This window comes from Perissodus microlepis, chromosome 19 (genome assembly GCF_051167445.1).
Source record: "Perissodus microlepis isolate ML-2025 ecotype Zambia chromosome 19, ASM5116744v1, whole genome shotgun sequence".
NCBI classification, from domain to species: domain Eukaryota; kingdom Metazoa; phylum Chordata; class Actinopteri; order Cichliformes; family Cichlidae; genus Perissodus; species Perissodus microlepis.
The window spans coordinates 14,119,672-14,191,251 of record NC_140479.1 but is presented as its reverse complement, the minus strand read 5'-3'; the positions used below and the strand labels follow the sequence as shown (position 1 = coordinate 14,191,251).

General features: G+C 40.2%; 3 protein-coding genes across 4 annotated transcripts; 2 read left to right on the top strand and 1 right to left on the bottom strand.

Annotated features, from left to right (window-relative positions):
* The first annotated feature begins 18,445 nt into the window (after nucleotides 1-18,445).
* LOC146365616 (uncharacterized) lies at nucleotides 18,446-49,941 on the top strand. The gene is made up of 5 exons (XM_084913900.1): nucleotides 18,446-18,929; nucleotides 30,928-31,009; nucleotides 32,166-32,680; nucleotides 39,805-39,858; nucleotides 48,791-49,941. Exons 1-5 carry the CDS (start codon nucleotides 18,861-18,863, stop codon nucleotides 48,914-48,916), a joined length of 846 nt encoding a protein of 281 aa, XP_084770026.1. The 5' UTR covers nucleotides 18,446-18,860; the 3' UTR covers nucleotides 48,917-49,941.
* A 2,100-nt stretch (nucleotides 49,942-52,041) lies between these two features.
* On the bottom strand, nucleotides 52,042-61,388 carry slc4a1ap (solute carrier family 4 member 1 adaptor protein). 2 transcript variants are annotated; one of them, XM_084913898.1, is made up of 14 exons: nucleotides 60,621-61,388; nucleotides 59,301-59,499; nucleotides 59,042-59,170; nucleotides 58,641-58,701; nucleotides 58,384-58,523; nucleotides 58,142-58,302; nucleotides 56,706-56,775; nucleotides 56,443-56,632; nucleotides 56,262-56,352; nucleotides 54,889-55,144; nucleotides 54,467-54,565; nucleotides 53,751-53,830; nucleotides 53,588-53,657; nucleotides 52,042-53,064 (listed from the first exon to the last, which is right to left on the bottom strand). In XM_084913898.1, exons 1-14 carry the CDS (start codon nucleotides 61,371-61,373, stop codon nucleotides 53,015-53,017), a joined length of 2,349 nt encoding a protein of 782 aa, XP_084770024.1. In that variant the 5' UTR covers nucleotides 61,374-61,388; the 3' UTR covers nucleotides 52,042-53,014. The 2 variants fall into 2 exon arrangements, with proteins under 2 accessions (XP_084770024.1, XP_084770023.1); XM_084913897.1 differs by having other exon boundaries at nucleotides 56,262-56,349; nucleotides 60,621-61,374.
* supt7l (SPT7 like, STAGA complex subunit gamma) lies at nucleotides 61,345-65,610 on the top strand. The gene is made up of 5 exons (XM_084913899.1): nucleotides 61,345-61,674; nucleotides 62,966-63,436; nucleotides 63,667-63,991; nucleotides 64,208-64,445; nucleotides 65,133-65,610. Exons 2-5 carry the CDS (start codon nucleotides 63,000-63,002, stop codon nucleotides 65,426-65,428), a joined length of 1,296 nt encoding a protein of 431 aa, XP_084770025.1. The 5' UTR covers nucleotides 61,345-61,674; nucleotides 62,966-62,999; the 3' UTR covers nucleotides 65,429-65,610.
* Nucleotides 65,611-71,580: the final 5,970 nt, after the last annotated feature.

Genomic DNA, 71,580 nt, shown 5'->3' with positions numbered 1-71,580 from the left:
CCAAACAGTTCCATACTGTAAACATTTTTATTTCTGCTGTAAAGGGTAAGTAAAGGGTCTGTTTACATGAGAGTCTGTTGGTTTAACCCACTTTTGTAGTCAGCCTCTAGTGGTCATTAGAAGAACTGCAGTTTTTGACCCTTTACTTTAGAGCCACTCCTCTCTAACTGACTCTAACTGTGAATCCAAGTAAGTAGCTAGCATACCACGGAGCATACCATGAATAATCTCGAAAATCCTTTTCAAAAACGTAGAAAAAAAACTTAAACACAACTTAACAACTGAGCGCATAAACTCATCAGGAAAGTGTTTACAGAGGTCAAGCCTGGTGGTTTTCCCCTGGTGGCTATTATAATCCAAGTTTAAGGGCCTTAAACTTAATGTCCACTCCATTTTTTATGCTGCTATAAGGCGCATCAGGGAGATGCATCTCTGCTGCCAACATCTTGCTCAGGGGTTCTGACTGTGGGCTTTGACTCAATCCTGAATAAAATACCAACCTTGTGTTGTTTTCAGATGCTGCAACAGCAAATAACACTCCCCTGGTGGGAGGTTGTATTTACAATATTTTACTCTTACAAACATCTTAAATTTGATAGGTCTCAATATTAAGTCAGTTTAAAAGGATTACTGTGACTGTTCTGGCACTTAATTTAACTAAAGCAGGTGTATTCAGAGAAAAGAAAGAAAAACACAAAACATTACATTTATAATACTGAGGGTTAAATAACTGCTATTTTTGTATATACACAAGTTGTAGATACAGAGACATGCAGAGCTGCACAGTTTTACAAAGATTTACGTTGTTGTGTGTAGATTGCCTGAAGATAAAGTTAAGACTTGTGATTTACGGAGTCATAGAGACTTATTGACTTGTCTGCAGCTCTCATTTCAAGTCAGACCTTCACAGGACTAGACAGCTCTTTAAAATAACTGAGTAGTCCCTTCAGTTTTTATATTTCACGGTCAACTTTTAAAGCAGAATGTTGCGGGGCGTGGCTTGTGGTGCTGTGCAGGGAAGGCAGACGCACCTGCACAGCATCCGCAATCATGCCCCGCCGACTTAAATATGGTACTGGGTCCTGCAGTATTGTTGTTCTTGTTGATGTGAGTGCGGCTGGCAGTGGGAGAGCGGCGGCCGTTGTGTGTATACAAGCAACCGTATTAATAAAGCATGCTGAAGAGCATTGGAATGTCACCGGGTCTGCTGTGGGTTTGTTACACAGAACACTGCAAAAAAGCACCTACAGAACTGTAATATTTTTAAATCTGTATTTTTAGCATTACATTATAGAAAGTAACTAAGTATCCTATATTATGAAATCAGTTTTAGCAATTGTAACAAACGGAAACTGGCTGAAAATCCATTGGAAATTCCTGGACGCCTCCATAGACAAACATGCATTAGAAGGCTTATCTGCCCAGTGATCAATCCACGTGTATATATGTGGACTGACACTGTAACAAAAAACTTAAAAAATGCTAATTGACAAGTACTTTTACTTAATCTCATTTCACTCAAATTAAATTATTAATTAACATAATATTATGTAGCATTACATTACGTAACACTGTGTAATGTTAGTTGATAAGTGTAATACCCATGTGGCTACTGTATGTGATTGTATGTGTCAATCTTAAAACAGTCATGCAAAAATATATTTAGATGAATTTAGTTCATGTTGTTTGACATTTCTGCATGAATTAGCCTGGAATAGGTAAAGCAGTCATCAGCTAGCGAAATGCAACTAAAATGCCTGTCAGTGGGGCCCTTTCCCATAGGAAGTAGCACTGCGCTGACCACTACGTTGAGCAAATGAATGGGTGAATGAGGCATGTTGTATAAAGGCTTTGAGCCCTCAGGCAGAATAGACAAGCGCTGTATAAAAACCAGTCCATTTACCAAAGGGGCCCCGACAAGTGGAAAAATCTAAAAAAGTCTAAAAAATAAAGCCAGTGTGGAAGTCCTGAAAGCTACAGTTGCTCTAACAGCCTGTGCCAGTCCTAGGGATGGGAACTGATAAGAATTTACTTATGTCACTTATCAATTCAATTCCTTATCGGTTCTCATTGGGTTCTCACTGGCTCCGCTTTGAGAGTCAATATCATTGCTAAACACCATATCAAAGACATTATATTCATGCAAATTAATTGAATGCTGTGGGTGAAATGTTTGTGCATGTTGGAGGTATTTCTACTCTTTGTCCTAGTGTTGGAATTGTTGCTAAAAAAATGATTCCACATATTACACAAAACACTTTACTTAAAATTAATGTAGTACATTAATTCATTATACTACTTGTTACATTACTTTCATGTTTCTCTGTAAAGTGACCTAAAATCTTACTGTCTCATAATAACCATTTAACATTATAAACATGAGGCTACAGCCCCACACACCAACACAAATGCCTATCCTAGTAAGGGCACGCATATGATCTTTCTCTTAGTATTTAGGTATGAACACAAAGCCTTCAACAGACTTAAAATTGATCGCCATAGTGATTCTACTTTAGAAACATGAGGAGGTAAAAACAGACGGTGGAGTCTGAGTGTTCATCAGTTTGTTACCTGTTGAAGTTCAGGGTCTGGCTGTGGCTGGAGTTAGCATTCATTCAGCTTTAACATCAATCTGGATTCTTGTCTAGCTTACCGTTAGCACTTTGCCTGTGCAGCTGAAGGTGCTGTAGACTGTGCAACTATTTTCCTCCTCAAGCAAGTTGAACTGATAAGCGAGATTGAAATGCAAGGAAACTAACAATTCTGAGGAACTGAACTACTGGGAACTGGTTACTGGGAACTATGCCTCTGTTTCTGATGTTAGTAAATTATCTGAATGTGGGTTTATGGGCAGTTAAATGCATTAACAACTTGCTAGAATTTAGAGCTTCAGTTCTGTTGAATGAAATTTGAGATTGAATTTTTTACTTTGCAATAACTGGAAGGTGTCTAAACCATTAACATGCTAATCAAGTAGCTAATAGTTGGCTACCTTTATTAGCACTTCTCCCCTTCTAAATATAGTCATATGTTCCATAAAACTAGTCAAGGTTTAAAAATGGAGTGCCTTTTAGGACTGTTAAATTTAACAATTATAAATTCAAGTTGTTTCACCATTGTCTCAGTGTTTAAGATATTGGCAATGTAATTTTATGTCATTTTCAAAAAACATACACTCGCATATTAGTCTCATTTTGTACATATGGATTTGTCCACTGCCTTCTTTTCAATTAAATGCTGCTTTAAATGTCTCCAGTGCAGCAGTGATGCATCAGTGGACCTCGCAGTGACCTCTGTCTATTTTCTGATCCTGCTGCCTTCACCTGCTTATCTTTAGTAACTCCATCCCCCTCATGATCTATGGATGGCTATTTTACAATTTGGCTAAATCCAGCTCTGAGGTAACAAGTGACACCTTCTGTTTCCATGCTTCCGGTCGCTAGGCAACCTCAGCAATTTATGCCACTGCCAAGAGAGCGATGGAGGAAGTAGCACCCCAAGGCCCCCCCACCTTTGTTCGTCTTGGCCACGGCCGGCCCGGCGTCATCCGTCATCTAAGAGCAGTGCTTTCATACCAGGCCAGTGACGAGGTCCGCTGCAGCACGCTGCGCTTCCTACTGCTCTCATTAAATCAGCTCTGCTTCCTGCACCACAAGGACGCATAAAAGAGGAGCTCAGCGACTGCACCGAAACACTCTGCTGCCCTCTCTTGTTGCTGAACTGAAATATTTTCAGTGTTCTTCACGAATAAAACTACATTCAGCAAAAATAAATGTTAAGAAACATCCAAGCAGAATAAGTAAACACTCCCAGATTAAAAACAATGGCTTAATCAGTTTGTTTAAAATTTTGTCCAGTATGTTGTCGCTATTACTGCAAAATTTGATCACACAAGCTTGTCATTTTAAGTTCAGCAATATGCAGCAGTCTTGTAAATAAACTGGTGAAAGAGTAAAAGGGTGAAAAAGACCATTTTAACCCACATCCACGGCATTTTCCTGGGATATTTTAAGATGATTTGCACCTCAAAGATGGCTGAACTTGGGAGAAAATGGCAAATGTGCAAATGAGGTTCACAAACTTTTTTTTCTTTGTTTTTTTTTTCTATTTTAGCTTTTTCTAAAAAAAAAAAAAATGCATACTGTAAGTGTATGTATTGTTTTTCTTTGCCTACTGTAATCATGAAGTGAATTAGCATGGCATTTGCTCTGTGCTCTCATAGTATGAGCGACAGACGGTGAACATGTCAGCGCTCCAGATTGAGATTGTAAATTAAGCTGTAATGTAGTAAAACTGTACATATGCATAATAGAAGTTTCCTGGTGCACAGCTATGATGAGGCAACTCGTAGAGTCTCCTCCTTAGTCAGGATTGTTTGTGCAACTGCCACCCCCACTACCACCTGACATGGGCTTTGTCACTGTTTTCAAAAAGGAAATGGAAATGCTTATGTTTGCTCATATGGGTCACTTAATATAGAAAAAAGAAAGCAAGAAAACTTCTCAAGGCCTGTTCTTCTTCAGACTGACCTGAGCCAAGGTTAGGTGGCAACAATAGCAGACGCGCACTGTTGTTACAATAATAAAAAAAGAAAAAGAAAGTAAAACTGATAAATATACTACTGTGCTAAAGTCCCGAGCCACACCTCATTTCCTTATAGTTTGTTTCCAAGGAGCCAGACTTTCTTGTAATTTTTAAAGTGGTTTTTAACAATAGTTCTCCAGGCTTTTTTCTTGCTGCCCTCTCAATTATTTTACATCCTTGTAGCTGACCATTTAAAGAATGCTTTTGTTTTGGTCATTAAATCACTTAAAACTGACCTATGAATTCTTAAAGAATATAAAAATTCCAATTAACTCAAGAGATGAACCTTATATCTTCTTTCTTAAAAAAAGAAAGAATTTGAAATAAAGAATCTATTTCAAATTCTCCCTTTGGACACTGTTATTAGCAACATCTCTCTCACACACTCACACACACATATGCAGTTTGTTGCAATTTCTTTAGCTGAATCTATGAAAAATGTCAAAACTGTCTGACAGGGATAAAACTGTATTTTTTTATTTTTTTTTTGATGATTCCCACTAGCTACAAACTTCTTGGTTTTGGCATGATGTGCACTGTGTCCTGAACAAAAGTGAGGAAATTGAAGAAAAGTATGAGGCCTGAAATTATCCAGAAACATCAGTGAAATGTTTCTGGAACACTGAAATGTCAGTCACTCCTCAACCAGAAATGATCTCATTGGAAGGGTTGCTGTCCTTCTTAAGGAAATGCTGAGATATGCCAAATCACACAAGAACTGGGCTCAAAATAGGTGGAAATGTGTAAGCAGGAAACAAGGGGGGCGGTACAATAGTCGGTGTGTACAGGCATCTATAAAACAAGGTGGAGGCTCTTGTCATGGTTTGGGCTAAATTTCAGCCAGTGGTGTTGGAGATCTTGTCAAAATTAAAGTAATTAGGAAATAATGTCAGATTTTTATCTGGAAAAGCTTCATTTTGAGTATAATGATCCCAAAAAGATGACCAATGCAGTAAAAGTGTACCTGGATAGAAGAACATGCAGTTGGCCTCCATAGAGTGCAGACCTCAACATTGCTGAGGCATTGTGGAATCATCTTAGCAGACAAGAGAATAAAAGGCAGCCAACATCCAGAGAAGAGCTTTGAATACCATTGAAGAAGCCTGGAGAACTATTCCTGAAGACTAATTCAATAAATTACAAGAAATCTGCCAAAGAGAGTTCAGGCTGTGTTAAATAATACAGGTGGTCACACCAAATGTTGACTTTCATGTTTGTTAGAACAGTACAAACTCTATTTTTTGCCTTATGTGTTGTTGTTCCGTGTACATTTGCAGACGTCTCAATATATTTCAGTCTCTAGTCCCTATTTTCCTACCAAAATATATAAAAATAAGAAACTTTTGCACAGAGCTGTAGTTACATTGCAAATCTGCCAGCATTGCAGCATTTCACAGAACACTCAGCAAATAAATGACTGAATGGGTTTGTTGTTGAATTTGTCACCACAGGTAAAATAATTTGTTCCAATAAATAGAATATCCAGCAACAGACACTCCAACAAGCGAAAATTAAATGTGCCCTTTCAGGCCACCATGACCTGTTGAGTGGAACACACACACACAAGTGCACATTCATTTGACTGCTGGAACATAAATAAAGGCTGTGTTCCCAGAAAGCTATTCTGTATTTTCCAGCTTCACTAGAAAAAGAAAAGACAATAATAACTAGAATAAAACTTAAATAGAAGCATGCTGCACAGGGGAATGGTTTTTAAAGGTCAGCATGGTGACCTTTTCTTAGCCAACACAGTGTGGAAAAGGTTGCACATGTGTGTATAAATCCCCAACCCTCCAGAGATCTTCCTAAGGCGGTCTCACTGTGCCAACATTCAGTTTTAATGCTCAAATTAAACTGGAACTGAACAATTTAGGGAACTATCATTTTAACATTAACATTAGAGAAAGAGAGGAGAAATGTCTCCTTCCTCACTGATTTCTAACCAGGGTATATTGAAGGGTATGTGGACACATGCATGACTTTAATAGAGAATATGAATATAACATACTGTTGAAATATCTTGTTCAAACTGGGACTAAAGTCAAAATGTAGGTGATTTTATTGATAAAAGAAGCAGGATAAATAGATAAAATTAGCAATGATAAGATGGAAATGATTAGAGGTCTTTGTTAGCACTTGCTAAAATTCAAAACACACAATTAGAAAAAGACTGAACAACTTTTGACTCTTGAATACTTTATACATGCTCTGAATTAACTTGGTCTCACAGCTTCGGTTTTCCTGGTTGAATCTGAATAAACTACAAGACTTATAGTTTAATGACATTTGGACAGATGACAGCAAAGTGGAGCTAAACACAATATATCAGCACAACCATCTCACACCAACTGTCGACACGGTGGTGGAGGGGTGAGGGTTTGACCTTATTTTGCAGCCATGGGACCATTCAGCTATGAACTCCTCTGAGTATCAAAGTATTCTAGAGTCAAGTGCGACCTAGATGTAGACCTCAACCTGACTGAAATGCTGTGGTATGACCTTAAGTGCATAAACAAGTGCCCTCAGACGAAGCAACACTGCAAAGACAAATCGGCCAAAATTCCCCCACAATGAAGTGAGAGACTGAAACGATGTGGGCTTCATAGATAATTGGCAAACCTTCTGGAGGAAACCTGGTCTTGTTAGGAGAGACGGCATCCATCCCACTTTGGATGGAGCAGCTCTCATTTCTAGAAATATGGACAAATTTATTAAACCCCCCAAAATATGACTATCCAGAATTGGGACCAGGAAGCAGAGTTGCAGTCTTACACGCCTCTCTGCAGCTTCTCTCCTCCTGCTACCCCCCCAAAAACCCATCTCCATAGAAACTGTGTCAGCTTCCAAAAAGACAAAAAACAAACTAAAAACCAGCAACAAACAACTTAAACATAAACAATTACAAAGAAAGAACAGTACAGTATCCACATCTGAACCAAAGAGTAAAACAGTGAAATGTGGATTATTAAATATTAGGTCTCTCTCCTCCAAGTCTCTGTTAGTACATGACTTAATAATTGATCAACAAATTGATTTACTCTGCCTTACAGAAACCTGGTTGCAGCAGGATGATTATGTTAGTTTAAATGAATCAACACCCCCGAGTCATTCTAACTACCAGAAACCTCGAAGCACAGGCCGAGGGGGCGGTGTGGCAGCAATTTTTCACACCAGCCTATTAATTAATGAAAGACCAAGACAGACTTTTAATTCATTTGAAAGCCTGATGCTTAACATTGTCCACCCCAGCTGTGAAACTCAGAAACCAGTCTTACTTGTTATCATCTATCGTCCACCTGGGCCTTACACAGAGTTTCTGTCTGATTTCTCAGACTTTATATCTAATTTAGTTCTGAGCTCAAATAAAATAATTATTGTGGGTGATTTTAACATCCATGTAGATGCTAAAAATGACAGCCTCAACATGGCATTTAGTCTGTTATTAGACTCAATTGGCTTCTCTCAAAATGTAAAAGAACCCACCCACCACTTTAATCACACTCTAGATCTTGTTTTAACATATGGCATAGAAACTGAACATTTAACAGTGTTTCCTGAAAACCCTCTCCTGTCTGATCATTTCCTGATAACATTTACATTTACAATAATTGATTACACAGCGGTGGAGAGTAGATTTTATCAAAGTAGATGTCTTTCTGAAAGCGCTGTAACTAAGTTTAAGAATATAATCCACCCACTGTTATCATCTTCAATGCCCTGTACCAACACAGAGCAGAGCAGCTATCTGAACGCTACCCCAACAGAGGTCGATTATCTTGTTAATAATTTCACCTCCTCACTACGTACGACTCTGGATACTGTAGCTCCAGTGAAAACTAAGGTCTCTAATCAGAAGTATTTGACTCCGTGGTATAATTCTCAAACGCGTACCCTAAAGCAGATGACTCGTAATCTGGAGAGGAAATGGCGTGTCACAAATTTAGAGGATCATCATTTAGCCTGGAGAAATAGTTTGCTGCTTTATAAGAAAGCCCTCCGCAAAGCCAGAACATCTTACTATTCATCACTGATTGAAGAAAATAAGAACAACCCCAGGTTTCTCTTCAGCACTGTAGCCAGGCTGACAAACAGTCAGAGCTCTGTTGAGCCAACCATCCCTTTAACGTTTACTAGTAATGACTTCATGAACTTCTTCACAAATAAAATTTTTATCATTAGAGAAAAAATTACCAGTAATCATCCCACAGATGTAATATTATCTACAGCTACTCTTAGTACCATTGATGTTAAGTTAGACTCTTTTTCTCCAATTGATCTTTCTGAGTTAACTTCAATAATTACTTCCTCCAAACCATCAACGTGTCTTTTAGACCCCATTCCTACAAAACTGCTCAAAGAAGTCCTGCCATTAATTAATTCTTCGATCTTAAATATGATCAACCTATCTCTAATAATCGGCTATGTACCACAGGCCTTCAAGCTGGCTGTAGTTAAACCTTTACTCAAAAAGCCATCTCTAGACCCAGCAGTCTTAGCTAATTATAGGCCAATCTCCAACCTTCCTTTCATATCAAAAATCCTTGAAAGAGTAGTTGTCAAACAGCTAACAGATCATCTGCAGAGGAATGGTTTATTTGAAGAGTTTCAGTCAGGTTTCAGAGCTCATCACAGCACAGAAACAGCTTTAGTGAAGGTTACAAATGATCTTCTTATGGCCTCTGACAGTGGACTCATCTCTGTGCTTGTCCTGCTAGACCTCAGTGCAGCGTTTGATACTGTTGACCATAATATCCTATTAGAACATGCTGTAGGTATTACAGGTACTGCACTGCAGTGGTTTGTATCATATCTATCTAATAGACTCTAATTTGTGCATGTAAATGGAGAGTCCTCTTCACACACTGAGGTTAATTATGGAGTTCCACAGGGTTCAGTGCTAGGACCAATTCTGTTTACATTATACATGCTTCCCTTAGGCAGCATCATTAGAAGACATAGCATACATTTTCACTGCTATGCCGATGACACCCAGCTCTATCTGTCCATGAAGCCAGATAACACACACCAATTAGTTAAACTGCAGGAATGTCTTAAAGACATAAAGACCTGGATGGCCGCTAACTTTCTGCTTCTTAATTCAGATAAAACTGAGGTTATTGTACTCGGCCCTGAAAATCTTAGAAATATGGTATCTAACCAGATTCATACTCTGGATGGCATTACCTTGGCCTCCAGTAACGCTGTGAGGAACCTTGGAGTCATTTTTGACCAGGACATGTCCTTCAACGCACATATTAAACAAATATGTAAGACTGCTTTCTTCCATTTGCGCAACATCTCTAAAATTAGAAATATCCTGTCTCAGAGTGACGCTGAAAAACTAGTTCATGCATTTATTACTTCCAGGCTGGACTACTGTAATTCATTATTATCAGGATGTCCAAAAAACTCACTGAAAAGCCTTCAGCTAATCCAAAATGCTGCAGCAAGAGTACTGACAGGGACTAGAAGGAGAGAGCATATTTCTCCTGTTTTGGCTTCCCTTCATTGGCTTCCTTTTAAGTCCAGAATTGAATTCAAAATCCTGCTCCTCACATACAAGGTCTTAAATAATCAGGCCCCATCTTATCTTAATGACCTTGTAGTACCATATCACCCTATTAGAGCACTTCGCTCTCGCTCTGCAGGCCTACTTGTTGTTCCTAGAGTATTTAAAAGTAGAATGGGAGGCAGAGCCTTCAGTTTTCAGGCCCCTCTTCTGTGGAACCAGCTTCCAGTTTGGATTCGGGAGACAGAAACTATCTCTACTTTTAAGATTAGGCTTAAAACTTTCCTTTTTGCTAAAGCATATAGTTAGGGCTGGACCAGGTGACCCTGAATCCTCCCTTAGTTATGCTGCAATAGACGTAGGCTGCCGGGGGATTCCCATGATGCATTGAGTTTTTCCTTTCCAGTCACCTTTCTCACTCACTATGTATTAATAGACCTCTCTGCATTGAATCATATCTGTTATTAACCTCTGTCTCTCTTCCACAGCATGTCTTTTATCCTGTCTTCCTTCTCTCACCCCAACCGGTCGCAGCAGATGGCCGCCCCTCCCTGAGCCTGGTTCTGCCGGAGGTTTCTTCCTGTTAAAAGGGAGTTTTTCCTTCCCACTGTCGCCAAAGTGCTTGCTCATAGGGGGTCATATGATTGTTGGGTTTTTCTCTGTATCTATGAAGCGCCTTGAGGCGACTTTTGTTGTGATTTGGCGCTATATAAATAAAATTGAATTGAATTGACTTGAATAAAGTCATACAGAAAACCATTACATCAAGTTACTGCTGCTAAAAGCGGTTCTACAATACAAACTATTGAGTCATGGGGCGTACTTAGTTTTCCAGTCACCTTCTCACCTTAGTTTTTGTTAAATAAATATTAAAACTATGTAATATATCATGCATTATTGTTCATCTAAGGCTATGTTTAATTTTTTTTAATCTGCTAAGGATCAGTTATGTCTGCATATTTTTTTAAAAAAAACTTAAAATATACTATGCTTACATAAACCTTTAAATAAAACTGGAAATTGTTACTTAAAATATGGATAATGGTTCAAATTTCTAAAGAAATGCAAACTTAAATGTTAAACTGTTAGCTAAATGTTCAGTTGCCTTCACCCTACAATATTAGAAAGAAGCCCCAACAATCAAAATGTTGAAACTGTTAAATAAACATAATAAATAGTCTTGATATAGCCAGCAGCCATTAGCAACCATTAAAAAGATCCAAACTAATGACTCAAACTAAGGATAAAAAGTTAACAATGGAGGCCTAATTGGTCACTAAACAGAAAACTTAAAGCAGCATGACAGTTTAGTCTAATATGACATGATGCTGATGAATAGGGTGATCAACAGAGCTTTGGGGTGTTTGATGAAAAAGGTATGGACTCAGTGATGGAGGCCACAAGGCTGAGTTGTGGTTAAGAGCAGTTATCTTTAGCTGCAGTGTCAGCATCAGTGGTTTGACCTATAACTGAGATCATGCCCTCTTTTTTCCCCAATAGTTGTTAGAAATCCCAGTAAGTGAGATTACTTCACATTGTCATATGATTATCGTCATGTGCTTTTGTAATTCCCTTTGTCATATTGTGTTGCAGCGTGAAGTAACACATGACACTTGGTGTTTTTAATGTACCTCTGACACCATATCATTATTCCAGATATGTAGGGGATTAGAGCTCAGCTCAGCATACCTCAAGACTGATTGCAATTACAAGCAATTTATTCAGTTGCATAAAATAATTAATCATGTTTAAATTTTACAGTTTACTCTTCCTGTAAGAGTGTGCTGCCATGGTCCATGTGCACTGTTGTGTAAACAGGACTTGTGAAGCAATAGGAGAGAGAACCAGTGAGGGAGACAAGTATTGCGTAAGTAAGCCCGTGCTTTGTGTTTATATTTAAGAAAAAAAAATCAGTGAAGAGAAAAATAGCAGCCTGGGAGGCTAAAAGTAGCCTCTCCACCACAGATGGTACCCACGCTTTCCGCCAGTGGGTCAGTGGGTGAGGGAAGAGTGGAGGGGAGTGGGGGCGAAAGAAGAGGCTGTGGCCGTATGCCGCTATCCAGGGGAGAGTGTGGGCGACACGGGCAGCAGGAAAGAGAAAGACAAGGGCTTCTGAGGCCAAGTGGGCCGAGGTTTTTACAGTGTGCGCTGCTAAAAACAGACACAATGACGCTCACAGGTCAGCTGGCTGATGTGTCATCAGCTATTTCAGCAATGTTAAACAAGTGATAATAGAGAGAGAAAAAACGTTGACATCACCGTGAATGCTCACATCACTTCTTTCCCCCCACGTTCCTCTGATTGTGTAATCATGAAGGCAGAAAAAACAGTTTCCTGGATTTAATATCATGCCTTATTTGGTAACCACGAGGCCAAAGTGGCTGACAAAAGGAGTCACACCATCACCTTTGGGTGCCCTCTGTCACTGCCAGTTAGGAATTGCACAAAATCTTTTGCAATCACTGATAAATCCTGTGGTGAACTTTATCTTAACATCCTGCAGTGGAATTACTGACACACACACATAATACGGTAAAAGGAGAAAGAGATAAACTTTGAACTCTTCACTTTAACAGTAAATGATTCCTGTGCTGTGTTTGGATGTCACAGAAGAATGAACAAATGTCTTCCACACCCCAAATAAGAACCTGGTCAGCCTAAACTCATGCATGAAGTATGACTGAGCTGCCAGCAGAGAGCGCTGCTGAAACTGCGGCTGTTTGCAGCTGCAGACACTGGAGACCACACAGTGAAAATCAACAGAAAATTATAAAGGAAAAAAAAAGGTCCAGGCCCTATAATGCACATCTGGAGTTTCATTTAGAGTAATTTAGTAAATATTCCCATATGATTACCCAGCATGATATAGACTGAACTGAAAGAGCCATAATTCTCAGAGTCAAAATAGTATTTTCAGTAGATCTTTGTGTGGTGCTTTGTGTGCACTACAACATGATTCTCCGTGAGGATTACTGCCATTATCTAGAACTATCAAAAACAAAACAAAACAAAAAAAGTTTAAAAACAAATTACAATTTCTATTAAATTGAATGGACCTCAAAAAACTGCAGAAAAAAAAAATCTGAAAATAGACAGCCCCCAAAAAGTATAAATTAAGTCATCTAAAAGGTAAAAAAAATAAATAAATAAATAAAATAAATAAAAAAATTGCTTTTTGAAATTATCTAAATAATTTACATTGGATAAACAGTTTTTATAAATAAAAATATGAAAATAAATTGCTTAAAAATATCATTATGTTAGTTTTCACTACTTTTTGTGCCACCTAAGCTAAAAAATTAGGTTACTATTTAAAATTAAGTCAGTATTTTTAAATTTTAAGTTATAAGAGTCATAATTCATAATCTATATATGTCTTATAATTTTGAGATACTTAGAGAGCTGAAAATTTGAGAAATGGCAAACAAACTTCCTTAAATGCTAGTAGACTGAATAAATGATTTTTATTTTTTTTATTTTTTTTTTTAAGAATTATTTCAACTACTGGCAAAGTTAAAATAATTTGCAAAAAATTCTGAATAAAAATTATAATCTAAATACACGCTAATAGCTAGAAAATTTAGTATTAATTCATAAATTAAATTATTAGCAAAACTGCAACTGCCTACTATTACAAATAAATAAAGAAGTATTAGCTAAAAATATAGCAATTAAAAAAATATATTAACAAAAATTATTTGCTAAAAATAGAAATACAGGCCACTGGCTAATTAGTTCAGAAAAAAACTAGCTTAAATGAGCAATGTGAAAATAGGTAAAAATACAGTTTTATAAACCCAAAGTATAATCAATTATTTAATTAAAACCAATATAGAAAGAAAATAGACTGCATAAAATTGTAAACACACTCATCCTTTCACACTCATCACCTTACATGAAGTTGGCCATCAGCCACTTTACCCTTAATAAACTGACCTTTTTATTTAGGCTGCAGAACTTAGCAGACCATGGCCTGCAGACAGAAACAAGAGGATAACACATAAGTATTCAGCTGAATCTTAATTAAAATACCGAATGAAAACCCCCAAGAATGTCAACCACCTAAATCTGAACTCCATGGCATACCTGCAGACAGAAACTGAGAGACAGTGTTTGGAGTGTGTGTTATAAATAGGGATGTGGAGTGTGGAGGCACACTCAAACACACCTGCCTTCAATTAACTCCCAAGCACAAGCGCTGGCTCTGAGCAAATGCGAAACTCAATCCACAAAAACAAAACCAATCCCAAATTAGTACCAATCAATGTGAAGGTGAGTTGATTGAAATAAATGACAACAAATTTGTGGGATACAGAACCCAGTTAATTAAATAAAAGTAAAAGTGAAGTGAAAAGTCCTGTCGAAGGGAGTGTGTATAGTAGTATTCTCTGAACCAATTCTCAGAAGGGGAAACAGGTGTAAATACTTAGATGACTTCAGACAAACTAGCATTTCATAGTTGATAAAAAGAATGATAAAAAGGCAAATATACTTTGAATCACAGTTCATAATTCACGGGTAAAGAGATTAGTGTCAGTAAGAACACGTGAATGATAAGACAAGACTGACGTGGATCAAACTCAGAGTGAAACATGGTTTCTTAAAGGCTTGCTGGAAGTTTCAGAGACATGCTTGACCTTCTGAACTGCATCTGTGTGGAGAACAGTTCACCCTGCAGCACAATAATGAAGCCCAAACACGCCTGAAAGGTTTCAAAGAGGTGACGTAAAGATCTCTTGTTACATTGTAAATTTTTTATTGTGTCTTTTCAAATTGGTACAATAAATCAGTTAAAACCAGCAATTAAATTATCATCCTATAAAATGTAACAGACCATTTTAAGCACTTCAAACTTAAACCACTCCCAGCACTCACACACATGCTTTTTCTTTTACATTCTGGATATTTTCTTTGACATGATTCTCTTAGTCTTGTCTTGCATACAAATACTGCCCTCATGTGGGGAAAAATGTCAAGCAAGAACACCAAAAGTAGCATTAGACTTTCTGTTAAGGCATTACAATAACAGTGATGTTCTTTTTCTTTGGTAAAAATTATCTAATTTTTTATACTTGACTAAAAACACAGTAAATGTGTCACGGACGTTACTCAGGTCTTGAGTACTGTGTTGTTAACAGCTTACCTATATTCAGCCGCAAATAGGATTTTCATTGAGCTTGACCGAGAGCCAAGCCACACAGGTTGTTTAGAAAGTTGAACAGGTCATTGACCGGATGTGTTACTCCATAAAAAGAAAGCCTCTATCTCTCTCTTTCTCCCTCTCACACAGCCTTTAAAGGTGCAGCAGATACAGCGTGTGTGGAAAAGTGTTGAACAATCGGAAGAAAAGTTATGGTGCACTAATCTATTGTCCATTTAGGAATAACCTCATAAGGAGGTGGACTGATGTGGCATGAAAAGTAACTGGTGTCATGGCTGAATGGACAAAAAAAGAGAGCTAGACCTGCAGAAACTCTCCAAAAATTCAAATTAATAATCTTCTGAAGTGCAATGCATTAGAAGATTTAGCAAGCAGTATGCTGCAGAGCAGGACATGTGTGGACTATCTGTGCATGTGCAACACACTTGCAAAGAATGACATCATTGAAACCGGATGCCTCACTTACACCAATTATACCTGCCATGCTCTCCCACTCTGCTGAATTCTCTCTCTGTCTTTATGGGAAAGTTTCATGAAATGGTCTGATACACTGTATTTGTTTGCTTTATATCTGCAGCAACTGCAACTGTTTCACCTTCATTCTCAAACCTGAATTATCGCTGAAAAGAAGGATTGTATGATTGTATCATGCTGCCCAGGCTTTAAAACAGTCCTCTGTGTTTTGTTGGACCTTAACAAAAAGTAGCCCCAATTAGAAAACATGCACTACTGGCTATTACTATTATCTATTGTGGGGTACACTTTGATTTATGTTTTAAAATGTTTTCATTCACTTTCGACTGCATACTGTCAGTGGGTTTTTGTGATCATTTTAAGTTTCTGGTTTCTCCAGTGCCTCCCTTTCTCTGTTTTCGGTTGTTTCTCGTTTTACTTTGATAGCTTGAATTCTTTTATGTCTTGCTCTGAGCTGTGCTTCCTGTTTTCTGATTGCATTCATCTATGTCTTCTTCACTACCTGTTTTCTAAACCCTACAGTTCAGTCTTCACCTTAGCAAAAATATCTCTTATGTTATGTTCTGTTCTTTGGGTATACTTCCTGTCTTCTTGTGCTCCTTTTCATTTTTGCCCTTCACCTTTAGCATTACTGTTTGTACCATTTTCTCTTTGTTTTGGATTTTTAACCAGCCACAACAGAGGTCTGTTTTTTGTATAGCATCCATCCTCTGGTCCTACATTTGGGCCATTTGTGGTGTATATTTTGTGTGAGACGTGGCACAGAGCTCATGTTCATCTTACACTTTTAATCACAATGTCACAGTGATTTAATTAAAGTCACATGGTAGAATGACATATGGTAAATGGAATGGTTCTTATATAGCATTCAAAGCGCTTTACACAACTTGTACATTCACCCAGCATCTTTTTCTAAGTGCTTCCTAACAAACATCCACACATACTCCGATGGATGCATCAGAGAGCAACATGGGGTTAATATCTTGCCCAAGGATACTGGGATCAAACCACCAACCTTCCAGTGAGTAGGTAACCTGCTCTACCACCTGAGCTACAGCCACCCTAAGAATTCAGACCATATTTTGATCACACAGACACAAACGGTGAAGGGCAGTTGCACATCTTAAGTAAATGAAACAGCTAATGAGCTGTGTTTCTGTGTCTAAAGAATACTCTTCTTGTCATAGTTTCTACAATTACATATATAGTTTCTTACAATTCTAAGAACATACTGCCACTTCCTTTTCTTTGTAGTAGTTTCATTCAATGTCAACAAAATTCAAAGCTTGTTACTCTTTAGTGCCATCTAACTTTCTCAGATGACTATGGCAGCCTTACTCTAATTTAAAAAAACAAACAAACAAACAAACAAAAAACACTGTATACATTGGGTAAAAGCCAGACTAGAAAAGTGCATTTCCTGTAGAACCTGTCAGAATGTGGGGCATCATCTCAAGATGTGGGACAGACAGACATGGAACGAAAATACTGTCTGGTCACCATATAGTCTTATGCTTGTTTTATACACTGAAGGTAAAAGGATGCACTACATCTCTACTGTAGTTCCTTTTACCAGCCTCCTCTTACCTAAGTTTTCCAAATGCATTTCCGTGAGACATCCTTTAACACTGAGAATACAACACTAATGTTGGTTTCCAGGTCACAGGCAGGAGGACACGGAAAAGTACCGAACTGAGAAAAGCCTTATGAATAACTTATGTGCAAAACCTTATTCTTCCAAATATTTTCTACATTTGTTTTCTTCATTGTATTTATTTTGCTTAGATAAAATAAGTATTTATTAAGCTATCATGTAAATAGCGTAATAAATAAATATGTAAGTATAATTTCCTTTCTTTGGTTCATTTAAAAGGAAAAAAAAGAACTAAATGACCAACTGAAAGGTGCAGGCTGAAGCTCAAGGTTATGTAACACCTATCCCTGATTCAACAATCAGAAATGAAGGAAAATTAAATCAGCCTCATATGTGCTTGTTATCTCTCATTTAACAGCTTTGGGATACGAAGTGAGAATTGGAGAATTCAATTTTTTTTATATTGACTACACTGAAATTGAAAGATAAAAATAAATATAATTGATTGAATGAATGATCTTTATTGTCATTATAAATAGTACAATATAATTCAGTTTGCCTTTCTCTTAGGATAGAACTTAAAATAACAATAAATATATACAATTAACAAATAAACAGAATTAACAAATAAACAGAGGTAAGTACTTACAGATAAAAAAACAAAACAAAACTAAAATTAGCAGCAAACGTAAAATATAAAAATAGACTTACTCTAACTGAACTGTTTTTGTGCCATGTATATGGTCAGTTGTATAGGATAAAAACCATTTCTGAGTCTATATATATATATATATATATATATATATATATATATATATATATGTGTGTGTGTGTGTGTGTGTGTGTGTGTGTGTATACAATTGTACAGTTGTAAATGTACATATCATATTTATCTATAAATGTAAACATAATCTTGTTTCCTGTCCTGGCTTTTCTATGCTGGCTCACAGCAGATGGGCCCCAAGCTGCATAATGAAAATCCTGGATACGCCCCTGTTGAGGAAATAAACATAGGAGAACGTACGGCTTTAACTCTTAGCCCGCCTCCTCCTAGAGAGAGTAACACGACGTCACCGGGCTCGGCAGCCAATCCGAGAGCGATACGCTCTAGCTAGAGGAGATCTCCTATGTATTGGTGAAGCTGGTGTGCATTCGGCTGTGTGTATGTGTGTGAGTGTGCGTGTGTGAATGCGAACAAGTTGATATTCATTTAAATTTTTATTACCCCCCTCCTCCCTCATCATAAACATATTTGAGTTAAACTCCGGGAGAGATAAAAGTAGTTAAACATACAGCAAAGGCAGAGTGACTCCGATGAACTCGAAAATAAGTTTGCTGCGCACTGCCTTTGAAAAGAAGCCGCATCTACGCAGTTTGAGGAATCTCGGTGTGTCGGTGTTTTTATCGACACCGGAGAGAGTCAGTGCAGCTGCTTTGTTGTGTGCCTTCTTTCAAAGTCGCTGGTGAAGTTGTTGTAACCGTCACGCTATAGGAGGCAGTAAAGCGGGGATAAGCCATACACGAGAAAATAAGACAAAATGCTGAAGACGCTGACGAAGAAGCTGAGAAGACATTCACTCAATGAGATCCATCCTTTCCAAGTGAAGGTAAGTTCATTACACACCGTGAAATGGTTGTCATGAAACTCGCAGCACAAACAGCTGAGAAAGAAAGTGACTCGTGTCTGAGTGTATGCGTGTGTGAGCGCAGCGTGGCTTTACTTTTGTCTCGTGACTCGCTTATGAACCTTCATTAACACTATTTCTCTTTCACACGCACAGAGCAGCAGTCATTCCCAGCCTTATACACCCCAAGTGGCCACAAAGCCCTATCAGATGGACTCCTCCATCTACACCACATCTGGTGGTCAAACGAGTTCATTTGGACTTATTTAAACGGAATCTGGACCACTTTCAGCTTACTGTTTACTCTTAGTGATTACATTCTGCTGACCATTTATCACTTTTGGTTAGTAAATTGTCTCAGCTGTTTACCCATGACTCTTGGACGCTATTTTAACCATTAGTCCATTACTTTTAGTTACAAATTGAATTCTAAGTTATTCATTACATCAAGCTGCCTGTTTGAACGATGTATCCTTTATCTTAACGAATAGTTGTTATCTACTATTCATAATTTTGAGGTAAAGTCCTTCTAGGAGCTACTTTGACTTCTTGTTTATTATTGTTTGACCAATTCCTAAATAGCGTTTTCTTTCTGTGGGACAGGCTAGAGCTTCATCACTGCTGTGCGTGTTTTTGGAGGTACTCTCAGCCTCATTCATTATCAAGGATTTTACTCTTCATGGCTACTACAGGACTTTCCCTGGTGTTTACAAGTTAAGGTCTTAAAAATCCATCTTGAGCTAAACATGTTTGCCTCGCTGTCATATAAGAAAGGAGAAACACTGAGAAACATTGGCCTCCTGTGTGTAAGAGAAAGGCTGGTGTAAGTAGTTCAGAGTGTGCATATGTGTGTTTGGGGTGGGTGTGGGGGTACAAATTGAAACTCATTTAGGATGTACACAAACAAACATTTCAGTAAAAACCTTATTGCTGCAAGCTGCCCCCACATCTACATCTTTACCCTCCAGTTGTCCACCACAGAATCCATGTAAGTGCTCCTCAGTTGTTGCTGGCTGTTCAGCTTGCATAATGCCTCTTTTTGGGGAGTTGAACGGTGAATTGTATCTTGCACGGGTCACTGACTTGCTCCATCTACAACACTATTGTGCGTCAACCAACTGTATAGTCGCATGGCAGCCATTTTGTGCCAAAGTGCGCCCATTCAAAGGCCTGGAGGTGGATATGGGGGAAAGTGTGCCATCCCTTGTCTGCTATTGTTTGTGTTTGTTGATCTGCTCACTGGTGGAAACGTTCTGCCTGTCGTAGTGATGGGAAAAGTGAGTTGTGGGTTGTGACAAGGCTGGTTGCCTTCATGCTGGACTGACACAGGATGGCCTGTGAAAGCCTCTGCACAGCACTCTTAAACCAGTACAATGGTGATTTATAAGGAATTTCTGCTGGAAACAATCAGTATGACCCCCTGCTCCAGGACCTGCACTAATGCAGTGTAATGATTCAAGAAGAGGCAGCCAATGGAGCACCTTTGACTGAAGGAATTTTAAAGGATAATCAAGGTTTAGTACGATTTAGAATCTTAGTTAGTGATAGAAAGTGTACTCATGTCGATTATTGAGACACAAAGCCACAAACAGAAAAAAAATGTTTTTTTGATTGTTTTTTTTTTTTCCCATCATGGCTAATTTTTTATTTTTTTTTGTTGTTGTTGTTTTTTCTTCTGGTCCTGCTTTTTGTTGTCACTAAGATAGTATTTAGTATTTTATCACTCAGTTGGAGGGATGAAGCTTGCTGAGGCCTAGAGACTGGTTGGCAACCATCTGGCAACCTTGAGTCATGAGAGAAAAATGTTTATTCTTTGATCTTATTGTGAGTGGTTACTGGCAGTTGCTGTGGAAAACCATTATTAGTGTCCTACTGATGCAGCCCTAGAGACCAGAAATTGAGCTCCTGTAATCACTAGCGTCTTGGGAATACTCCCACCACTTTGCAAGTGGTTGGTGGAGGTTGCAAAGAAGTATGCAGTGGCAATACTTCCTTGCAATTGTTTTGGTCGCTTGCATGTTGTCACTGTCGCTAATAGTTTGCATGAAAGACATTAACTGCACAAATTTGCAAACTAATTGCCAAGTGGTCATTAGATTGAAAAGTACAACACAAACTGAAAATGAAGAACTCGCACCTTCAAAGTAAAAGTGCCTTTTACAACTTTTACTTTGAAGTAAAAGTTCAAAGCGATAAAGGGTGTCATCTGATTTTTGGGGTTTTCTGTTTTCTTTGTATTATTGTTGCATGTTTTCAATATAAAGCGCCTCGAGGCAACAGTTGTTAATGTGCTGGTTGGAGTGTTAAAGCCCCACATTTTTTCTGTAGATGAATGTTTCTGGTTCGTGTCACACTTTTTCAAGTAGCGCTGCAGCTCGAAGGGTAAATGGTGAGTGTCCACATCCAAGTCTGTGTCTTCCATGTAAGTTTCTATCTGAAATCTGCTAGCGACTGAAATAATCACAAGGATGATTTTGGTGCAGCATCATCTTTGCACTGATTTCATTTGTTGAAGCACCGTCTGGCAACCACCTCCTAACCATCTGCGGAAAACACGTTTCCCTAGTGACCGGTGATTCCCGGGTTTTGTGACAAGTCCTTAGCCCTGTGTGATTGAGACCTAACCAAGCTAACTACCATTAGCTGATAACTTTGCTATCTAGCCTCTTGTCTAAATAGAGCTTAACAATAACTGCCCACTTTTTAAGGGCACCAATTCCAGAATTGAAATTCCTATTCATTCTGTCCATTGACGTTCCAGAAAATCCTTGTACAAAGAGTTTTAATCCTCAAACCAAGCCAACCAGCTTTGAAATGAATCATGACCATAAAAAGATTTAATTTGAATTTATAAGGGGTCAGTAGGCTCTAATTATATGTTTTAGCAGATTTATATGTCAGATGCCCTTCCTGATACACCCTTAGTGGGATTTGTGCCTTTTCCCGAGCTCTAAAGGGAATATTTTATTTGTTAAGGGAGTGTGTAAACCACTACACTGTGGAGCCACAGGAACTACTTATCACACAGTGCATGTACAGCATATGCAAAATCCACAGCAACCTTCAAACCTTTTGAGTTTAATCCATGTAATGTTTTATAGTAGTATTTGTGAATATTAAACATTCATATTTTCCATGGTAACAATGACCACCAGCAATCACAGACGTCACGGTTTCAATTGTGGATAGAGTAGATCTTTTCCACAACATTGGAAACAAAACACAGTTTTTGTTAAAGTTGATATCTTAAAGATTTCTAGTTTCTACAAGAGCACATACCATTGTTTCACAGTGTTGTAGCTCATCTACTTTGGATAGTAACATCACTATGACGCATAATCCATAAACCCATACGAAGGACATGAACCTCACTATTGAACTCTGTGTGTCGCTGCTGATATTTTATACCTAGTAAAAGTTGGGAAATTATGGTCCAGATTTAAATCTTTGCAGCAGTTTTTTCTTGTACACTTTGACTCCTCCCCTTGCTGTGTTGGCCCTTTACAGACCCAAAGAAGCTGATGTATTGGCTTCAGGATAGTTTAAAAGAGACTAAACTGTCTCTCAAGGTCCTGGAGCTTCGACAGATTAAAACCACTTAGAGCTACACTACTGTGAGGAAGATCCACCAGCTGAGTGTGAGCTGAAGACAAGCAAGCATGTCTGTCCCTATGCTGTGTGTCTTTATGAGAGGGGGAATGGAGTGTGACAGTGTCCATGACAGTGTGGAAGGGCAGAGCAAAGCTGATATGTGTGTGAACTGGGTGGTGTGTATTTGTGTGTGCGCATGCTGTGACATTGCCATTGATCCAGCTTAGCAAGCTGCTCAGTGATGCAAGGCACTGACAAGAATTTCATTCAACTGTTCTTGACACACAAACACACAAGTCTTTGTATGTGTTTGCATGCGTACACAATAGCAGTTTCTATGCTTTATTCCTGCAGGCTCATTTTCATTTTTGCTTATTTGTCCAAATGAACTTCAAGCACTCTCTTCTTTCTTTCTTTTTTCTTTCTGTCTTTTTATTCAGGACTAATGTAACACTGTACTGTGAATAAAACAAAAGCATGACTCAAACTTTCCTCGAAATATCAGCAAATCACCAGGTGAGGAAATGTATGGGTCAACCAAATCTAAACACAATTCTTACCTGACCGCTTCAGAATCAGCTGATTTGTTTGGTATAATAAGTATACCACATTTAATGAAGCCCTGCAAAATTTCATCTTCAAAATATGAGAAAAGTTACAGGCCCTCGAAGTACATCAGATTGGGCTGAAATTTGGTAGATTTTAATTCATGTGAGATTTTTTTTTCCCCCTCAGCATGTTTCAGGAACATCAGTATGGTGAAATGTGTATCATATTTAAATAGCAACACAGTAGCAGTTTATTGTCTGTGATACAGAGTAGCAGAAGCAGGCATTGGTACCCCAAATGTTTAATTTCCTTTTCCACAATTCACTGAAAGAAAAAGTGAAAAGTGCAATTTGGGTAAACTTCCAATGGCCTTAATACTATGTGGGATAAGTGGCTAGTCAAAGCAGCATGTGCCTACATTGATTCCAGGCTCATCCTGTAGCCGTGATTCATTGTGTGTCATAATAACTTTGTATAACGTAACTTGTAGTCACTTCCAACAGTTAAATGAGTTAAATGAAATCATGTTGATTTTGTGGGTAGTTATTCCTATGTTGCTTCCAGGGAAATGGATAACTTTTAGCTCTCCATTGTAGGCTTTCTAAACTCAAACAACATATTGGCCACTGACATCTGTAAATGCTATCTTATTTGCTGTTATGCCAACATGAGTCAACAGGGCGTATATCAGCTGATATATTGGTCCATAAAGGTCACCTTTTCTATTTTAAAGTTCTTCTGTCATACTTCAACTCTCTAAATGTTTTTTAAGTACTATATAACTTTACTCTTACTGAGCTTTGTAGTTAGTTTGGTGGAGTTATTCTCAGGTGTAGTGCAGACCCACAGCTCACAGCAGTCCAAGCCCTCACCTCAAACTTAATTTGAATATTTGTCATGCAAAGTAGCAGCACAGACCTGGGTAGTAGTTGGACCGGAAGATGAAAATCGCCACCAGTGATTAACATCAAAATGATATTTGAATGCTGTCACTGCAGAGCTACCTCACAACAATGTGAGAGTGACAGTGGAGGGTCATTAAGCTTTTCAAATATTTTTTCACACCTGTTTTCAGATTCAACGCGATTGGGACCTTAAATATTAGTGCAATGCTAATAAGCATGGAAGGTTGTGCTCATTGAACTCCTGATTAGGTTGTGTTTGTGTTTTTTTTTTTTTTTTTTTTTGCATATAGTTCTCTATATCAGTAAAAGAACACATATAGTTCTTGGCCAGCTTTTCTTGGTGGACTGAAGGCTGGGTTAGAGGTTAAACTTTCCTGCCAAGCAGATGTTTCTCGCACAGCTTTCACCTACTTCCAAAGTGAATGGAGGAGATCATAAACTCATCATAAGACATATGATAACATTTATTAAGAAGCCCAAGAATAAGTTGCCTTATTTTCTAAATATTGACATATCCAAACATAACCTTCATTGGATTAGGTTCTTGTCTTTTTTGTCTAATTGTGTTTCATTCTTGGCTCTCAATGTGTACTTCAGTCACAACATAATATATAATCTTTAGATATAGAGTAGCTAGGTAAGCTTCTGCTCACTTCTAATGTTGATGAACCTTGTAAATCCCTTTTCTTGCAATGTTAAACTTAATCTTAAAACATTAATTTATGAGAGCTGAAAGAATTTTTGAATGTGCTTACAGGTGGGGCACTACTGCTTTATATGCCATTTTTAGCAAATGTATTAAGATAAACAAAGTCTGTAAATAGTTGGGATTGTTTTGAAACTGATTGTTTGAAACTGGATAAAAACTGGCAGCCTGAAAGAACAAGAAAGTGTCTAAGTTTGCAACATTTAAATGGACAAAAATGTAGCGATATTGTATTGTGTATATATTATTGCTAGTGCACATGCAAATACTTTTGCAGAAATACTGTTTGCAAGTCACCACCCACTTTTCTGTAATCCATACCTACTCTGGTGTGGTGCTGTGACAAGTCAAATGTGGTTGTTACATATTCTCTAAAGAGTTGCAATTCCTCTAATAGCCACTTGAGGCTGGATAAAAAATGAGGCAGTTCCCATAGACTACCATGTTAAAATGTCCAACTTTACAGCAGAAATGAACATGTTTACTGCCTGCTATGGAAAAACTGCTTTAGTCTATATTTCTCATTTCCATATTTATATTAACTGTATATAGTTTCATTTTTTAAGTAAAGCAAACTTTTGTATTTTAATCATGTTTGAGTCACAGGTCAGACTTGGGCAACTGTAGCTGCTACCTGTGTGCTAGGCTTGCTGTCAGCTGATTGGATTTACTGAACCAGAGCTCTGGACTGAGAGCATTTTAATGCAGTTATCTATATCATACTTTCTGGTTTGTTTGTTTTTTTTGTTTGTTTGTTTTTGTTGTTTTTTTTCGTAGCATCTAAGAGAGTCTGGGCTTCATTTTTTTAGTGAGTGATATTGTAGTATTTATTAGTTTGTTGCTCAAAAGTTTAAATTGGAAGTCCATACCAGATACTTTGTTAGGCACATTTTGCTAAAACTGGGTTGGGTTGAAGGTAAGCCATAAGCTCTACGCTTTTTCTTATCAGACGGATAAAAATGCTAAGAAAATAAAAAATCTTAATATCTGTATTTGTTCGTGATTATAGTCTATGATGCAGCCTTTTTAAGTTGGAGTTATGCAGTCCAGGCTTGACCAGAGCATTATGCATGAACTGAACTCATTATCTTATGCAGACTACTAAGTGAAATACTGCTACTACAGTAGCAAGGGAGCAACCATTAGCACCATATCCTGGAGCGGAACAGCTGGTGCTACAGCACAGTGTGATGGTGAATGTCAGTTAAGCAATAGCTAGAGTTTGTTGTAGCTAGCTGTGCCAAAGGAGTACAGTATCAGATGTGGTTCACTGAGAACACATGCAAAGTTTTTCTCTCTTTCATAGTAATACCTGATATCAGATAACTGTCACACGCCAAGTTTTTGCTGTCTAGAAAAACAAAGTGAAACTTATTCAAATACTCATACATGCACCACGGCTTTGCTTCACACTACCAGAGGAGATTTTGCATAGCTTATTTTTTATCATCTGTTGATATGTACTTGTTTTGCATTAAGAGAAATTTATCAGATGCTGTAGTAGCTTTTGAGTTCATGGGAAGGGGTCTCGTTCTGTTCATGCTTGAGCTGTTGTTGGTCTTTTAACCCCTTCTGGTGAGAAACTAGAAGCAAAGAACTTCTAAAGTCTCATAGCTTAGATAGTCTAGCCCTATGGAGCCATATCCTCTCCCTCAAAAAACTTTCATGTGGTAAAAGTTATTCTTCTGTCAATTTTTATCACGTTTTTAATTGAAGAGGTCTCCAGTTAAAGTCATTTTTGCTTAGGAAGATTTCCAAGTGAATGAACGATACCACTATCAGTGCTCAATGCTTCATTTATTGCATCCTTTAGCAAAGGGTACTTTGGAGCATCCTTTATGAAAGGAAAGTCCCACAATTCATAGCAACCATCAGTTTGTGAAAACAAATAAACATAAATAACAAGTAATAGAAATCATGTAAATATTAACAGTGCATTTTCCATTTTGTGACCTAACCTGCTAATATGTATGATTCTTTAACACAGTGTTGTTAAACCCAAAAATGAACTCTGAGAATAGATTTTCTATGATTAAACAATTAAGATTATGAGCTTTATCAAAGTGATCAAAGTCATTTTAAGGTTCACTATAATTTAGTTTGCATTAGTTATGTCCATTATTGTATTGCAGTCTTTAGGACTGTCTTGACTTCAGTCCCAGAAAGTCAGAATAAGATCGTCTCTCCAGTAGGACGAGAAAATATGAGTGGACTTGATAAGCAACTAATCACAATCACTGTGACCTCCATGAGATGAAGTATTTAAGATGTGGATGTCATTGTCATCTCCGGCTAGTTCCATGTCAACAACATTCACATTGTTAAGTAGTCTTATGCAAGTATAGTCGAATTCCCTGAGCACAGTGGTTCACTTTTCTCCTTTACAAATTTCCTTGACATGTTTTCCATCGAGATCAAGGTAAAGTGATTAGGAAAAGGAAGTCATTTTTTTGGTCTGTTTGACCGCAGCCGGGGTCAAGAGAATAGCTGTTGCTCTATTTTCAGATTTTGATTGCATTAAAATATCTTTCTGTAAGTCACAGTCAAAGTACCATGAGCCACTCCACCATCTGCCATTTTGATTTGTCTTTTTCCAGACACGAGTCACCTTCAGCCACCACAACCACATGCTTCTCACACACATGGGGTTTCTGTTGTGGTTTAACCACTTTACTAATGTCTGTTATCATTTGGAAACGGTTGTCATCGAGGGAGGACTTCCTGCCATATATCCTTAGCCAACCAATTAGCATGCATTAGCAGACTCCTTTTTTGATGGACAAAATTGTAAGTGTTGGATTTTTTAAATTTTTTTTTTTAAGCTGACATTTTTTGGAGGGGGCGTGGGGGGGTCAAGATGCAGACAGAGCATGTTCATGGACATTGGCATGAAAATGTAAAATGTAAACATGCCAGAATTTATCAGAATCATTTATTTTTCCGGCTGACAGAGATTTGTCTGTGGAGAAGCTTTCAGAATTCCAAAGAAGCAGAAAAGCAAAAGCTGCTAACTTGATCTCAGTGGTGATCTCACTGCGAGTGAAAACAGATTTAAGCGACTCAGACTAAATTCCTGTCTCTTCTGAGTACAATTAAAATGTTTATAACCCGCAACTAGTACCAGTTCACTCTTGGTATCCCACAACAGTAATGTTAACAGGATTTCAACTGCTTTATGGATGCTGCCCAACAATAACTCTCTGTAGTATACAGTGGAGTTGAAGCCCAAGCCAACCACTTGCCAAAACACATTTCCTCCTCACAGTTATTCCTCAACGTCTTTTTCATATGGAGTTCATGAAGTGAAGCTGTTTAACTCGAGACTCCCTCAGCCAAGGGGTTTTGTCTTGTGAACTGGCTCTGGGTCTGTTCATTGAGTATCCTTCCCACAGCTCATGCACCAGTGAAAAGCATGAAGGCTACACTCTTTTATTGCATGGAATATAATACACTTTTAGATGACTTTACTGTAATGGAATTTTATATTTTGTTCCCAAAATGTTCTTCATTAAGATAGGATAGCATCCTCTGTATATGTTCTAGAAAATGGTTGGTGATAACTTTTTAAAAATCTTTAGGGGTAACATTGTTAGAACATCTTGCCTTGAGATTCCTGAAGGTGGCATGTTTTTTAAAATGAATGAATTACTTTGAGCAAGTGGAGCTTCCGATTTAGCATTTTCAGCTGTAGCTCGTTTTCAGTTCTTTTCAGTATTTTTAGGATATTTATTGCTTCAGTTAATGTTCCTGCAGGGTTAAAAAGTTCTGTTAATTGTTGCCTTTCATTTTTAAGCATCGCGATGTTGTTCCCTAAACTCCTTAAACTCTTGTTGTTAGATTGTCAATAAATGTAGTAATTGCATTCATGGGAAATGGACTGTTTTGTACACTTTTCCATGCTTTTTCCTACATGAGTGCTTGGTGTCTAACATTCATACTACAATGGATGCATCAGAGAAAAACTTGGGGAAACATTAGCTGGGCTTCTGTACTGACTTAGCCTCTGGGTGTAAATTTTAAATGCACTACTGATGTAGTCAGCTGATATCTGGGACCAACCTTGGGGTTCGGTATCTTGCTCAAGGATAGATTGGCATCCAGACTGGAGTAGCAAGGGATTAAACAATCAACTTCCTGATTAACAGAGGACCTGTAGCTCCTGAGCTATAGCGACCCCGAATGGCCTTTAGTTGATGAGCCATGTCATTGCTGGTAGTATGCTATATACTCGGGGAATAAGTCATATTAATTTAGCACATAGCACTTGGTCAAATTGGAAACTTTGGCATGTAGTGCTTACTACCTACTGCTAGCACTGTCACCTCACACCAAGAAGGTTCCTGTTTCAAATCGACTTTGCCTTTCTGTGTGGAGTTTGCATATTCTGTTAAAACCTTCTTGCATTTCCTCTAGATACTCCGGATACACACGTTTATTTAACCGGTGATTCTAAATTGGCAAATGACATGTATGATTATCTGTTTCTCTGTGTTAGACCATATAAAATCTGGACTAGATTAGGGACTTGTCTGTGGAGCACCTCAGCTCTTGGTGGAAGTAAACTGGGACAGGCTACGTTCATTTCACAAACCCACCACCAGAAACGTTATCTGGGCTTCTCTGCTGACTTAGCCTCGGGGTGCAAATTTTGAATGCACTACTGATGTAGTCAGCTGATATCTGGGACCAAAATTTCTCTTTTGTTCTGCAAATCTTTGTTTAAGGATTCAAATTGATTAAAAAATAATAGAAAGCTAAGCCTTTGATAATAGGCATTTGGGAAAAAATGTCCATCTTTTGCACCCAGCTTGGATTGTTTACCTGCATACCTGCTAAAACCTGCTCAGATGTGACTTTTTGATGTTATCAGACTTGCTCTTGGAGAGTATAAGCAACTGAAGTTTTTAAAGGAAGCATTAAATGAAGGGGGCACTCCAGTTAAACATTTGTAAATGGCCAATCACAAGGAGGTAAAAAACCTCTTATTAGATGGTCCCAAAGTTTTTTGGTCTAGTCTAAAATATAATCTATAAATTAACATTGTTTTCAAGGGTCATTTAGACACTGTCCTACTTTGTGAAAGACAAAAATCATTGAGCTAGCAACATAAAGTGTGGAAAGAGTGTTTGCAGTGTTACATCATCAGACTTGCTTTGGCCTATTCTTTGGTCTGCACTGATATGACACATTGGACTGTAAGTATGACATGTTTTCAGTCAGTTTAGCCTACATGGGTCTGTAGCAATTTAAGGAAACTACATTTATGATTAATAGGAGTTTTGGCTGACAGAAAGTCGGCCAAAACCCCTGTTACTTATTACTGCTGATATAAGATGTGAATAATGTGATTTCAACGGCCTTGATGTTGTTGCATAACAGCATACTCTGGAACTTCCAGTTAATATGAATTGAATACTGTCCTCCCTGTATTTGTCTTTGAAACCCTGGCTCATTTCCCCCTTTTTCACTGTATTTTTTTTGAAGGCCTTCAGAAAGAGGAGGTGGTGTGTGTGTGTGTGTGTGTGTGTGTGTGTGTGTGTGTGTGTGTGTGTGTGTGTGTTACACACTAGAAGGGAGGACACTGTATGTTTGTGTGGATGTATGTGTGTCATCGTACACACAAGCTCAAGCACAGATGGCAGCTGCTCAGCGAAGCCTCGGAGTGGTAATTACTGAGTGTGAGGCGCATTACTTAACTGTTAGCTTTGCAGTCTGCAGGGTATCTGTATTGTTGTTGCTGCTGTAGAGGAGGAAACGATTTTTAAAGAGACAGTCTGGTTTAGGTTGAATGTTTTTCTGTACAGCAACTTGTGTATGTTTACTGAAGCCAGGCAAAATTTTACTCTCAAGGTATGAATATTTTCTAACGTAAAGGCTCTGGAATTATATAAAAGTGAGTTAAAGTTTGGTGACTTTTAGTTTGCATTATTGCTGTCAAAACCTGTGAACTAAAAGAGATATACACATGAAATATTCAGGGCTAAAAAAACACTTTTAAGCCCTGTTAAAACTGCAAACAAATCAGTTTTACACCCACGCCAAGTGTCATAATCTAAGACCAAAATCTTCCATTTCTTTGGCTTGAAAGAGAAGGACCCTTATATATCCTTGTATGATAAACTTTGTATTTTTTGTGTGTGTAATATTAAGATTCATATCAGCAGGGGATGTGAGGGGTTAATTTAGCATTGCATGTTTGACCTACAGTACAAGCTGATGCTTTTTCCAGATTTCCTACCATGGCAGTGGAGAGGGAGGGGAGAGCGATGACTCAGAAGGGGAGAACCAGGAGCTTGCACAGATTGACAGAGGTATGTTCCCACTGCCAGGCAAATCACCTTTAATTGAAAATAGATGATGACTTTCTGTTTTGGGTCAAAAATAAAGATTAGAGGGGAACACTGATTACTGGAGGAGAATTTTGACTCTGGAAATGTCCTTCAAATTATTACAGTGTTTTCTGGGAAACGAAAAAAATTTTAATCACCTAAGAAATGCAGTAAAGGTGAAAAGAGGATGCTGAAAGAGCCATTCATACTTATACTTGTAGTTGGCCGTAACAGATTGCTTACAGGAAACTTGAAAAGCGTTTCACTTCAATCAACTTCAGCTACTTCAGAAAGCTGCTGGCAGAAGTTTCATTAGAAAAAGGAAATATGGCCAAATAGCAGCTGCACTGAGGTCATTTATAAAGCTTCTAGTTTTCATTGGCTCTTTTTAAAGCACCTACGTCGTCTGGGATCTCATTATCTCTCAGACACCTTAAAAAGTAGATGTATTCATTGCACTTTTCTTGACTGACTCAGATTTTGTCTTTCTTTTAAATTCTAAATGTGACCTGCCGATACCGAACTATAACTGACAGCGCGTACAATTTCAACTTTTCGTCAATGTAAAATTCGATTTTCATAGTAAAATAAATTGGTAAACTTAACAATTTTGACTTTATAGTTTGCACAAAGCTACAGGATCTTCTCTCACTTAAACAAGATGAAAATAAAGTGCTCTGCTACTGGAAGGAGGTGCAAATGATTCAAAAAAAAAAAAAAGTTGTCGAATGCCCACTTTTACCGGACATGTTTTACCTTACAAAAAAAAAAAAGCAAATGCAACAGATTTATGTAACAAATCCAAGTAGTTTTTGATGCGTGTCAGCTACAGTGATTGTCTTTGTCCCCTGATTTCTAAGAACTGGGAGAACAATAGAAGATAAATATATATTTTGATAGCGTAGAGTTGGGGTAATCTGGAATGATTACTTAGCCTTTATTAGGATTCCTGGTGACTTTTTTTCCTAGTCCTTTAGAGGAGGGAGAGAGAGATAAATCTGACTAGTGGTTAGTTTAAAAGTAGGAAAAAGATGAGAGCAGAGGGGTACCTTGTTTCAGTGTAACTGGTCTGTTCGGTATTAAATTATAATCTTATTAAATTTTTTAAATTTGACTTATGAGTTTTTAATTCTCCTAGAGAGGCGGAGAAATTGTGCCCTCACCCCTCTGGCCACCAGTCAGCAGCACAACCAGGGTCCCCTCTCTCCTGCACGGCTGCGACGCCTGCGCCTCCTTTTAGATGCCAATCTGGATCGCCACTCTTCAGAGGAAGAACTCGAGCGAATCAGCTGCGGCGATAACAGGAAGTGGGTGTCTTCACTCTCCCAGCGCCACGGCGATCACCACAGCAGTGCCTCCAGTGATGAGGAGGTGCGGGACCTCTGTGGCTGCAGGTCGCCTGCCGCCTCCGCCAGGTCGCTGGGGGAGCCCGGTGCTTGCCTGGCTGCCTCCCCCAGCCCTGTACTTTTCAGCTCCAGCCCACCACGTAGCCTCAAGCCACCCCCCATGCGATTTCAGCTGCAGGTGGTGCCACCGGTTGCACGACCCATCATCTTGACCCACTTTGACCAATCAGCACCTTACAGAAAGTATCGGCACAGCTACGGGGGGGAGCCAGGGAGACCCAGTCTGGACTTGGAGAAAATGCAACAGGTCCGTGAGTTAAATACGAGGAGCATGTATATGTTAGCGCTAAATTATTAAAGCAGGGTTTTTCCTGCAGCTAGTATAATGCACCCTTTTTATTCTCCCCTGAAAGAAGGCAGTATGTAATTAGTTCATTTTGTTTGTCTGTCTGTTTCTTAGCAGTCTAAGATTTACAGTTTTCAAGATGTCATTTTCATATTTTTTGTGATGGTAGATGCAAAAAAACAGCTCAAACTGATTAAATTTGGGTAAAATCTGGGTCAAGGTCACACTAAATGTAAAAAAAACTTTTGTATTACCCACAATTTGTTTTTTTTTTTATGGATCGCTTCAAACTTCTCAACAATATACTAGGCCTCAGGAGACACGAGTATCTAGGTTGGCCAAGCATTTGACTTTGACCTTCATTGAGCCCATGGTCAAAATTGACCTTGGAAAAAATCTCAAGAAACCGTACTGAGTAATACATCCTCTGAAAGGTTGTGGAAAGAACTCTTCAACACACTTTTAATTTTTTCCATCTGATGTCCTACGACGTCTGTGTTACCAATAACAAGTTGAAGTCATCATATTGTAATAAAAACAAAGTTTTACTGTAGTATAGCTCTTGCCTTCGGGAGGACTTTTGCCCTCTGAGCAATCTTGTTTGTTATGTTGCCTTAAATGACAAGAAAATGCCTACAATTTTGCAATTTAAGGTAAAACTTGTTGTCTTCATGTAGACTTATTATGTTATGTTCAGTCAGCCCCCAACAGCCAATTTTGAGTCCGTAAAAACCCTGTTAACGATCGTAGTATCAATGGGCCCTGAAGGAAATAGTTTTGTAGTCCATATTGGAGAAAATGGCATGCATTTTTATACTTCCTTGACCATAACAGGGAACTCTCTTTTTGAGGCAACTTGTGAGGGCCCGGGGCACTTGCCTTTCACATATATCCTGCAGCTCCGTGTACCACATTGGCTACACTTCAGTGGACGCTCATTACATTAAGTGTATCAAGTCGTCAGTGTATAAGGACATAAATCCAAGCAGTCTATGGAAACATTTAGTAAAAGTGCATCACAGTAAACTTAGAGTTCACATCTGACTAGCTCATAGTTTGGCTGTTGGCACTTACAGGTATGTGATATGTGCTGGCAGCCTAGCACCCACACACAGAGTTGTCTACAAGGACACGTAAAGACTTAAAAAATCAGTGACCAGATTCTAACAAAGATATTGTTAGGAAGTATTGTCATTTAGCATGTAAAGGTCAAATGCAGTGTTTCAAACTCTCTTGCTAACTTATGACACAGACACTGCATCACATCAGGCCATGTTTTCTTCTGTGCAAAACTGAAACTCCAGCAATTACAGCAGTGTATGCAGCACTCACTTCCTCTTCATTTTTTGATGGTAGTTTCCATCATATTCACCAAAATTCTGCAAAGCTTGTGATTTCTATTTTCGTGTGATTTGATTTTTTTTTTTTTTTTTTTTTGGTGACTTGTAACTTTCCATAATGAGTTTAGTATTAGATAGGCTAACATTTATAGCCTTCACTGCACATGCACACACTGTAGAAAAAGGGTTTGTCCTGCAGAGCCAGTTAATATTTGGGACAATATCTCAAGATGTTAGACAAGGGAACACGGGATAAAATATGCTTCACAATCCCACATAAAGAAGGATATCTGTCACCTTGCTTAAAAGTAACACATACATGAAATTGCATAACAGTATGAATCCCTATTTTTACTAGTGGATTAACATGTAAGCAATATTTTGTTGTTGTAAATGGTTCGGGTGGAACTGATTAGATACTTTTGGTTAGTTTAAAGAATTACAGTGCATTATATATTTTATAACACTAACATTTTCCTAAAATGTAATTGCATGTAGATTGGTCAAACTTTTAAATCTTACTTCTAGCTTTTAGCACAGTAAAAATACTAAGTACTTCCAAATTATGCTTCAGTACAGCACTCTAATCTACATTTACTTAATGGCTCTGCGGTTTAGTCCCCAGGGCACTGTATAACTGATTAATAATAATCAATTTTTAATTGCTATCAGTCGTTATTGCTGTAATTGAAACAGATCACTGACAGACCATTTCTCTCTCAGTAGGATGTTTAACTTGGAGCTTGGAATGCCATCATTTTGGATAATCAGTGAATTTATGTGGGGATGTTGTATTAGGAGCCAGATTTTCTTCCCTCAAATATTTGGATGCATTCACAGAATTCAGTCTTTTCATGTCCAACAACCCGTTTCACTGTATGCTGAAATAGATTCTCTGTACTTTACCTATTTATGTAATATCATATTTAATTCTGACACTATAGCAGTATGTGTGCCAAATGGCAGATGAGCCTTAACCCCCCCGTCTCCACCCCCCCTGAGCAAATCAAACAGCGATCTTGGGTCGCACATTTGGTCCAAAAATACAATCGTGAATACTCTTCAAATACACATGCACACACGCAAACAAAGTCCTCCCTTTCCATAGCCGGACGCACGCCTCCACGGTGGTCTGGCTGGAGAGGGATGAAGGAGAGGGAGCCACGGACGGCAGATGTCCGCCCTCGTTTTTCACAAAGGCTGGCGAGCGAGGGGAAACGATGGAGGGGTGGAGGCAGAAGGAGAGGATTAAATAAACAACAGAAAAACGACAGCCACTAATGAGTCACGGCGAAGCTGGTCCGCTAATCATTAAAATCCAATAGACTTGTTGGCCCACACTGTGTGTGTGTGTGTGTGTGTGTGTGTGTGTGTGTGTGTGTGTGTGTCTGTCTGTCTGTCTGTCTGTCCTTCCGTCTTTCCTTCCGTCTTTCCTTCCATCTTTCTTTCTTTCTTTCCTTCCGTCTTTCTTTCTTTCTTTCTAAAGAGAGAAACTGCAGGTTTCAGGGGTCCATATGTCCGTGGGGTTTTTAGAGGGAACGAACAGATGATAAGAGACAGCGGGCAACTTCGAGAGGGGTGAAGTGTAAAAAGAGAAGTAGTGTGTCGATGTGTATATGTGTGTGCATCCATCATCCTGCCTGTCTGTCTGTGTCTGAATGTGTACATCCTCCTGTCTGTGTCACTGTGTGTGTGTGTGCACGCTCAGTGAAGTGGAATGGGAGGTGCTGCAGGGAATACAAAAGGGGGCCTACAGAGGTAGCCAGCAGACACATTAACCCTTTAGCTGGACATCTCCCAGTCATGAAATCAGCCTCGACTTCTACACCTCATCCAGGGTCTGATGTACAACAAATAGCACATGTTCACTGGTGTTTGTACAGGAAAAAGTTAGCTTATAAACCTTGAATTTCTTATTACCCCCAAAAGCGATCTTAAATGTGCGTTAGAAAGATATATATGGCAAAGCTTCACATTATGTTTGGTCTGAGCACACCATAAGAATGCCGCGGTCAGACATTTAGTGGAGGACCTCGCCCACGCATTTGTAGTACAACCACTTCTCTCTTTTTCTATGAACATAAAGTTGACAGCCTTTTTTATCCTCTGGTTTTTATTCTGTTCGGAGTTCCAGAAGCAATTTGGTGCAAACAGTGTTTTATATGCAAATGATTAATTAAGGAGCACAAGCCAAGAAGACTGAGCTCTATAAAAGACGACCATGCCAATGCACGGCTTTATAAATCTAATGAAAAGGATGCATTTCTGCCTGTGCTCGTACACGCAGCTTCAGTCATGAGTTTTATGAATCTGGCCCCCAGGGGAGCAAGAAAGGGAAAGAGATGTGGTTCTTGTTAAAAATGTAATTTAAAGGTGTCAAATATGGGGATTCTGTGCCAAAGGTGCAGGGAACACCTGAAACATATTCTTAACATTTTTGGGACTACATTCTGAAACCATACAAATGGACATGCAAGCAAAGGAAAAGCATTTTCAAGGCCAGAAACGAGAAGAGTAAGAAATAAGTATATTTGGCCCAAAATATAGCCTCCCAGGCTTATTTTCAGTTAGATTGACTCATAGTCTATTTTTTTTTTCATTTTGAAGAGACAGCTATAAAAAAAACAAGAGCCATAACTCTGTACATGCAGAGTGGGTGGGCTTACACAGCTTCATCTTACAGGAAGATATTTGTACAGCAAATCTGAACACAATAAAAGAAGAAGAAGAAGAACAAGACTGTTACTTTAGTTCAAAATGAGGCTTGCAGATACTGCAAACTAAATCCTGGGTTATGTTCAGGAGCATACTCCAATATAAATTCAATTTAGTTAGTGTGGCAGATGCTGGTCATTTGAGCAAAACAAAAAATTTAAAGGAAACACCTGAACTGTACAGTGACTTGGTCAAAGTTGTTCCAAGTGATCGACTGTATCCTGATGTGAGTGAAAATAGCAAAAGTTTGAATTAAATTCACTTCAAAGCACTTTATATTATAAGGTAAAAAGCTGAGAATAGCGAGAAAACCAACCAACAATTTAAAAAAAAAAAAAAAAAAACTGCTATGAGCAAGCACTTGGTGACAGCGGGAAGGAAGAACTCTCTTTTAACAGGGCAGAACCAGGCTTAGGGAGGGACAGCCACCCTAATGATAATAATAATGATTAAATGCTGAGTGGTGTACAAACACATAGAGTGAAAATACATAGAGTGAAGATAACCCACAGCAGCCCAAGACTATTGCAGCATAGCTAAGGGAGCATTCTGAGTTACCTGTTCCAGCCCTACTTCCTTTAGGAGGAAGCTAATTTCGGTCGCTTGCATCTACAATCTTATTGTTTTGAGTACTTCTCATAACTGGTGGGCGTAGGTGAGGAAGGAATGTAGATTGAGCAGTAAGTCATCTGGCTTGCTTTCACGCTCTATTCGGCACAACGGGCTGGAACCAAACTGATCGGTTGGTCTCTGTCTTCACTCAGCTCATGAACAAACCCCAAAAATGTTTGAGCAACTCCCCAAACACTGAGTGGGCACTCCACTTTCTTCTAGGTGAAAAGAATGGCCTCAGACTACCATAAGAGTGCATGAAAAAATATTAATTCTTCAGATTGAAATGGTCCTTAAATGCTGAAGGATATTGACAGTGCACTTAGTTTTGGCTCAGGTGCTCCCTCTCTAAGACCAGGGGCTAACATGCAGGTCTATGATTCCCCAGTGTGACCGTAAATAATTAGAGTCATGCCTTTATTTATTTATGGGTTCTTTCATTTAGTCTCTGATAACTCCTTATGCTTGCTTGTCCGTGTCCATTCCCACAAACTGCACAGATGTTGTTCTAAGTGATCAACTATATGCCGATATAAGTGAAAATGGTGTTGATTGCTACATATACTATAACATTCACACCCACCAGGTCTCAACCCAGCCAGTTATCTATGAGAGATTCTGGTCTGACCTGTTAGCTCTCTGCACCGTCATCCAAACACTAAGTGTAAAACTGAAATAAATAACACCACTGTGAAAGCTAAGTGGAACTAAAAAGCAAAATATTCAATTAAATTCACTTCAATTCAATATTATTTATATAGCACTAAATCACAACAATAGTTGCCTTAATACACTTCTATTGTGTAAGGTAAAGAGCATAGAATAGAGAGAAAACCCCAACAATAAAGCAGCTCGGATTGAGCAAGCACTTGGTGACAGTGGGAAGGAATAACTTCCTTCTAACAGGGCAGAACCAGGCTTAGGGAGGAGCAGGCTTCTGCTGGGACCAGTTGGGGGTGGTGGGAGGAAGACGCACTGTGAAAGAGAGTGAGAGATTAAAAATAACTAATGATTAAATGCAGAGGGGTGTATAGGCATATATCATGAAAAGAGGTCAATGAAGATAACCCACTGCATCCTGGGAAGCCCCCAGTACCAAGCCAATTGCCGTTCAGAGGGAGCGCTCAGAGTTACCTGTTCCATCCGTAACTCCCCTTAAGAGGAAGCTAGTTTCAGCTGCTTCTGTCCACTTCTTGTTTTCATCACTGCTTACAGCTGGTGGGCGTAGGTGAGGAAGGAATGTAGATTGAGCAGTAAATCAACAGGCTTGCTTTCTGGTCTGATCTCTATTCAGCACAACAGGCTGGTACCAAACCCATCTGTTCGTCTTCGACTTCACTCGTCCTCAGGTCATGAACAAGACCCCCAAATTTTTTAGCCCGGAGAGGTGCAAACGATGGCCTCACACTACCATCCATTATAAGAGTGCAGTGTTAAGGTACTTATGCCCTGGATTCACTTTTCAGAACCTGGAGTCTACATCCATCTTAACTAGGCGGCCCATGGATGTAAACAGTGGTTATAGCTTTCACCAAGGATTAGCCTAGATAAGTCAAGGCTATTTTTGTAGCATGTTGCATAGAAGACAAGTTCTGTACCCACGTTTCTACAGCTCGTTGGCAAGCTGTGACCTGTTTAAGGTGAGGGTGGTGTGCAGGGGTGGATAAAATTATCGCTTTGATTTTTCTCTAAGATGGGTTCCTTGAAAGCTTGCACGAGGCCAGCTCAAACATGTAGCATCTAAAATAAACATTGGTTTTGGTTTGTTTTTAAATTCTTCTTCAAGCAGTTTGCACCCAAATAGACTGTACAGTCACCGATGGGAAGAAAAAAAAAGAAAGAAAGATGAGGGCTTGCAGGAGGTGAGCATGAGGGCAAGTGCACGCTGACTGTCTCCCACATCATAGCAGCAGGAGTCTTGTGGTGCTTCCATTCTCTCCTGCGCTCCCTTCCCCTTTGGAAGCTACCTCCGCGACTCCAGACAATTCGATGATTGTGTGGTCCCTCCACCCCCACTGTGTTTTCTTTCTTTTTTCTTTTTTTCTGAAAACAGTGGAGCTGCGTGGTCATGGAGGGGAGTGGGAGACAGGATGTTGCATAAGCTTCCTTGACCAACTGTTTATACTTGAGTGAGACAGCTGGATTTGCTGACTTCCTCGATCATCCCGAATTAAACATTAAGTGACAGCCGGTGCCTACTTTGTTTTCATGTGTTGGTGTTTTGTTGTTTTTGATATGGCTGATTATAGAAAAATACTCACATGCACCAACACTAGCTTTAACCAGTCATTTTCTCTCATAAAAAGTTCAGTCTACAAGAAAAGGTGTTGAAGTTTTACTCTTCCTGTCACAGAGGAGCTGCTGCTGAAGTTTTAATATCGATAGAAAAGTCACTGTGCTTTCTTCTTGTCTTCACAGAAGATGCTGCTGAAAAAGAACTGCGGAGGGAAAACACGGACCATAAAGATTCGGGTGAGTTCACTTTCATTGCCACACGAATACCCTGCTGGCAGGAAACGCTCCCACAACATTGGCGAACATTGGAATAGTATTCCTGTAAGCTTCAAAGCTCAGCTAAGATATAACATTTTGACTGCAACACTCGAGATGTTTTGAGAATATTGTCACGGTGAAGGTTATGAAGTTTACTGCTATCAGCTGTACGAAACATTCCTACAGCTGATAGCACTAAAAAAAGAAATAAAACAACTTGTCAGCACAACAGCTGGTGACGTTTTCAGGCTGTTATGAGGTCTGAAGGGACAAAGCACTCATAATGTTCCTCTAATGGCATTTGTTAGCAAAGTTAGTAGTTTTGACTGCAGCATATAGAGGTTTTTGGTATAACAGATGATAATATATTTTTTAAGCTTTCCCACATCAGTCAGTCCATCTGTAAACCCTTGAGGTGGACAGTATTGTGCAAAAGTCTTGAGCCAAGCCTCATTTCCATATATTTTGCTTCCAAGGAGCCAAGACACACAACCCAGTGAGTGTTGTGTCTACACAAAAGAGAAGAAAGCAAAAAATCTGTCCCCATGTTTTAATAGGATCTATGAAAAACTCCAAAGATAACACAATTTGATGGGCATATAAAAGTATTTTGACACCAACAAGGTGATTCCCTAAGAACTAATAGCTGAAAACTTGGCAGGTTGTGCAGTGTGTCCTTAATAAATGTGAGGAAACTGGACAAGTGGAGGACACAGGAAGAAGTGGCGGGCTTAAATAAGTATTTGCAGAAGATGAAAAGTATTTGAAGGTAATGTCCTTCATAGGGATGGGTATTGATAAGATTTTCACGATTCAGATTCCAGTTTTGATTCTGTTTAACGATTCGATTCTTTATCGATTCTTTTTTTTAAAAAAAAGGAGAACACTAAGGTCGATTAGCTTAGAACTTTGTTTTATATCTTCTCTTTGAACAAGATAGAAATTTAGGAGTAACATGGCCTTACAAACCCAGCAGTGAGATCTTAAGAGATCCAGCCTACGGCTCTTCAATGGGGTGTCACAGGGTCCCCAGGAAAAAAAAATAGTAAATGTAAAATAATAAAATAAATATTCTCCTGTAGCAATAACAAAGTATAACATAAATTATTCAGTAGCAATTACACAAGAATATCCAGTAATGTCCCTGCCTACAATTAAACACATTCACTTACTGAAAATCGGGGGCATCTGCTGTGGCAAATGGGTGCAAGCCTTTGACCACAAACTTAGTCACTGCTCGGTGACATTCGTCTATCCTGGCCTGAAAGGAGACGCTACCGGTAAACTGCAGCGAGAACTGCCAGCATCTGAGCCAGCCAGACTCTGTCTCTCTCATCATGGTCACCTAAATGCACAGTAATGGCAGGTTTTGTAATAAGGCAGATCGTGCTAACATAATATGCACTGTTGTTGATTATTTACCTGCCGCATTAACGGGAGAGGACGTGCAAACGTTACCGCTGCTGCTGGGTTGAGATTCACGAGTCCGGAGCGGAATTAAAATTACGACATTCATTTCAGGTCATCGCGTGTTTTGTGAGCAAATGCTTTTGCATATTCGTAGTGTTTCCTCCCTTAAATGAAATATCTACTTTGCAAGTATTGCAAGTTGCCCTGTTGTCATCCGTTCTCGTAAAGTATAACCAAACTTTTGAGCGTTTGAGCCGCCATGTTTCCTGCCAGGTAAATGACGCTCCGCAACGTGGTGACGTCATTCGGGGCGACTGGAATCGATAAGGGAATCGTTTGCAAAAATGGCAAACAATTCCAAGGAATTGAAACAGTGGGAACCGGTTCTCAACAAGAACCGGTTTTCGATACCCATCCCTAGTCCTTCATCAGAAATGGTCTCAGAGGAAGGTGGCTGTCAAGAAGCTATTCTTTAGAAAGGGAACCAGGTTGAAAGGACTAAGGTACGCCAAATTACTCAAGAACTGGCCTGAAGATCAGTGACAAGTCTTATAGAGTAATGAATCCAAATTTTTTGGTTGACAGTGTTGTTAATCTGTATGTAGAGCGGTCCAACAGTGAGTGCGTGCAGCCATGTTTAAAAACCATCCATGTAAGATAATAAACAGGATCCCATATTTAAATGAGGGCAAAGTAAAAGCTTCGTTTTGAACTTTTATTGCTGGGTAAAAATATTTTTTTTATGCTCAGGCTGAAGCGTTCCATTTATGGGTTGTAATATCTTTAACAGGGGCATCATCATGATATACAGATGCTGCTAACTTGAAGATAAAAGTGATATAAAAAAACCCCAGTGCTATCAGTTAAAGCCACAGATTCACTTTGCAGTTTATCACAGCTCTCTCACTGCAGACAGCATCTACACACTAAATGCCTAATTAGAGCAATGTGACAACTGCTAACAGAGTTCACTTTCCTCTTGCACACCGAGAGACTCACTAGGCTGAGTTCACTCTTAGTTTAATTGCCTTTTTGTCTTCTCCTTTCTTCTCTCATTTGAGCTAACACTAGCTACACACTGACTCAGAGGTGTCTGCTCAATTTGTTGCTGGCCTTGAGTCACTGCAGTGAGTTGCACTATTTTTACTTTACGAGACTTGAACAAACAGAGTTCCCCGTGTATCATTTGAACCAGCGCTCATACTGGTTTAGCCTTATTGAGATAAGAGTGACTTAAGAGAGTCATGTTAACAAAATAAATACATCTAAGCATGATTTTCAATGATAATCTTCAGTGGTTACAAGACGTCATTTACAATAGTTATATATATTTAGCTTCTTTAGCTGAAGAACTAGTGATCTTATCCAATGATGAGAAGTCCGTTGTTTGTCCGTTCCTTCACAGTTCACACCATTCTTCCTATTCTTTCCTTGAGTATTCGTCAGATTATAATGAAACTTGAACTCAACAATGGGTCGTCACTCAAAACGGTGCTGAAGGTCGTCCAACTCACGGTAGATTAGAACGTTAACCAACTATGAACGGGTTAAAGTTCTAGTTAACTTGAAAATTTAGTTTCTCTCCAGCATGTCCTTGGTCTACCTCCGGTTCTTCATCTGGTAGGACATGCCTGCAACGCCTCACAGAGGAGGTGCCCAGGAGGCATCATTGTCAGACAGATGTTCAAACTACCTCAACTGGCTCCTTTTGAAGGGGAGAAGTAGTGGCTCTACTCCTACTTCCTCCTCTATGACTGAACTTCTCACCCCAACTCAAAAGGAGAGATCAGTCACCCTTCGAGGAAAGCTCATTTCCGCCACTGAGGAAATGTGTTGGGCTGTGGTCAAGGGCGGAGGCCCTGGTGGTCCTATACCCAACTGCTGAGGGTGGATATTGGGACATGAGAATAAATTCTTATAATAAACTAGACATTATGGTTTATTTTTGGACCTATTTTTGATCGTGAACTTGTATCTCATCAGTAGCAGCTGGTTATCAGGTGGCAGACGTAAAGCTGTTAATGAATCAACTCCATCTTGCAAATTATCTGGAAAAAAGAAGCAATGAAAACACCAAGAAGGAAATACTACTTAGGCTCATGTCATTATCACAGTTGTAATTATAGTTTTGGGCGAGCCGCGGACGATTTTCAGATTTCCGAATGGGTCTCGGCAGTCTTTAGAAATGCCTGGTATATGAAAATCTAAAATCATGACAGGTCTAATTCCTGATAAAGTCAGCTCTTACAGAGGATGCACCAACAGGCTGCAGTATAAGATAAATAAGAATTATTTTGAACTGCAAATCACACAAAGCTACTGTAACAGAGTCTAAAAATAAAGTGAAGAAAACCGTCATCTCCAGTCAAAACAGATTATCATTATCAAGTGTGTCTTACATGTAAATTAATTTAAATCAATTTAAACACAACTTTGCATGCAGAGCCTTTCCTTTAATGCTGGCTGATGGGCAGTCCAGATCAGGGTATCCATTACGGTCGTGATAAGGTTGCGAGGTTGCTCAGCCCCTGTGAACAGACCGGCCTGCCTTATTGCCAGCACCTTGATCTCCATCCAACTGCATACTGGGACAGCATCTGGCTGCAGCGTTTGTTCCCATGCCCCACTAGCTACTGAGCTATAGAGACTGTGGAAAATCTGATAGCGCCATTGGATTCCTTTTGCAAACTCAGTTTACTGCAGTGATACATTAGCCTAAGAATGGAAAAAATGCCCTCCTTTTCAGGTTTGTTTGATCTCTTGATTTCACTCAACAGCCTTTAATAGCTGTGCTTTCCGCTTGTCCCATTAGTGCACATTTACCAGCCTGAATACTTCTGTAAGTACAACAGGAATTTCCCAAAGAAGTCCAAACGCAACGTCCAACAATTAATCATCAGCGCTGCGACTGTGTACATGGTGATTTTTGCTTAGAAGGACGGAGAGCTGGAGGCTGGAACAAGCTTTGTCGTCTTGGCACGGAGGAGGGCGCTCCAGAAGGAGGCACAGTGTGGTGAGAAAAGTGACGTTATTATCACGTCGTGTGGGATAGTGTCAGTGGAACCTTATCACACACTTGTTTATGAGCGCACACATGTGCGTGCACACGTACACACACCGACTGTAACAGCATCAAGTATACCTCAGTCCTGCATGATGATGAGTGAAAATGTAAAAAACCGAGGTGGCGATGAGAGATGGAGCTGAGGAGGAGGAGGTAGAGTGTGTGCGGTTCCCTTGTGGTGTATTTCCAGGGATGGAGTCATTTTCCATTTATAGCCTGGCCGGCTGCTATCTGTTTAGTTCCACTGATATGTGGAGATATTGCTCATTATCCCGTGTTTTCACTGGTGAAGCTGGTAGTGTTGCTGATGTCCCCGTCAGTGACGTCTGTGGGCACTGTGTTTGTTCCAGTTCAGAGATTTTTGTCTCAAAGTGAGTGCACAGTGGATTGATGAGCCATTTGGAAGCTTGTGTCCACTCTTTGTGCACTTTTTCCCCCTTCCATCTCCTTCTGTCGACCCACGGTTTCCTGGCCAAGATCCAGCACAAAGGCACTGGATCTCGCTGGGTGGGTGCAGGAGGGGGTTGAAACTGGACTCAAGTTTTCAAGCATGGGAGTTGTTACAGGGGTTGAGGAGGTTGATGGTGGCGGCGGTGGGGGTTTTGTGTAAGCAGAATGAAAACACAGCTTTGGACACTGTAGCTGCTGCTGAGGCCTCCCCCTCAGGGCCTGGAGGTGAATAGGAGAGTTTATTGATGAGAGCTTCCCCGGCTGTAGCAGGTGAGAGTGATGGCGTCTGGTTTCAGCCACTGTAAAGAATGGAGGAGGGAAAAAATTGATTGAGCTGAGGGAAGTGGTGCAGATATAGGCAGAATTGAGGGAGGGTGAGGGAGCTAAATGTAGGGAAAAAGTGGTGCATGACCCTTTGGTTTCTGGTTGAGGTAAATCCGACTTTTGTATTACAGCAAGACTGAAATGGACTCGAGGTGAGGGCTCAGTGAAGAGCTACAATCCATGCTCACAGCTTTGAGCCATCCACCAGCACCAGTTATGCTCTTGTCCTGATAACATCTCCCCCTGGCATTGCAAATAAATTAACTCTGAAAAGCTATCACATTCCACTAGGCGCGAATGTGTTAAATAGGGCGCAGTTGCTTACTGCAGACCTCAGTATTGTTTGTATCATTTATTTAAATATAGCAAATGTTGCAACTCTGAAAGGGAGACTCCTAAAATAAATATGCAAAAAACTTTCTCCGTGCTTTGAAGTCACATGATTGGCACAGTAACCTCTTAGGTAAATCCCGTCAGTGGCTTTTCGATGCCAATAGCGGCTGTTAAATCTTAAATTCTTTTAGATGGTTTAACTCAGCGGTCCCCAACCTTTTTTGCACCACGGACCGGTTTATGCCCGACAATATTTTCACGGACCGGCCTTTAAGGTGTCGCGGATAAATACAACAAAATAAAACTAGTACCGGTACCGAAAAAAAGAAGATTTATTCATAACACACGTGAAAAGACCCAGGAAAACTGAGTTAACGATAAAAATGATAACAAAATAACGCTGAAAACCGATAAAAACCCTGAAAACCATACATTTCACTCCTGAGCCTCAACTCTTGCGGCCCGGTACCAAACGACTCTTTGACCGGTACCGGTCCGAGGCCCGGGGGTTGGGGACCGCTGGTTTAACTGATCTTTCATGCCATCGTTCCTACTGCAGAGATCTGTACTCGGTCTGACCCTGAATGCCGCAGATGTAAACTCTGAGAGGAGTTTTGTTAATGTGGACAGGGAGTTGTCCTGATGTATGACTTTTCTCTGCTGTTGGAGTAGCTCACAGCTACCATATGGAGAACATCTCAGCAGAGTTCACATCCATCAAGTTTACTGTGGCTCAGTCTCAGAGTGAGATTTTCCATGTCTCTCTCTCTCTTTTTTTTCGGCTCTTTATTCAAACATGAGTACACAGAGCGGCTCTAAGTGGTGATGGGAATTGTTGCTGAGTTACTGTTGTAGAGCTGAACCCCTGAAGATGTCGGTTGAAGTCATAGCAACACCTGTAGCTTCACATGCACTGATGTTATTGGGTGATTTTTCTAGCAGCGGCGGGTGCTCTCCCTGCATCTCAGGGGATCCACTTAGTTACTCTAATGCATCGGTCTCCCAATTTACAGCTCTCTGTATAAGCACACGCTCCAGTTTTTCCATGGTATCAGCTCGCTGCAACAAGTCTGTCTCTGAAGAAATGTGCTCCCTCCTTGGCGGGCTCTGAGGGAGAAAGTGCCGCCTCACTGCCAAATCCAACAAAGTCATTTCCTGTTGTTTCCTGTAGGGAGGAGAATGACGAGGGCTAAATTTAGACGGAGGCCTTCTAGAGCCATGAGAAGCTCAGAGAGGGGTCTCTGCAAGTGGAAAATCATTTATGTCACTGAACCTGCAGTGTGCATAAATAAATAAATAAATAAATAGCGTGAAAATGTTCTAATTAGGTGCAGTAACTTTCCAGCAGTGCCAGTTGAGTTTTCACTTTGCTCTGATGTGTCCTGAGGATCCAGCATTTCCACACTTCTCCACAGACTGTCAGTTTAACCTGATGTGTGCTGCACTCTGTCGCACGTATCGAGCGCCCAGGTATCAAGTCGTCAAGACTACTTTATGCAAACCAGAAACATCCAGCCTCTAAACCAGGGCTGTCAAACATAAAGCTTGGGGTCCAGAATCAGCCCAGCCCAAGACTCCAATCTGGCCCACAAGATGGCACAGATACAGACTTCCCCCATGACCATTCATACTACACCAAAGTAAATAAGTAATAGATTACAATACATAACTGCTTACAATTGAAGCCTCGGGCCCACTATGGTCAGTGATTTTTGTCATCAAACAGGGAGAGTGATGAGTGATGAGAGTGTGGATGTCTTTGTGCCTGCCAGTTTTTTGTGAGTCCGTGTAGTCATTATAAGGGGACCAGTGTGCACTGAATTCAAAGAGCTGTTTTGTGTGAAGACATTTTTCACTACCCACATCTTTGCAATTCTTCATTAAAACAACACAAGAGACACAGCAGCTCCTCTTCTTCCTTGTTGTCATTTTGAGGAGGTTCGTAGCGCCTGTGCTTTTTATAATGCTGAGTGACTGCACATGTGAAAACAAATCCTTTACATGGACTTGCAATGACTATAATAGGATCACCCGATGTCTCTCTGAGTGACCTCATCTGCAACTACGTATATACTACTACTAATTTACACTACATAACTGTTGAGCTGTCAGGCTGAGTCATTCTTTATATTTGAACTACTGGTAGAGTCACCCTTTTCTCCTCCATCATGCTAGAAAAGGGAATTCAACCTTCAAGGGAGGGTTATGTTGTGCTTTTTTGCACTTGGGCAACACAAAATGCATCATTGAGGGTGGAAAGCATTACCTCAGTGCCTTAACTCAGTCCAGATAGGATTGGGTTATGGATTATTGTTTGGGTTACTGTTAGAAATCTAGGAGCAGACACAAGAAGTTCATTGCTGGCTGAAAGTGAGGAGATGCATTGTGACCGTTGCCAAAAAGGCCACTGTTGACACTCAAGTCGTGTGATTAACTGATGCAAGTCCTAGTTTTGCTCACAGATTTTGTTTTCAACAAACATGAAATCAAGAAAATTCTGATTTTATTTATTATTTGAATTTGTTTGTGTTGTGAACTTCTCATTAGCTCATCCCATTGTGATACATCCATAATTCACAGGGATCACTACTCCTCCTTCAGCATTGGTCAATGAGTTTTTGGTGCTTTTTTTGCCCTTGCCAGATAGTACAGTGAAGATGAACAGAAAAGAGAAGATGCACAGCGGGGGGCCACAGGTCAAAATCAAACTCGGGTCACTGCGGCGTGTGGTCGCCTCCTAAACCCATGAGCTAAACTAGCAACCTATTGGGTCTTCACCCAAACTGTGCTCAACCTCAGCGTCACATTTGTCATTTTATGTGCAATGACCTGTGAACTGTGATGGATCGTGAGCCAGTGGTGCATTTGCTCTTTAGTTAATCTCAAACCAATATGACTCTAAGAGGGCTTAAAGCCAACAAGATTAAAAGTAGTGAAATGTTTCTGTAGGTGAACCTGTGTAAGGTTCATTAACGGTTGCTTTTGTCTACGGATCTCCAAGGGTCTCTTACCCAACCTCCTTTTGCGTAACATGAGAATGACTGCTGTCTTGAGGTATTCACATCCCCTGCTGCTTGGGCCTCTTCTTGCTCGTATTTGGAGCAACACACACCCCACAGTGGAGGCAGTGAAGTGGCAGGGGCTGGCGTTTGCCCTTGGATGGTTTTTTTTGGTCAGAAACACCAGCTCAGTTTGGGTCTAACTCTACCTGATGGCCTTGTAGATTTAAAGTTTAACAAAACTACATGTTAAAAATTCTTAAGGTCAGCAGGTAATCGTTACCAAAGGCTGCAATCACCCAAACACATGCTCTCTCTATCTGTCTTTCAGAACCTGACAGGCAGTCGTCCCCCGCCCAGGTACACCTACGACCCCTCCATCTTCGCCTTCCGCTCCCTGAGCACAGTCCCCCCCTGCAGCCCTCTGAGTCCGTCCGAGGATCCTCCCTGCTCATAAGGAAACATCCTCCCACCAGATAATCCTCCCCACTCCTCTCTTCATTCCCAGACGGCTGCTTTTTTTTGTGGTGTCTGCCCTTCTTAGACCAACGAGCGGCTGGTATGAAAGCGTTTGTTTGAAGGTCGAATTCTTGCACACTCAGGTAATCCCACCCTGTCACTTTGAGCGTCGCTCTCTACCTGAAATCAACAGCGGGCCCAGCACAACCCATCTGAGGATGCTTCAGGTTTTAGAAATCCTGTGATTGGAGGAAGAACGCTCCGGAAACGGACATGGCCCAACTGAACTTAAGTTTTCAGCACAATATTCAAGGGAAATAATGCATGTAAGACAATCAAATGCTTCCAGGGTTTCTTCCTTTGATGTGATAGCTTCATAAAAACACAGCGAGGTGAGTCCTCTGACATCAGTGGTCACATTTGTCTGTTTGAAATTAAGTTAAAAAAAGCTTCTCTGGATGTATTATTGAATATGCAGGTCATGTAAGGCTGAGCTATAACAAACATGTATGGCTGTAGTTGAATAGTCGACCTTTGACCTTTTGATGATGTACATTTCTTAATGAATTTGTCACTTGTAGTCCAGGTCAAAGTTCAGTACTTGTATCCTCTTTCCTTGCATGAATTTCACTGCTTTGCAGAAAGAGGTATGTGGATGAGAATAGTTTGCTGCACATTCGGCGAGTGTACACGGTGCTGTGTTCTGCATAGCCTACTTGTAGTGTGCCATTTCTTTTCTCCAATATTGTACCTCATTACTGTCTAGGTAGAAGAGGACCACTGGTGTAATTAAGATGTCCCAGTGTTTCTGCAGATCTCTTAATGCCTTGAAATGACATTCCTGTTGTGTTGAATGAAACTTGGGGTCGATCTCGGCCCCGAGAACTGAGCTGATGAACTTATTAAACGCGAAATGTCACCACTGTAACTAGGATTTTGCTGAAGTGAATGTAACATTGTGACATGTTTTCGTCCCTTGTTGCACAAAAATTAGTCAATAAATGCCCTGTGGCCTCTTGTTTAGGAGGTGATTTTTATTTTTTATTTTTTTTATGTGATATTATGAGTATTTAAGGTTGGATCGAAAATTCAAGCTCACCTTCATGGGATTCTCTGGACTGTTTATCCTTGTGTGAAGGATCCTTGCTGGTGATGAGGTCTGGGTCTCTGGCAGCTACAGGGCACTTTTCATTTGAAGGTCCACTGTCTCCATGCCTGAAGTCAGCACATCAGGTGAGAAGTATGACCAGGAGCGTGCTCAGTTAATACTCTGAAGCAGCAGCCCCCTTCATAGTTTAACAATGTCATGTTATCATTTGAGAGAGTTTATGGTGTCGTAAATCCTTAAGTGGACAACTGATGTTGATTGTGGTGTTTTATATATTGAGATTAAATTTTAGATTCAAAATGGCCTTGGTTTAGGACTAAAATATCTTATTTTCTTTATTTCCCTTAAGGTTATTTTCTGCAATAATTGATTATGAAACTTTTGCTGAACAAAACATGGATCCAAACTTTTAGTTGTAACCAATAGCTTCTTTTGGCTGTTCCCTTGTTCCTGAGGCACTGCCACAGCAGATGGATCTGGATTTCTGATTTGTGACGCAAAGTTTTAACCCCCAAAAAAGAAAAATCCCTGCAGCACTCTGCAAAGGTAGATCTGTAGAGAGCGGCGACTCCTCCCATTAATCACGTTGTACAGAAATTGGCTGCAGTTTAGCCTGAGGTACAACAGGGCGCGCTTGCAAAGCAGTTTTTTTTAATGGATAGGCATGCACACAGCTAAACGGCTTAAATAAATATTTACATTTACACCTGCTGATATACAGTATCAAATATGTTTGTTTTCACAAATACGTCAATGATACCATATGTCAATTTAACTAAACCCACATACAGCCTTTAATTTTTCTTACAGTGAAGCCAATAAACTATTAGTTAGCTAATGTTGATGCCATTTGTCAGCTGTAGTTTAACAAAACAAAGTCTTCCCTTAGTGGTAGTAAATTCAACCACCACAGCAGCTGCTTCTTATACACAAACGGAAGTTTGTTTTGAAGGTCATCGCTACAAGGCTGCTGCTACAAATTCTCAGCTGCTCCAGGTCAAATGCATGAAATTAAAGCGCACCTAAAGTGGCTTGTGATGCTGTGGTGTGCCTAATACTTAAATGAAGCCAACAGGCGGACACTCACTGCTCACTGGCTACACTAGTTCTGTCAATAAAAAGTTCTAAATGGAACCTATGACAAAAAAAAACAAAGCTCACAAGTGAATTGCATACCAGCTCTCCTCTGTGCAACACCTGGAAAGTGGGAGGGAAAAAAAACACCAGTAAAATATTTTCTGCTGATGGAAGACTCTTGGTTTAGGTGAAATGTAAAGAGGTAGAGACAAATCCCCACCTTGCCTAAAATTACACCCAGGACAAGTTGCTCAGCCACATTATTATTATTATTATTATTATTATTTTTTTTTTTTTTCAGTTTGATTTCTGCAAAAGTTAAATTTATTTAAATATTTATCTTCTACCACTTTATGTTCACTGCCTCCTGGCCAGCTGTCAACCCCAAACTACAGTTTACCTCTAAGGAAGGAAGTGCTAACTGGTTCTGAAGGCTGATCTGACAGGTGCTCTCTGGCAGCAAAAACAAAATCCAGGAAGTTGTTGCTTATATAAAACCACCACCGAACAAAACATAAGGCACTGTATTCAGCAGAAATCCTTGTTGATGATTCTAGGGCTTTTCTCAAAAATGATGGTTTCAGATCTCTAGTTTGACAGGACAAAAGAAAATCCAAGAATTTATTAATCTAATCTGCTACTTTTTCCTGTGTTAAAGCTTATGTTTCATCATGCTGACTGTGCCTGAGAAGGGTCTCCCTGTGTTTCAGGAATCCATCGGCTGATTAGTAGGTCACTGCAAAGACCTACAGCCAAGACCAGAAGCCTCTTTGTACTCAATCGCGGCCAGAGAAACGCTCTTTGTGTGTGTGAGAGGGAGCTTGAAAGGGAGAAAAAGAAAGTCTGACGTCAAAACCGGCTTCGGTGAGAAGTGGAGCCCCAGAGAGGGAAAGTTTCAGATCATCCTAAAGCAACAAACAAACAGAGTAGCTCTGAGGTTATGTACAGACAATTTTATTATACATTTATGTAACAAAATACAGTTTATTAACTTGTGTTTGGAGCAAAGACAACAGGAAAGAGGGTGGAAAGTCTGGCAGGAAACCAAGAGAACAGCAATGAGTGGGATTTTGCAAAGCGAGGAATCCTGCTCCGGGCAAACACACACCAACCGCTAACTCGCTCATAAAGGCAATCTTGTTTAAAAAAAAAAAAAAAAAACCCCAAAAAAACAAAACAAACAAAAAAAAACTTTGAGAAGGTTGGGCTCTGTGTGTGTGTCTGAATGGATACAGACACACACACTCCACTTAGCTTGAGTCATTATCAGCTTGCGTTTCATCCAGTAAGCCATCCAAGTGTCCAGATGGTCAGAAAAGCTGCTCCAATGCTCTCCCTCTTTCTCCCTCCCTGCTACACACACTCCTTTGGAGGAGGAAAAAAAAGGTTATGCCAGCAAGCGACTGAAGCCAAACAGGGGAGGGATACAGATTGGATGTCAGGTGGATTTAACTGCAAGAGGAGCAGCCAAAGACTAGAAAGCTGAATTTGGATCAGTTGCTGCTCTTGCTCTGTCTCCTCATATTTTCTGCTCAGATGTTATAGAATTCAATTGAAATTTCCCACCTTTCCTTTTAATTTTTTTCTTTAAAAAGTAAAAAATTCAAGTGCTACCCAACTCCATTATTATGAGTGGGGAAGAGTGCCAGCACACTGGCTGCCCAGAGTGCGCTCTGCTTGTTTAATGTGAACCCAAACGGTGTGCCGTTTCGAATAATCTCCTAGAGAGAGAAGTAAAAACGTGCAGCATTACTGTCTCAGCCCGTCCCGCTCTGTTACAGGCTTCTGTGTTGTTAAGCAGTGGTTGGGCTGGGCTGGAGGGGGTTAATAGTCATGGCTAAGGAGAGTGGAGGCTTTGTACTGCAGGTATTATCTTGCGGAGAAACAGAAGAGCTCTGTTACGTTTCCCCCTCAGTAGCCATACTTGTCATTTAGGTGTGTGCGTCCATCTCCAGTCTGACCTACAAGTGAAGAAAAGACACGAGTAAACACAAAAGGTGCATCCTCCTCACGCATAGAAACTAAAAAGCAAATTCTTGTCAAACTGGGCAACAGGAGTATCACATGCGTTTGCATACCTCATCATTAACCTAATCGCAGCAGTGCAGTTAAATCTGACCTAGGATAAAAGCTCAATCTGGCAGCTGTTTATGCAATTCAAGCTTATCGTATCCCTTAATTGTGACTTTGATCTGCATTCCTCAGCAAACAATGAAAATGTTGCAGCTATTTCAGCTGTGCAAATGTACCATGAAAGCCTGTTTGATTCCTTTGGTCAGGAAAATATTTGGGCCTTTCTTCATTCCAGCAGAGGAAATATGCAACCCCGCCGGTGTCAGCGAGTCAAAAGAACTGCTGTAATTCTATCTCTTAAAACAACAGCAGGGTTAACCTAACCGCTACTGTTCCTGCTGCTTAACAAGATTGAGTGTGATGCAGGGAAGTGATCAGCTGATCGTCAGTCACACAGCTCAGGAGGTTTACCTGCAGGAGGCACCCACACAGAATAATCGGGGTCGTCTTGTGGATACTGTGCTGACAGCTGCACAGGAGGCTGTGGAGACACATGACGAGGAAATTCGCTTTATGCATTCATGTGGCAATAAACTGTACAGGTATACATTTACTGCTGTGAGTATGGGCCTACCCTGCCGGGGCCTATCGCTCTCTTCTTTTTCTTGGGGCTGGGGTCTGTCCCTGGCTCGCCGGCACCTTTGGATTTGGACTCTGGGGACATGCAAGTAATGTAAATTAGTGGTGGAGCACCAAGTAGTTGATGCATGCTCATCATCTAGGTAAGTAAATCCCAAAAGGTTGATTCTGTTCATCTGGACGTAGTGTTTTCAGTGGGAGAATCATTTCGTCACTCATCCAAGTGACTTCTTCAGTCTCAGCTGACTGCAGGTTTCCTCAATCTTATAAACAGTACATTAGCTCAATGACTGAAAGTGGGCTAGTTTCAGTCATTCTGCAAATGTACTGTTTATAAGAATGGAATTAAATAGCATCAATAATACCAACTGGATACTATCATTTTAAGGACAAGCTCAAGACTTCTTCTGTGTTTCATGCACCAGGTCTCCACCATGTTTCATGACAATCATCCAGATCGTTTTTCTGCGATCTTGCTCCCAAACAGAAAATAAACGCCCTCACTGCATTCCTCCACCTCGACTCTTGCAAAGGTCACTCAGACGTCAAAGTCTTAGCAATAAAGTTCAAATTCAGAAAAAGGACATTTGTGTTATAAAGGTTGTGGTAATCTTTTTTTGCTTTTTACTGAATGCCAGTGGGGAAAGAAGATTTAACACTACATCTAAGAGAGAGTACAGAGAAATATTTTAAAGCAATAAAACACGACACCTGGACTCGAAAGGGCCGCCGGCTCGTTGCTGCTATGCTCGAGAACCTGCTCCGCTGCTTCAGACTCCCCGCTCCTCCTATGGTGTTTGTGGCTTTGATCTGACATGAAGGCATGAAAACAGAAATAAAGTGTGTAATAATGAGGACACGCACGATTCAGCACATCCTGTTAAGACTTTAAATATGAGCCACAGGGACAGATATTACTTGACTTTGTACCTAAAGTGCAAAAAATAGAACATGAAAGAAGGAGATCTAAGCATTTCACTGCGACATATTTAATCTGTTTATATGTACGAGGAGGCGTTACAGTATGACAGCAGCATGCATTGCAGGTTTACTGCCATCCAGTGGCTTAAAGAAAAATTTCAATTAAATGCATGAACATAAAAAAGGCATTCTGCATGTTTTTGTGCTTTTACCTTTCAGGTGTTCTGAGACTTTGAGTTGATCTCTTTTATTCTCAGAGGGAGACGATTCTTTAGATGTCGATGCGCCAGCCTCAGCAACACCTTTACCAGGTAGTTCATCGTTATCCTCACTTTTGTCTGCCACTGCCTCCCCTTCTTGTGCTTTTTCTTCTTCTTCTTCCTCCTCCTCCTCTTCTTCCCCATCAGGTGGAAGTTCTTTCATGTTGAAGAGCTCAGCAGGCAGGTTAGGCCGCTTAGGAGGCAACTTCTGCAAGAGAAAAGACAATGCAGTTAGTGCTGGGTGCTATGACCTAAAATTAGCATCACAGTATTTTATTAAGTACAAAAAAACTTTAAATAAAACAAACCACACAAACAAACAACTGAGCTCTGTTAGTAGGAAGATAAAGGCCACAAATTAAGGCAGGAAATGGAAACAAGGAAAGCAGGCAGAGGTGCCTCCTTCATCCTCCATCCTACTGCCTGTGGCCTGGATGTCGCTCTCACAATGCCATGCTGAAGGACGTATCAGTTCCTAATATGGATTTGGAGGGCACAGGCAAAAGGAGGCTTGCCAGAGAAGCCATTATCGAAGATGCACTGGAGTTTGTCATTTTCAATTGTGTAACAGTGTTTTTATCTTCAGATATAAAAGAGGTGTAACTAACAACTGTACTGTAAAAGCCAAGGTGAGAGGAGGACTCTTAAAGCCACTGGTCCTTTTTATTCATGTTGTATCAGTTATTTAAGATAGTAAAGGACAGAAAGTCTGACAGTGTCTTCCTCACCTCCTGTGCTTGGCTCTCATTCTCGTGGAGAGAATGTACAATTTGGGAAATAAGGAGAAGGGCAGTGACCAAAAAAAAACAAGAACCAAATAAGTGAAATCCCTTACAAGAACCCTGCACCATTACAGTTACCTTTGCCTCCCATGGTTTGCTGTTGCTGCATGGGCAGAGTAACTTGAGCCTGGCCCACAGTAAAAGTCCAGTACAGGCACAACAATGAGCTCCTTGCTTAGTGCTCTCTTTTCTTTATCCTTCATCTATTTTTACTACAGCGCAAGGCCTTTCCCAAGTCTGCTACGCCATCTGGCTAGCTATCAAGCTTTTTAGTAATTGTGCAGTTATTATGTTTTAACCCAGACTTCATATGTAGTCACCCTAAAAGGCTCAATTTATGCAGGAAACCCTTGACTTATATTAACTTATTTCTATCTGATCAGAACCTTGAGTACAAAGGATGCACAGTTAATGCAGGTCTTACATATAATACATTTAAAAGTCACAGCTGGTAGGGGAGTATTTGAAGAATTCATATCATGCATGTTACAACTTAAAAGCACCAACTTCAGTGGAAATGCAAGCACGTCAAAAAGCACATACCCCAATAGTACCAGTTTTCAGTTTGAATTTGCTCCCTCCCTTCATGGCTCCAAACATCGGCAGGGTCTTTTTCGACTTCTGCTCTGAGCTGCTATCAAATCAAGACAGATCAAAATATCAACTTCAATCTGACACGTTTCTAAAGTTAACTTTTAGGTTAAAAACTGCTGCTTCGTCTGACCCGGGCAGCAAGGAGGGCATCTGCGCTGGCCTCGTGAGTTCAACCAGTTTGCGGAGCCTCTGAGCATCTTTCCGCAAGTCGGCCATGTGCACGTGAAGCTTCCTGCGCTCCACCGCGTCCATCGCTACCTCGCTTTTCACTGCGGTCATGAAGGCCTCCAGCGAGTCCTCAGTCGATGACGTCAAAGACTCTGATAGGAGTGAAAAGTTACAGACTGGACCTTTTAAAGTCTGTAGAAGTGTGAACAGGTGATCACAGCTCACCTCCTTTTCCAGCACTGAGCTTTTTCTGAGTCTCTGCCAACTCCTTCTCCACCTCTTCCAGTTTGGCCACCTACAGAAAAATAATCAACAGTTACGGACACATACAGAAAATCGCTTCTTTCTTTAGATGTGTTATAATGGCTGATGATGCTTTAAATGCTCTTGATTTGTCTGTCAGGTATAAAATCTCCTTCTCAGTTTGCGGACAGACAAGTCCTGGACACACATGAGTAAACTTCATTAAAAGGGACATTTAGATAAAGCTCTTCTAGTCTCACTGACAACATAAGCCACATTTCACCTGTTCACCTATAGTCATGTACCATATTTTCAACACATGTGATCTATTTACCTAATAATCACTTAAGCTGACTTACATGTGTTGGACTGTGGGAGGATGCTAGCGTAAGCAGACCAGGAGATCTGAGCCCAGAATTCCTCTTGTTGTGATTGAACAATAACCTAACAATTGCGCTATACAGATGGTGGAAATGTAGACCAGTATAAATCGTCCACAGTAACACAGGAAGAACACCTGAGTTAACCAACGTTAGTGAGAACCTGGAATTTTTTTTTTTAAATGAGCCAGTAACCATCGGCAACCTTTTTCCTTTCACAAAATACTGTTAATATTTTTTCTCATGTCTCATCAAAGAAAAGCAGAATTGTCATGGTGCCAGACACGACAGAAGCACTGCATGAGCTGGCACAGTCATGAGCTACATCATGATGATGGAGGACACGACCACATGTCTACAATGTCCGTCTATCTGATGGCCAAGTATCATTTTTGAGTATATTGTGCACGAAGCAGACTCTGGAAGCTCTTAGGACTTCAATGAATAATTGAGGCTTAGAAATTTGTGATAATGTACAAAATGACAGTGACAGGTAATTTACAAGTTATTTAGCACCAGCTTCTCTAAAAAAGTGGAGATTGTAGTGGGGCCTGGTAACGGATGTCCTTTACCAGGTGACCTAGCTATCCCAGACCAACCGAAGACAAAAGTGTAAAGATTTTTAACAATGTCAAGTTCTGGATGTTGATATTAGACATGACTAAATACAGAGTTTTCTCTACTCATTTTCCTACTCTTGGCTAACAGAATATCCCATTTAGGTATTCTTAGGCATGCACCTCTGGCTCCACCCACCTGCTGCTTTTCTGTCTGTGAAAGGAAGCCAGTCCTAAGAAAGATGGTTAAAGAGAGCCAAGGAGCTAAGAAAGTTTGTTTTAGACAGGATGAACTGAGGGACGGCACCATGGCCCAGCATATAAATATGGAGCTGGAAATTTACAGAATAGGTCCCCTTACAGACAGTGGAGTCCTTAAAACTTTCAGAAAACAGCCTGAAAGACAGTAGCCAGTTGATGCTCTCACTGTTGTCTGTTGTTTTTACGCTCCTGTCATTTATAAAACTATGCAGATGTTTACCAGTGAGTCATAGGTCTCGGGCCGCTCCTCGAGCTTTCCCGCTTTCTTCATTCGTTCCTGCCTTTTCCTCTCCACTGTGCCGGTTCTATCGAGGAAGGTGTCATCATCGCTGTCATAGTAGTCATCGTCTTCCCAGTTCTTCTTCTTGCGCTTACGGGACACTGAAAATCAGATGCAGAAACTCTTATTGAATTTTCCAACACAACTTCCAGTCCTCTCAACACGGGACTGAGCACACAAACCTGCTTCCTGGCGCAGCAGCCCTCTGGCTTCCAGCATTCGACACGCCTCCAGACAGCACTGGATGGCAGCTTCTTTCTTCTTTCCTGTGTGGGTCACCTCTGCAACCAGCTGACGACCCATAGCGTCGTCCACCGGCAGCCTGTTTTTTTTTTGTTTTTTTTTTTTAAATAAATAAAAATTAACAGTCAGCACATACAGCTCGATAAACACTTCACAGCCTGCCTGGAAAAAAAACAAAAGAATTTATTCCCCTTACTTTATTCTACAAAGCCAGGTGCCGTGGTTCTTGTCCTCATACTCAAACTCCAGCTCCTCCCCTACAGAAGACAAGCAAAGAAGTTCAGTGAAAAAAAAGCAGAATCTGCTGTCTGTGAGTTCTAGTTAACTGCTAGTTAGTATATTCTTTAACCATTTTTTTAATCTCATGAGACAGTAAAGTCTTTTTTGGATTTTCAGCTGTTGGTCATAAAAAACAAACAAAGAATTTGGACCCTTCATTTTGATGTATGGTTTTTAACTATCTTAGGCCAACTTGCCCAAAAATAACCCTCCACCTTTTGGAGTAACTGATTTTTTTTTTCCCAGCAAATATGTACAGACCTTAATTTCCTTGATTTTAATTTCAGTCTTTTAATGCCCTGCAATACTTCTTCTCACCTTCTCTGTCATAAAAGCCCTGCAAAGCCTTCTTGGGGTCCTTCAGGTAGGCTGCTTCCTGGTCTTCGTGGAATTCTGTTGAAAAGGGGTTTTCCTCGTTCTCGTCTTCCTCTGGAGCTGCTTCTTCGGCTGCAGGGAGGATTTGTGCAGAGGTAATGTGAAAGGTAAGAGAAAGACCCAAAACACTGAAATCATGTATCAAACCAAATGACATGTAACACACTCCAGCTTCATCCAGCAACAGCAGTGACACACTCACCCATTCCCCACGAACAGCCAGAGTCTTCATTTGACACTCTGCCATCGCCCTTGTTTTCATCCTCCTCCTCTTCTTCTTTTTCCTCATCAGAACCATCTCCCATCATCCTCCTCTCCAGCTCTTCCTTCTGTTTGCGAGCTTTTTCCCTCAACTCTGTCACTGTCAGTTCAGACTCGTCTTCCTCATCAAACTCTGGACCCTGCAAAAAGAAAACGAAGCTCAACACTCAAATGTTACTCTTTTTAAAATATATCCCTTCACACCGTTTTAGACACTGAAAATCTTACATGCATAAAACATTTTTCTGGTACATGAAGCAGAAATCAGTTACAGTACTGGATGTTTGTCATTTTGATTGATAGATGATTCTTTTTTTTTTTGCATAACACACAAGCTTCTCTCTCCCAGCTCTTCTAGAAACACAGCATGGCATTTCAAGCCAGTTAAAAGAAATGTTCTTTGTAGCCTGTCCTGAATCTCCTCCCAAATGGACATGCCCAGAAACACCTCAGCAAGCACACATACAGGAGCAGCTTTACACGCCTTTTGGCTCTTTTTGATGTTGAGCAGCACCAGTCTATTCTCTCATCCTATCTCTCGCCAGTGTAGAAAGACCCCAAGATAACTGAACTCATCATACCCAACACAAGCTGGATTTCACTGCTCGGTAAAGCCAGCTGACATCATTCACAAAAGGAAAGTTGTGATTCTCAGGCCACCAGCCACCCTCCACCTTCTGGCTGTATTTAAAAATTCTGTCCATAAGAGTTATGGAAAGAATCATTGATAAAGTGCAGCCCTGGGACTCTCATGAGTCTAACTTAGTGCAGTCAATGCTAACCAGGTGTACATGCAGTAGTACAGGGACTGGAATAACTCATAATAAAGGGTCATACTCCAAAAACATTGACCAAAGGACTGCCCTGAGGTATGAAGTTGAATGCCTTCTCCACATTCATGCATCCAAAACATCCCTGATGTAAAAGGCTGGCTAAAAACTGCACTTAAAATAAGTAATGTAAGCTGAAAGCTCTAAACATGGCATTTCTTACAGTTTTCCCCAACACTTTAATCTGTATGATGCCATAGCTATACTTAGGCACACAGAAGCCGCACCCATATGCTGCTCAAATGCCATAGCCAATCATAATACAATTTCCTTTGTTTATTCTACAGAAAAACAATTTTGTGTAGCTGCAAGGAATCCATAAGAGAACTTGATCAGCCCAACCAGGCAAGATTAGCACTGTGTCAAACAGCTAAAATCAAGACATTGCAGAGACCCTCCCTGTCATCGTTGATCACCACAACAGACATTACCTGCAGGATAAAAAGCCTCGTGCTTCCTCCAAACTTCAATACGTGCCCCACGCGGACTCTGATGTAAGTTTTCGGTGGGATCTTGTTCTTGTTCACCACAGTGCCGTGCGTGCTGCTCAAGTCGTAGATGTAGAAGCCCTTCTCTTCTCCCATGCAGCCCGCGTCCTCCCCGGCCTCTCCACGGTATTGAATCACTGCGTGGTACCTGGAGATTGAGGGGTGCTCCAGGGAGAGATCGCACACAGGTAAACGTCCAACCACAAAGTAGCTCTTGTCTACTAATGGCACCTGATCCACTATGGTGCCATTTTTTAGGATTTCAAGAGCGTACGGGGTATCCGAAGCAGTGCCACCCCAGGGAGGCTCTGTGTAAGGGAGAGGGGGTAATTTGCCAACTTGGGGGGCTTTAGTAGTGAGCGCTCGAGGTTTAGCTTCTGGTTTGGTTTTGTCCTTCTCGGACTTTTTGTCCTTTTCTTGGCCTTTTTCAGAGGTTTTGCCTTCACCGTCAGCTTTATTTTCTGTGATGGGTTTGGACGGAGCAGTGACGTTGGTGCGTTTTGCAGTGAAGCTAGGCGCCGCAAAAAGAGCCGGTTTCTTGAAAGGCTCATCCGCTTCTGGTTGTTTAGTTTTACCCGAGTCTTTCTCTCCGGCTTCCTCTCCATTTTCTGGTGCCAAACGCTCATTAGAGTCCATTACAGAGTTCATTTCGTCGCCTGTGTCCATCACGTCTGCTGCTGGCGGGGAGGCGGCCATGTTTATTTGGTGCAGCTCTGAAACTTGACCGGGTACTTTAACCTTTAAAAATGTACAACTACATCTGATCAATTATGTAAATCGAAGGAAAGCCGTAGGATATGATAAATTCTTAAACAGTCTCACGTTACATGAATATATTTTTTAATTTGTACAATTCAAAACGAACGTTTTGTTGTGGAACTAAACATTCAACATAGCTGTTTACCCGAGTTCTTTTCCTCCAAGGACGAAAACCCTTAGTTTCCTGTTCAGCTTTCTTCAACATTCAATCAACAGCAGACGTTTCCTCCATCCCAGGGTAACAGCAATGTGTTTTTTTAACCTCATTTAGTTTAATAAACATGCTCGTGATGCATTAAAATATGTAGTTCGGCGTTGAGTTAAAATAAACGAGGGCATCAGTAACTCAAACCGCAAAGGTCCTGGAACCCAGCTTTATACTCCAGCCAGACAACAGACATTTTGTGCGTTTTTCTGTCATTCGAAAAACATCAGTTTTTGTTAATCATAGACTTCAGACTTTAAAGGAACCAATGCAGTTTGATCTTCTTTTCGGCATATAAAAGCATAGCGAATAGACATGTATCCTGCCGCTCTTTCATCAGTTATTAAGTTTGGAGAGGCTGCTAGCCACGCTGTCTTGGTTTATCATAAATGTTGCCCTTAAAGTATGTCAAATGTACGAAAAGTGATCATGAGATAACAATGTAGTTGTAACAGATCTTTTAAATGTTGTGTTAGCGTTTTCAGCTTTTCACAAAACCAGTATTTCACAACTTCAACTTTGTTTAAAATTGTTCGCCTGTGATCAACATTTGGCGTAATTTGCTCTAAAATTAACTGGAGTCGTATACATTTAACGAATTGGTTTTATTTAGAGACATTTTGTCAAGAGGCATTTAAGTACAACCCGAAAGCTGGACGTTATTGAGGTTGATTGGCCTTGCAGAATATTTAAAGTAATTGCAATACTGGTGGTGCAGAGTGGATCAGGATAATAACGTAAATTGAATTGTTCAAGTGTTTTTCTTGTAAATAACTAACTTTGTAAAATGAAAATAAATAAAAATAGTGGGGTTTAAATTACACCTATGCTTGTAACATTGCAAGAAATAGCAGGAAGCTTCACAGACTTCTGTTAGGGTGAGAAATAAAACAGTTTTGGTCCCTCTCTAAAGAGGCTTTGAAATCCCAGCAAACTAAATCACAAGAGTTTTAACAGAAATACGTGACAATCTTTTGTTTTGTACAGTAGGTTTTAATTTACGCGAGCCTAAAATACTTATAGGTTTACTGTTAATTATGTTAAGAGAGGCTCATTGCCTTAACAAAATACCTGACAAAAGGGTAGCTTTGATTCAGCAAAGCTCGGTGTGTTCCTTTGGCAGCTGCACACTTTGTTCAGTGAAATAATCACATTTTAATGCATGGTTTAAAGCCAAACCAGACAGTAATGCAGGAAAACAAAGAATAAAATCGTTTGAATTTAAAACAAAATCAGTTTCATACTGAACAAATTAATATGAACAATAGTTGCCTTGATGTTTTCAAAACACATTCACATTTTCTATACCCCCTTTCTGTTTTAGTCTCAACTGCAGTCTATATTGTCCTTGTGTCGTCATGATGCGTTACTGGGGTGAGATCCCGGGGCCTGCGGGGGCTCCTCCCAGTCGCAGTTCCTTTGACTTGCTCCAGCGTGAGTTTCGCTCCGTGGAGATGCAGGACCCTCCCTTGCACCAGCCCTCTGCACAGCGGCCACGGCCCACCACAATGCTTGATATCCCCTCTGAGCCGTGCAGCCTCACCATCCACACAGTGCAGCTGTGCCAGCACGTTCGCCGTCTCCGAGGTCTTCTGGCAGCAGCCCAAGCCCAATCTCAGGGTCAGAGCTCAACATCCTCCGAGGGTGGCAGCAAGCTGGACGAGGCTGATACCAACCTGCCGTTACGCCCTCCCACCCCACCTGTTATGCCAGATGACCTGCTACCTGTGGATAGCAAAGCCCCCCGACAGCCCTTTCAGCTCCGTCACAGCGACCCTGAAAGTGACTTTTATAAGTAAGTTTCAGATTGCAGTCCTCTTTTCTAAATCAATACCTCTATATCTATAAAAATTAATTTCATGGGAAATCAATGACCACCTCCCATCATGATCAGCTGATGGGAGAAGGAAGTAATAGATTTAGACACTGAAGGACTCTAAATCCCAAATTTCTGTGTATTCCACATTTCTCATATAAATCTTAGTCAACAATGATTCTTTATCTCCTTCCTTCTTCTGTTTTTAGAGGTAAAGGCGAACAGGTCACAGAACTGAGTTGGCCCTCCTGTAGGCAGCTACTGTATCAGTCTGTAGCGACCGTCCTGGCCCATGCTGGCTTCGAATCTGCTCAGGAAAGCGTCCTGGAGACGCTCACGGACCTGGTCCACGAGCATTACCTGCGTCTAACCCGCCTGCTGCGGGTGGCAGTGGACAGGGAGGCTCGACTTGGAGCCAGTCCCTTCCCAGATGTGGTGGAGCAGGTGTTCCATGAGGTGGGAATTGGCAGCGTCCTGGCCTTGCAGCGATTCTGGCAAGTGAGGATCAAGGACTATCACAGCTACATGCTGCAGGTAAGGCTGGAAAGAAAATAGAAATTAAAAATAAATACATGAGACAACATCAATTTGTCATCCTCCAAAGTCTTATACTAATCTGTTTCATATCTCTGGCTGTTTAACTGTATGTTTTTTCTACATTGAATTAGAGCTGAATGACTTCATAGAAAACCCTTAACAGTTACATCATCTAGACTCTTACTTTACCACAGAAATATCTTATTCCTACAGCTCAGTAAGGATCTATCAGAGGAATACGAGCGACTGGTAAATCCAGAGAAAGCTCTTGAGGACTCAAAGTCCCCGAAGATCAAGGTGGAGGCCATGAGTGACATTCCCTTCCCTGTTAGTGAGGAGCCTGAGGCTGACTTGGCCTCCGGGGACCAGGCTTTGCCAATGGGGGTCCTTGGTGCCAATGCTGAGAGGCTGGCTTCAGGGCTGGATGGAGACCATTCTCCTCATACCTCAGGTAAGATCACCCTAATCAAATGTTTTCTACCACTTGGACTGATAAGTAGTCATTTCCAAGTTCAGTAGTTTAGTGTTTGAAATGCTTTGTGTCCACAACAGGTCATTACTGATCCCAGTGGTTGCATTACCCTCTTTCAATTACAACTGCAGAGTTGTGTGTAAGCTTTAACTCAGTTCTAAGGTTTGACAATATTTGAGGGAGAACCCTAATGAGTCCCTATAAGAAGCACTCGGAGATAGTGGGGAGGAAGAACTCCCTTTTAACATTAGCAACTTTATAGTAGTTTGTAGCAATGTTATTTGTTTGGTAATGGGAATTCTTAAATTAATCTTAATTAATGGGGATTCTTAATTAATCTTAATTGTCACTTCAAGCACAAAGAGAAGTTAATATATATTATAGAACTGCGACAGCATGGAATTAACCACATTCATATACTTTAATGAATGATTGTTCTGTTTAGTCGTAATTTTCATTTACTAAGGTTTTCAAAGCATTGACTGTAATTTTAAAAGTTATACATAACTGGTTTCTCTCATGCTCCTTCAGCTTTCTCTTGAAGACAAGGTTTCTCACTACAGCAGGTTTATTTAAATAAATGTGACTAAATCCATTTGCCCATTTAGTGGTTAAAAAAAATTCCAATTCGCTCCTTAATTCATCTTTGTTTCATGCATTTCCAAGGTGGAGGTGTGGCAAACAACTCCCCTCTGTGGCCTCAGGTAAAAGTGGAGCCACAGGACGGCGAGGAAGGCCAAGCTTCGGCTCACCATCATCACCATCACCACCACCACGGGGTCCTGGGCGGAGATGTGTTTGAGGACGGTGGGCCCATGTCCACCATGAGTGAGTCAGGAGGAGTAATGGGGCCCTCACCCGGAGGGGTGGGATCTGATGGAAGCTATGCTTCCCATTCGCCCGACTCCATGATGGTTGACGATTTTGACCAGAGACCCAAGAAACGGACAAAGAAGATGTGAGGCTGTTTTGGCAGAGAAATTGACTCTGAGCCAAAGTGCTGAAACACACCAGCGTTAATCTGACAAGAGTGCTGAACTTATGGTGGAAGGCGGGGCTTTTGTAGTTCTTTGTTTTTACTAAATATATTAATGGAGTTAATCACCAAAAGAATAAACATCTTCTGGGGAACCAGCTGCACTAATTCTGGTCATGGAGTGTTTTTCATAAACAAATCTATAAGGAGTTAGTCAACAGTTAGCTTAATGAACAGAGGAAAAGGAAAAACTATGAAGCTCTAATACAAATTGCTTAGTTGAACAACTTCATAATTCAGCTGCAGGGTTTGTTTTCCCGAGCCATTAAGACTCTTGCTCCCTACACACCAATTATTACCATTTAAAATTCATTATCATTAAAAGATGCTCTAAAAAGACAAAATCCTTGTTCTCGTGAGCATGTCTCTGCATGCGATTATGATGTGTTCTCAACTTTCCCTGCTTTGGTTCACTTTACGCGTGGCCCGACAGAGTGGAACGATCTGCACACACCTCACACACCTGTCAACCTGAAGCCGCTCCGCAGAATTAGCATCTGTTTCGGTAATGAGGCCAACCTGTGAATGCAACACCAGAGGCAGTTATGGGTTGGTTGTGTGCATCGCGAAGGGCGACATCAATCCAGTCTTCATAGCAAATTAATTAGGCCAGGCATAATTTTGCATGTTCAATGAGCAGGCCTGTTTGAATACATGTGGTTTGCTTTTGTGTGGTCCTCTTTGGTTTTTACAATTAGCCAGGTAATTGTCTGTGCCTCAGGTAGGTCCTGATGGGGGTCATAACTATTGATATTCAATTAGCTGCATCTATTGATTGATGATTGATTTGTTTTCTGCAGTTGAATGTGTCTGACTGCACAAAACAGTCTTCCAACTTATGAGGGAGCTATTAGAATTGTTGTCATTAGGACGTGTCACCATGTTTCACTAACGTTATATGGATTAGCTTCTGCTCTGATGTTGTGCTGGTAAGCTTCACAGATCACATCAGGTTACCAGCGAATAAAATACAATGAATCCATTCAAATAATACAATTTCCCCAGATACGAGGGCAATCCCAAAAGTAAGGTCTCCTATTGTTTTCGAAATACAACGTTTATTTTCCATAATAGTTTCATCACTTTAAAGCTTGAAGACTCTTTGTCTACATAATCGCCATTTGGGTCGATACATTTTTGTAGACGCTGTGGCAGTTTTACAATACCCATGTCATATGGAAGTTTTTGGAGAATGCTAGCGCCCTTGCTCAGCATTCCTCTTCTCCGGTTCTGAAATGCGCTTCTGAGTTGAGAGTGAGAAAGTCAACAATACCCCCTTTCGTTCCTCAAACACAGTTGCGCACCGGCGCACTGTGCGTGCAAGCATTCTCCACAACACCGCGCGTCCACACGTCGTCCGTCAAACTGTCGCTCTCCTGCAAAACTTTGGAACTTCATCACCCACCCACCCTACAGTTCGGACTTTGCACTCAGTGATTACCACCTGTTCCCAAGGTTGAAAGAACATTTGTTCGGAAGGCGATTCTGCGGCCGCGGCGAGCAGGTATGACATGGGCATTGTAAAACTGCCTACAAAAATGCATCGACCGAAATGGCGATTATGTAGACAAATAAGTCTTCAAACTTTAAAATGATGTAAATATTATGGAAAATAAACGGTTGTTTGTATTTATATAAAAAAAAAAAAAATAGAAGACCTTACTTTTGGGATTGGCCTCGTACTTAGACACATACATCAAACTGCTCGAGCACCGTGCCTTAAAACAGTCCCTCACTTTATTCCGAGAATAGCTGTTTTAGCTCTTTCTGTTATCCGGGACCTTCAAGGATTGGAAAAAAATCCCCCCCCCCAAACTCTTCTTCAGGATCCAAGTTTGTTTGATCAGTGTGATATGTCCAGCCTGTTACATAACACTCCAATGCTATTTCTCCATGTCATAGCCGCAAGCTACAGTCACGGTCAAAAGTACACCCTCTATAAATGCTAAGGTTTTACATATTAGGACATAATAAATTATCTACTTACCAGGTTTTAAAATTCCTGCCAAAGTCATGATACATGCTCGATGATTGGATAAGGAAATTAAGCTACATTTAAATTAACTTAATTAGCGTTCTGGGATCCTGCCACAGTATTTTAGTCAGGCTGAGGTCTGGACTTTGACTGGGCCATTGCAGCACTTTAATTCCTTTCTCCTCCAGCCATTCTGTTGTAGATTTGCTGATGTGTTTAGGTCATTGTCATGCTGCATGTCAATTTTGGCCAAGCTTTAGTTTTTGGACAGATGGCCTCCCATTTGACTCTATACTTTGGCCGTAATGCACAGTACCACATTTGGCTGAAGCCAAAAATCAAAAGCAAACATCTCCATGTTGGTCTTCTCTGTCAGGAGGACATTGTTCCAGATGCTTTGTGCTTTGTTTTATTGTGGTTTGCATCTTTACTAAGCTAAGCTGTGGTACCATATTCATTTTAGACAGAAGAATCTTTTCTCCCGGAAATGTTTCCCAAGAATCCACATTTGTTCAGTCTTTGTCTAACTATACTGTCGTCAACATTTTACATGCTAAATGAGGCTTGAGATGGAGATCTTGGGTTTTTTGGGGGCAATTTCTCTGAGCTTTTATTCTGACCCTCTGTGCGTCCACTTCTGGAAAGATTGGTGGCTGTTTTGAATGTTTCTATTTGTGAATAATTTTCTCACTGGAGAATGATGGACTTATGATCCTTACCAAATTGATGAATAGCATTATTTAATTCTCCAGAATCATGATGTCTTTTCTCCTTGGCATTGTGCTAACACACATCTGAATGCTGCAGACCAGCAAACCATTAATAGTTCTGCTTTTAGAGAGGTGCTCATACTTGCTGATGACCATTTAGTCAACTGCATTTTATTATTAACACCTGGCTGCTACATATACTCTAACTCCAATGGAAGCAGTGAGGGGGTATACAAGGTTTTCACACAGTCCTCCATTTTGGCTTCATTTTTGTTAAATAAATAATGACACAGTGTCATAGTGTACTTTTTCTTTTTTTTTTTTTTTTTGCCATGGCTTTACATTCATCAGTGGCATTGACATGAAGGTAATATTTAGATTATACCAAGACAAAACTATTTCAGTGACAAATGAGCAACTTAAGGCAGACCCATTATGCTAATTTCTAGCTCCAGAACTTTTTTCCCCTTAGACATCCCTCAGGTGGAAAAAGAAATCAGTATTCTAGACTTTTGTGGGAAAACAATAATAGTTGTAAGCCACGTCTGGATTATTTTCTGCTTTGACATGCAGCTGGTAAGCTTCACAGATGGAACATGAAGGAAATTCTGTGCCAGTTGTTGCAGCAAGAGGTGCCAGCACCGTCTCTTAGGTAACAAAAATGCAAATAACCAAGATATCTGGACACACACAATTCATTGAGTAGTTTTAGGAACCCCACCTGCCACATTTGTATCTTTTCAACCCACCCCTTTAAGGCAACCCTTGTTTTAAGCTGACTTTTTTCTTATTGGCTGCCACTCGCAAACCTGAGATTTGAACAGCAGGTGGGCGGGGCCTCTGATTATAGCCAGGGTTGTTTGCTTAAGATCATCATCTGCTCTCATTGTGAGCTTACAGGCCTCACTGCCTTTGTTATTTGAACCTTGGGTCATTTTAAAATGAGCACCCACTATTCAAACATTGTAGAAAATTAGGAAAGAAAATGTGTGCTGAGGATTGAGGCGATGCGTGCCCCCTTAGACTATACTAAATATCTATTTGAACAATACAGAAACATTATGTTCTAAACTTTTGCTTTTATGATTCACTTTAAAGTGTATTGCCGAAATAACTTCTGTCATGTGTTGTTGACAAGTTGATAAAAAAATAATTTTTTTACAAACTTAATAAAATTGTGGTGTAATGGTCATTGCTGTGACTGGTGGGATTAAATGCATTAAAGCTCAGTCTTTTTATAAGTATGCTCTTTCTGTTTGACCCCCCCCCCCCTTCCCAGTTTGTCAACAGCTGCCGAGCTGCTTTACACTGGGGGAAAAAGGTGTAATTACAAAAATGTCATGATGGTTTTGGAGAAGGGGTCTCTGAGTGGGGCCAGAACGCACTGAGAGCCAAAGAAAGCCCCCAAACAAGTGATTAATTACCTTCCTGTGTGCACCCTTATTCTTTTAGCATGAAATTTAATCTCTCCAGCTGAGTTGGGAGTTTGTGAGCAGAATGAAGAATATGTTTAATTTTTACACAGTGAGCTCAGAGAATCCTCCAGGGTACATGTTTGTCTATCAAAGACTCAGAAGAAAAGTGGAAATAAGACGCTCCTTATAAAGTAGTGCCATCATCCGATTTCTCAGACTTCTATTTATTGTAATCACATAAGAGATACTTTACATGTGCAGTGGGAACAAATAATATTTTATGAGTCAAGATGATCGTATCAACAGAAAGATGAATTGGCAGACATATGGGATGTGACAGGTACAAAGTGTCCCATGTGGCTCATGCCACTGTTGTAGCCCCAGAGATGAGAAAATTGATTGCATAGCGTCAAGAGTCGCAGCCTGACTCGATCAATGAAAATTTTCTCTTGGGTGATGTGACTAAGAACGTAAAATGAAGCAAGAATTGATTGAATGGCCAGAAACACAATAATGAAAACTGTGCATCAAAAAGTTCAGAGTTGAGTTTAACCAATGTTACAGCCATGTGAATGAAGTGTATGATGGATGCAGCCAACATGACGTCACTCATTAAGTACCTGCTAATTAGTGCTAAGCAACAGAAGCAAACCATATTTTTGTACCAATCATGGTAGAGAGGTCCCATTCGGTGACTACACTTAGTAGAGATTATTTGGTTAATTCTGTCCCGAATGCAGTTTCCACTTTACCATGAGCTCTTGTCCTTTTGTGCAATAAAAATAAAAATAGTATCCTGAAAAGTTCTAGACCGCTTCAGCATGCTAACTAGAAAAAAGCATGTTTGTTTGATGTTTTGTTTTCTTCTTTATCAACCCAGCATGCAGATAGCTGAAGAACTTTTGCAATAAAAGTAACAACATGATTGTAGCTGTAATGTAATTACTGAATTTAGTACAGTAACGTGTTACATTGTAATGTGATTTCAGTACACTCAACACTGGTCACCAGTTGGCATTACCTGCAGATGCATCCTATAAATTCTACTGAGGATATGCTGATTGGCAAAAAACATGGACATCACTATTTGGCTCATTATTAGCACTCAGTTCAAAAGACTGCACCTGTGGTGGTATTGGGGCGCATTAATATCTATGGAATTGGCAGCTTGCATATGTGGAAAGGCACCATTGGCGCCAAAGGTATATACAGGTTTTAGAAGAACATATTCTCCCATCCAGATGAGATCTTTTTCATGGAAGGCCCGGCATATTTTATTAAGTTTAGTAGTAAGTAGTATTTCAGTAAGCCAGTGCTAAAACTGCATACTGTGTGTCATACAACAGCAAGGCTGTGTAGTAGGAATCTGGCTGCAGAATTGGCCTGACTACTGTCCAGACCTTTCAACTACTGAGTGCATCATGAAACACAAAAATTCAAGATTTGAGAAGCTAGAATCCTCTACCAGACAAGAGTTTCTCTTCCAAAAGTCCAGCAGCTCGCCTCACTTCCAAAACATTTATGGACTGTGATACACAGCGGTAAACATGGGCCTGTTACAATTCTTACGAGGCTGCCATCACATTCAAAATGAAATACTCAAATATCTAAGTTTAAACAGTTGATGTGTCTTCTGTGTTTTGTTATGAATAAAAATTGGGTACATGAGTTTTTTCTTTTTTTTTTTCCATTATGTGTTCTAACGTTTTTTGGAAATGGGGTAGTGGTTTATGATTTAACTGAAAACTAAGAAACATGATAAAATACAGTAATGCAGTAGCAACTCGAAAAAGGGCAGTTACCCAAAGAACAGTGTACTCCATCCTCCTTTTTGACTCTAATGGGACTATAATTTATAAAATCATTATCATACCATTATCAGTAAGACTTGAAAGTAGTGGTTGAAACTATGAATGTAATAGGAAAGTGTTTAGTGAGGTCACATCAAGCGAGGTGTGGGATAATTGTTTTTGTTTTT

Excerpts from the sequence above, each read along its gene's own strand:
- LOC146365616 (XM_084913900.1), top strand. The coding sequence starts at position 18,861 with ATGCTGAAGACGCTGACGAAGAAGCTGAGAAGACATTCACTCAATGAG. Across the intron at positions 18,930-30,927 it reads TCCATCCTTTCCAAGTGAAG|ATTTCCTACCATGGCAGTGG; the intron begins GTAAGTTCATTA and ends TGCTTTTTCCAG. Across the intron at positions 39,859-48,790 it reads CACGGACCATAAAGATTCGG|AACCTGACAGGCAGTCGTCC; the intron begins GTGAGTTCACTT and ends TCTGTCTTTCAG.
- supt7l (XM_084913899.1), top strand. The coding sequence starts at position 63,000 with ATGATGCGTTACTGGGGTGAGATCCCGGGGCCTGCGGGGGCTCCTCCC. Across the intron at positions 63,437-63,666 it reads CCTGAAAGTGACTTTTATAA|AGGTAAAGGCGAACAGGTCA; the intron begins GTAAGTTTCAGA and ends TTCTGTTTTTAG. Across the intron at positions 63,992-64,207 it reads ATCACAGCTACATGCTGCAG|CTCAGTAAGGATCTATCAGA; the intron begins GTAAGGCTGGAA and ends TTATTCCTACAG.
- slc4a1ap (XM_084913898.1), bottom strand. The coding sequence starts at position 61,373 with ATGGCCGCCTCCCCGCCAGCAGCAGACGTGATGGACACAGGCGACGAA. Across the intron at positions 53,831-54,466 it reads GGCGGCCCTTTCGAGTCCAG|AGTCCAAATCCAAAGGTGCC; the intron begins GTGTCGTGTTTT and ends GCATGTCCCCAG. Across the intron at positions 53,065-53,587 it reads TGTGTGGGTGCCTCCTGCAG|GTCAGACTGGAGATGGACGC; the intron begins GTAAACCTCCTG and ends CTTCACTTGTAG.